This window comes from Periplaneta americana, chromosome 13 (assembly GCF_040183065.1).
Source record: "Periplaneta americana isolate PAMFEO1 chromosome 13, P.americana_PAMFEO1_priV1, whole genome shotgun sequence".
Classification (NCBI taxonomy): Eukaryota; Metazoa; Arthropoda; class Insecta; order Blattodea; family Blattidae; genus Periplaneta; species Periplaneta americana.
The window spans coordinates 96,783,250-96,848,670 of record NC_091129.1 but is presented as its reverse complement, the minus strand read 5'-3'; the positions used below and the strand labels follow the sequence as shown (position 1 = coordinate 96,848,670).

Below are 65,421 nucleotides of genomic sequence, written 5' to 3'. Positions count from 1 at the left end.
GGGATAGAGGTTACAATTGAAGCGTTGGCCAAATAATGGTCTATGTTACAATTTTTGCCATTATACTTTATCTTAGAATGTTATCAAGTTATTTCGTTTCAGGAACAGTTTTGTGGAAATTCTTTCAAGGAGATGTGCTCACAGCTTACTCTTGATGTCAGAAAGGAACTGTTTAAAATGTGTTACTCCCTTACAGTGAACCTTTAAAAACTGTGTTTGTCATTGTCTTCATTATTGTTCTGTTCATAATGTTACAAACTTCTACAATGTGTAATATGACTTTCAGTAACATTCAATCGTATACTTCGCTTAGCTTACAAAACATATAGATGGAATAACGGTGTATGCTGCCCGTCAAATAGTAAATTATTTATGAGCGGAATTACGATGTAACATTTTCGTTCCTCCTGCACAGTTAGCAGATTGCAAAACAGACCGTTATTCGGCCCAACGCTTCAATTGTAGGATCAACTTAGCCTGATACTTAACTATCTGTGTGAATGGCTTTTCTTTATGTATTCATTCACAATCTGCAATTACGACAGAATTTATGGGTACAGTTATGAAGAACTGAAATTGCATAATATAAAAGGCTTGCAGTTACTTAAGTAAGTCACCTTGGCCATTGGAGATAGCTTCAACTTTGCAGGTTATGGCTCCTTTATTCAGGCGTGTGCGGAGGGTACTTGTGAAGTATTTCTTCTCAAAATGGTCCGCACACACCCGAAAGCTGTTGTGCAGTTTGTTGGGCTCTTTAACCATCAGGTCGTATCTGCCCAACGCTTCTAGCCATGCTTTGCATCTGAAAAAAAATTCGTATTTGAAGACAACATTTGTAGAAATACAATGTAGGCGAAACAAAAAATAAAATAAAATGTAGGTGGATGAAATATGTCATAAAATGGTTTAAGTATAAGCTACATCATCATAGCTCACTGCAACTGTTCCCTTTCACTTTATAGGCTATTAGAGTGATTTTATAAAGTGGCACGAAGTGACGTTCCTGTGCTTGCGGTAATTTCATACACATATACAGTATAGCCTATATAACATTTAATATATCATAAATAGACTTGTATTATCATTATTGTTATAAATATTACCATTATTTTATAATAAATATTAAAATATGTAAAGGTCTCAAATAATAATACCATGTGGGGAATATTCAAGGAAAGGGTCTATTACTGTATTTTTTTTTTTGGAATATTGAAATCCGGTACCATGCTGCACACGACACGACGTGGTTTGCTGCAATTTTATTGGTTATATTCAGTGTTTGAAATTTTTTTTCTCCCGTGTGTGGTGCGCAAAGCAGCGAAGTTTCTCCTGCATTGTATAAAAAGCTTCGAAAATAAAATATATACATTCAATCAATAATAATAATAATAAAAGTCTGTTAATATGTAATTAGATGTTATATTCTGTATGAATTAATATCTGATAACCTAACCTATATGATTTGAAATTATGCACGTGGTTAGCAAGATTTACAAGTATTTCAAATTAGTTATGTGGTAACATTCCTATATATTGTAAATGAAAACTCACCTTTCACTATCTCCAGGTATTTTGAAGAAACATTTTGTGGGGTGACTTCTTATTTCCGCACCCGGGAAATTCACACTTCATTCGTGCGGCCATCCTTCTCTCACCTAGGCGAGAAATTCAATATGTCTTCTCCTTCAGTTCTTGCATTAAATTGTTCCAGGACTAACAACTTAAACCAAGAGCACGCAAGTTCATTCTCCATTTCCAAGAGTCAAAAATCAGCGACGGAATGTTGGTAGGAGGCGATGTTAGCGCTCATCGTGACAGTGCCATAGAATTAACAGCGATTAACAGGGAATAGATACAATTGACCCTCTCTCTTCTATTCTACTCCTCTTGAAGTCTGCCCATCTTTTTCTCGCCCTGCCTTGGGTGCTCCTACCTGTTTAGGGGTACCACATGGTGGTAATCTCTGCCCATCTGTCGAGTTGTTGCCTCGCCACAAGTCCTCCCCACTTTCACTTTATGGCTGCAGCACGTTACCCGATGTACTCTGATGCCGTGATTTCCTGCAGCTTCCTGTCGAAGATTCTCTCTCTCAGCGATATGAAAGACAAAGCCAACAATATACTGCAACTGGGTTGCGCATAACCTGCAATTATTATTTAAATAAATTACATCCTCCTTCATAAGGTCTTTCCTGCGGCAATTTATAACCCACCTCTTATATCTAAAATGAATTATCTTCGTATTTTATGAGATAATATAACAGGGGTCGGCATGAGAGCAAATCCAGTGTGTGGGTACCAGCTGCTTGCTCTGTGTCTGCACTGAGCAGGCGATCAGACCATCTATCAGCTATTCTGGATCAGCGGCATGTTCATCACTATAGAGCAAGGCAAATCTAACAAAAGAAGAGACGAGGAGACCCGACCTGATAGTTCGTGGCATGGTAGATACTTTATATCTGTAATGAACGACCTTGTAACGTGTCTACTTTGTAATACATTTAATATACTTACTTATGGCTTTTAAGGAACCCGCAGGTTCATTGGTGCCCTCACATAAGCTCGCCATTGGTCCCTATCCTGAGCCAGCTTAATCCAGTCTCTAACATCATATCCTATCCCCTTCAAATCCAGATTACCCTCCTATCTCCGTGTCGGCCTCCTCAAAAGTCTTTCCCCTACACGTGCTACATGCCTTGCTCGTCTCAAACGACTGGATTTAATATTCCTAATTATGTCAGATGAAGAATGAAATGCATGCAGTTCTGCTTTGTGTAACTTTCTCCATTCTCCTGTAACTTCATCCCTCTTAGCCCAAATATTTTTCTAAGCACCTTATTCTCAAACACTCTTAACTTCTGTTCCTCTCTCAAAGTGTGAGTCTAAGTTTCACAACCATACAGAACAACCGGTAATATAATTGTTTTATAAATTCTCACTTCCAGATTTTTTGAGAGCAGACTGGATGATAAAAGCTTTTCAACCGAATAATAACACGCATTTTCCACATTTATTTTGCGTTCAATTTCCACCCTTGTGTCATTTATATTTGTTACTTTGCTCCAAGATATTTGAATTTTTCCACCTCTTCAAAGGATAAATGTACAATTTTTATATTTCCATTTCGTAAAATATTCTGGTCACGAGACATAATAATATACTTTGTCTTTTCGGGATTTCTTCCAAACCTATCTCTCTACCGTGTTTTCCCTAGTAGTTTTTGGAGTTTCTCCTAACGTAGTCACGTCATCCGCATAAGCAATCGGGTGATGTAATATAGCAAGCAAATATAATATCGAAAGATATTACAAAGGTAGACATGCGGCCATATAATATGATGAATTAGAGAAGGAGGAGGAGGAACGTAGCAATATATTTGAATATCTAAATTTATAAAAAAACGAATTTCTGGAATTGTTATATTATAACGATTTCTTATATTTTATGCTATTGTTACATTAGGCTATATTTTATCGATTTCTTGAAGTTTTCACTTATGCTAACTTAGATTTAATTTTATTTATAGGTTTATTAGCTTAACAGTTTACTTTTGTACTTTAATATCATTATTTTACGTTTCAAACAGACTTGAAACAGAGCGACCGTTCTAGCTAGCTAAAAAATTGCACAGTATGGATCAACACTTTTGTACGACAGAGACACTTTTGGATGCAATTCCTTTAAACGACACAACTATACCGTAAGATATATTGGCGGCTGTTGAAGACGCCGTGAAAATATCAATTGCCATGGGAGAGCTAGTGTGTGTTACTACAGACGAACCGCTATGATTGGCAAAACATTATTTTTTGCCATATAAATCTCAAGGATATGGTGAGAGTATTTTGTCGGTGCACTGAGTATTTCGCGAGGAAAATTATTGGGCCAAAATTCTTAAATACAGTATGAAGTAATTATGAAAACTGTAGTGAATACAGGACTATATCACCGAAAATTTACAATTTTTTTTTAGATACCGAATCTTCACTTACTGTTATTTATTTTTGTGTGTAAGAAGGTTGAGTCGAGGTATGACTCAAAGGATTTTTCCATCTTAGATATAACATCAGTTTACTCCTTGATATGAAACACAAATGCATTTCTGAGCTCACGGACTCATTGTGGATATCAGATCTTGCAATTTTGTGTGATATTACAGGACATTTGGGTAAAGACAAGTGTATAACGTTCATATTATATATGAACAGATCAAAACGTCCATTTAAATCTTTGTGGTAATATAGACTTCATTAAATTAAAGTTTATTTTGCATAATTATCCTATTATGGTGTTAGGCTGAAGTATTTCGATTTACAGAATTATTTTATTTATATATTTATGGTATTGTTACATGTTTTTATGTATCTTAGTTATCTAAAATATATTAATAATATATTTTCCTTACTGTGTAATCAAGTGCCAATAGTTTTATTTATGATTGGACAATTGAAATAAAATTGTTGCAGGCAGAAGTCTTGGAAATTGTTCATGACACATTGCAAAAAACCCTGATCCCTTATTGCAGTCATGTCAGTTAATGCCCATAGGCGCAAGACGCGCTTTAGAGCTCAGGAGAGCCTGAGCACTATACAGCGGAAAGGAAAGAGACAGACGAAAGAGGTAGTATATGTCGCTTGATCGAGCTATATTCAGAGATGGCCAGCACTGATTCAATAGATAAAGGGAAGAGAACTTATTAAAACTGAATCCATGTTTTAGATTTGTCTGAGAAGTATAAGTGCATTATAAGAATGTAAGTTTCAATTTTAATGCTCATTTTTCACAAGTTAGATTTTTTATTCAAAAGAAATATTTTCTCAACATTTTATAGAAAAGTGAAATTTTCAGATATAGGCCTATTTATTTAGTGACCTTACAAAATGTTTTCGTAAATCTAATATACCGTAAATATGTATAACTGAAGATAGTGCATTGAAAATTTAAAAAATATTCGCATAGAAATTGTTTGTAAGGAAATGAATTAACAAAGCAACTACTGTTACATCATATGCAAAAGATACGTATCCATGTGTTATAAAAATGTCAGCTCTTTAGCTTCAGCATATTTCGAAAAAATAATTTAATATTCTTATGATAGGAAGTTACTAACCAATATCACCTTAAAAGCATAATGCGATAAGAGTTTTGTTATGGAATATTAGTTACACTTAAAACATATACAGCACTTCGGTAACTTTACTTTCTACTGTAATATTGTTTTGATTAGTTTATTGATTACTTTTATAAGGCTAAAGATACCATCAATATCAATTCCAACTTATCATTTCATACTCAATCTATGATGATGTATTTCATCCATTTAGTACAGTATAGTTGTACTACTATGGAATTTATGTGAATATTCTTTCTTAACTCTTTATTATGTTATTAACGTTTAAAACATAACTGCAATATTAAGAAATTGGTATAGTACTTTTGTTTTACAGACAATATAGATAATATCAAACAGTAAGAAGCTATATAAAAATAACGACATAAAATTTCACGTTCCGTTTGAAGTTTGTGCACCACTGTTTTCTTAATCCAACAGGCTGCTTATTCATATACACAGCCCTTCCTCTTTCCATACTAAGCGCTTGATGCCCGCGCACGACGTCAAGACCAGAAAAATGCGCTTGCTTTGACATCACTGGCTTATTGCAACGTGTCTTGAAAAATTTCCGGGTAAGATTACAGTAAAACATAACAAACTAAGCTGTTCACTTGTAATGTGTAATTTTCTAAAAGATAATAACATGACAATAAATTGCATTTTTCAAGCCATACTATACTATCTTATTTTTATATTTCTAAACCTTACATTCACTTTAGAACAGCATGCTGAAATTCGTGAGAACCAACTTCCGGACCTGTCTATGAATGTACAATGTTTCAGAGTGGTGAACTACACGCTCCACACTTGAATGTAGCTTTTCGTTTGTCACGATTGATTTCACTTATTTCTAGGCTTTATGCTGACATTGATTCCCTTCTCCGGTCTCAGCACTAGCTCTGACATTAGGTTTACATCCTGTCTTTTGTCCAGGGATGTCACTTCATAGTTCCGGAGTATGTAGGACAAGACGGTTTTCTCCTCCAGAAGAGCGAACTTCTGTCCAATGCAGTTCCTGGGCCCTGCGCTGAAAGGGATGTAGGCGTAGGGGTGTCTTTTAGCTACCTTCTCCGGGAGAAAGTTGTCGGGATCGAATTTTTCCGGGTTGGGGAACTGTTCCGGGTTTTGGTGAACATCGTAGATATGCAAAGTCAATGAGCACCCGGCAGGAACTGTGAAGTCACCTGCAACAATACAAACATATTAGTCAACTGCAAAATTTCATTATGCAGTTAGCCTGGCCTGAAAATCAACATCTTCAGTCATATGTTGTTCTGCAGTGATCATGTCACAATACATTCTAGTACTTCTTTTTTACATTCTCATCCGATATTCAGAGATATTCATGTCAATCGTGCATTACTGGAGAATGTAATCTTTCAGGTTACTGTAGTAAGAATATTTTCTATAACTATGTGTGCAATTTTCATAAGTTGCAGGAAAATCGTTGTTTGCATATCGATAAAAAGACTATGAATAATTGGAATTTACAAAATTGAAGTCTATGGCGCAAGCTGAAAACACGAAAATCAGACTATTGCTATGCTAAAATTTAGGCTTCGAGACTTCGGACCCAATAGAGAAGTTCAGTGGGAAATCTGCGTAACTGCGTACTGAGTATAGTGGTAAAGCGTACAGTGGGTGGGGGTACTGCAGAATGAATGCCAACAAATACGCAAAGGAAAACGCTCTGAATTTAAAGATTCTGACGAATAATTTGGTTTTCATACAAACCTATTTTCAAATTGTGTCTGAAACTATTACACGGTTAGAAAAGTCAGAGCAAGAGGTGCCAGAATCCTGAAATGTATTGAGGAAATGGCACAGAGAATTAAGGAGACACGAAGTACAACGGTTACTAAACATGTAAAACAGAAGTGGAAATCAATTTTATGTAAAAATAACGGATATGGAACATTGTGTAATAGAAACAGAAAATTAGTGGACATAGTCACCCGAGAATAAAGGACTGTCTCTTAGAAACTGCAATGATGTTAGGTTTTTTCGTTTTGCTCCTACCACGTCATGCGACGTAGAGCGCAGCTTTTCACAATACAAACTGTGTTTGGCAGATAACCGAAAAAGATTTACGTTTGAAAATATATTTTGTAGTAAGTCGACCTGGTTGGCAAGTTGGTATAGCGCTGGCCTTCTATGCCCAAGGTTGCGGGTTCGATCCCGGGCCAGGTCGATGGCATTTAAGTGTGCTTAAATGCGACAGGCTCATGTCATTAGATTTACTGGCATGTAAAAGAACTCCTGCGGGACAAAATTCCGGCACATCCGGCGACGCTGATATAACCTCTGCAGTTGCGAGCGTCGTTAAATAAAAAACATAACATTTTGTAGTACATTGCAATTGAGTACTGTAACTGCACTTCCTAAAGACGACCAATAGGATAAATGAAGAAATTGAAATTGCTACATTATTATTTCCACCATTAACACTGTGTATAATTAAACACAAATGCTTATAAAAGACAGGAGAATAAATGTTTTTCACATTCTTTTGACATTGTAATTGTGTAATGTATATTTATTTTCAGAATGTATAGTAGTGTCAAAAAAAAAACCGTACCGACCCTTGTAGCTCATTTCAGAGCCTTGTTCACTAAATACTTTTCGATTGCTGGTAAAATTCATGTTCTGGGAATAATAAGATAATTAAGTAGTAAAATAGAGTTACAATCGAAAAATATTGGAAATAAATTTAAATAAGGAACAAAAAAAGTTTCCTTCCCAGGCAGGATTCGAACCACGAAAGTCTTAGTTACCAGTCTATCGTGCTCTGGAGTGAACAAGGCTCTGAAATCAGCTACAAGGGTTGGTCCGGTTTTTTTGCCACTACTGTACATAATTATGTGTGTGTTTCCCCATACTACCGTACTCTACCAATAGCAACGTTGTTACCTCAACACATCTCTACCTTTCACTACCTGCAGCGAGGCAACAACCTATAGTACATGCACAGTAAATTTATTGTATCGGGTCCCAAGTCTCGAAGCCTGATAATCGTTAACCTATGTTACGAGATTGCGTTACAAGTGGTTTAAAAATGTCGAGTAAAAGCTGGCGTGTAATTAATGATATTTAATGAAGAAGTTGAGATGAATAACTGGATTTGGGTATTGCGAGACACTTGCTATTGTAACGCGCCGATTGAACTATGCGAGTTACGGGTGAATTGGTCAAGAGTGGTACGTTAGTTGAGCTGGTAAGATAATTAAGAAACTAATGACTATAAATTATAAAAAAATATAGGTAAAGAAACATTACTGAAATGTATTTTGCTGTATTATAGTTGGGAAATAAATTTCCCGTATTTTTTCCTATTCTTGCACTATTTACACACTTCTTCCAAATTCTGTTTTTAAACTGTTGCTTCAGTGCATGTTTAATAAATGACAGAGGGCGTTATTTTGCATAACAAGGATTCATACAACAAGATACCGATATCTTCGCTAGTTGGCCTCGGCTGTCTAGTTGTGCGTTGTTTCAGCATGGCCTCGCACCCACGTTAAATACTGTCAAAACGAAACATTTGCTTGCGACAGTGGTGGACAGATTTCTGTACTGCGTGCCTGTACTATGTAAGGTAGTCACCGTCAGAGAGCACGATTCTGGGCAGTGGGCGCATTTCCCCTCCGCGAGCAAAGGAGGGAAGGTTACGTTATGTAGAAATAGGAGTAACTGCAGCGATAACAAGCGTCATAGCCATACTATGTCCGATCTTGATTCGTTCACCCCTTGCGAACGAGTATCTGAAGCCCGGTAGGCGCTGTAATGATGGAGCCTGGTGTCAGGTCCGTAACACACTTGCAGAGTTTTCACCAGCGAGAAATGTGTTGCGAGAAAATTAAAAAATTCATAACATGGATTCAAATGGACGTCCACACACTGGAAGAGATTCTCGCTGAAGGCAAAAACCTCGCGCGAGTTTCTTGCGAATTTTCTTGACACATTTATCAAAGATGTTTGACATTTATACCCTTTATGACGATTGAATGTAGAAAAAGATATCACAGGTGGCGATGAATTCTATTGTTTTTATTTGAAAATGAGGAAAGATGGCTGGTAATTGTAGTTAGAAACTTATCGAACTTGTACGATGTCACCCGTAGGCCTATTTATATGCTACACGGGATGAAAACTATAAAAACACGAAACTTAAAGAAGAAACCTGGAGACAAATATCAGATTATCTGAAAATAAATAGGGCTATATTTTATTTTGTTGAGATTTAATAGTATTGATTAAACATTTGAAATAATGTATCTACATGTCTTAACAGTTTACTGTACATAATTTTATTCAGAACATAGCAAAGAATCCTCTATCATATCATGAATAGCAAAAAACTAAGGTCTATTCAACCTGAAATAATGCCAAATCGAAACTAGTGTCCAAAACTCGCCCTTATTTTCATAAGATACAATGTGATTTTCAGATATTTCTGACTTTAATTTTAGGCCTACTTTTTCTTTCCACTAACAAAATATGTTCATGTAACTCCATTTCCTCATCATCTGAATATTCAGATTCAACATAGCGTTCGTACATAATTTGTAAAGTACGACAATATACTTACAAGTTACATATTTAAGTGCGACAATATACGTAAATACATAACCTATAATATTTCCCCCAACGAGTGATTACTACAATCAGAAAAATGCTTTCTGCATGAAGGCAGTGCATAGATGATCATAGCGAGGTGTGAATCTGTGATAACGAGAACTCGCCAAGTGTGTGGAGGAGAGCTCTTCGCCTCTTTCTCGCAACACATTTCTCGCTAGCGAAAACTCTTCTAGTGTGTTACGGGCCTAAGACATAAGCGGTGTACATATTTTATGCATGTGGAACTTGTTTTGAACCTTAGCGTAGTACATAAGGATAGGTTAAGCATTGAGAGAGACGTTTCGATGGTAGAAAGTGAAATAAATCATCTACCGGTATATAAATAAGTATCTTCAAATTTTAGTAGTATGTACAATTGAATTATTTGTAGTGTATGCGTAGGATTATTTCTTTAATCAGTTTTAAATGTCTCAACTATACCTAAAGATGTCAGCCGGGATTCCACTCCCCTCTAATAATCATTGTTACCATAACAGATATATTCTGTAGGACCAAAAATTAATCTTTACTTAGATTCTTCGCCCAACTGTGCATATTACTGTGGAATCTCTGCCACCAAGTCACTCAATTGAGTGCGCTCCTTGTATAATGGCAGTTGACTAAATATATGTCAACGTATATGTCGAACTTGGAGTCAGGCCACAAAGGGAAAAACACTAGATGAGAGGGATTCGTTCCGGTGCTGTGGAATGAACTTCGGCGTAGCTCAGTGGTTAGAGCACTTGGTACGTAGAACCAAGAACCCGGCCCGGTTGGGGCAAGTTGCCTGGTTGAGTTTTTTCCGGGGTTTTCCCTCAACCCAATACGAGCAAATGCTGGGTAACTTTCGGTGCTGGACCCCGGACTCATTTCACCGGTATTATCACCTTCATATCATTCAGACGCTAAATAACCTAGATGTTGATACAGCGTCGCAAAATAACCCAATAAAATGAAATAAATAACCCAAGGACCCGGGTTCGATCCCCGGCGCCGGAGCGAATTTTCTCCTTTAATAATCATTGCTATCATAACAGATGTTCTCTGCAGGACCAAAAATTAATCTTCAATTACGAATCTTCATCCGTGTAGCTAATGAAGATTTTTTTTAATGTAATACTTTAACACATTAGCAGGACATTGTCATAATTCTCCACTGTGCTCATAATTGGTGATATAGGAGTGCCTTTCCATTCTCCTTCTCCAAACAGGTCACTATTTGTGTTGAGCGTGTAGCATTTTATGCACAAATAACGATGCTTTGTTTGAATACCACTAGTATAATACTATTAAGAGCCGTATTCAGAAATGTCACTTCACTTCGTCTTTATATAAAGTGAAGTGCTGGATCCGTATTCAATGACAAAGTCAAATAGAGGTAAAAAGCAAGTGAATTTGGTGTTTGACCTCATCATATAATGATGTAGTTTTTCCAAACCTCAGCTGCTCCATGCGGAAAAAGCGGAAAACACTTCATTGTTGGCTAAAATTTCTTTCAAACCTGTTATTTTCAAAACAGGCGTTGAAATGGACAAACAATAGACGAATATAGTAGACCTATATCAAAATAATTGCTTACAAATATGAAGACTTGATGGAAAATCAGAAATCAGACGTCAAGTTTCAGCAAAGGAGAAGCAATGGTACGAAAATCAGAGCACAAAAAATATAAGTAAAACTGTTACGTTAAGAACATGACAATTAAATTAGAATCTTAACCGTATGTTGAATAAAGCATATTAATATAAGATTATATTATTATAAGGTGGAAAAAAAAATCATAGTCTATTGTAGGTTTTTCAATCTCTATTGTTATAATATAAATATTTACAAGTTACTTATTTTCAATCAAATCATCTTTTTTCATTGATTTTCAGATGAAATATAATAATATTTACTTACTGGCTTTTAAGGAACCCGGAGGTTCATTGCCGCCCTCACATAAGCCCGCCATTGGTCCCTGCCCTGAGCAAGATTAATCCAGTCTCTATCATCATATCCCACCTCCCTCAAATCCATTTTAATATTATCCTCCCATCTACGTCTCGGCCTCCCTAAAGGTCTTTTTTCCCTCCGGCCTCCCAACTAACACTCTATATGCATTTCTGGATTCGCCCATACGTGCTACATGCCCTGCCCATCTCAAATGTCTGGATTTAATGTTCCTAATTATATCAGGTGAAGAATACAATGCGTGCAGTTCTGTGTTGTGTAACTTTCTCCATTCTCCTGCACTATCACCTTTACTTTTTAACTTTGCTCTAGAGTATGCCATTAGGAAAGTCCAGGATAACAGAGATGGTTTGGAATTGAACGAGTTACATCAGCTGCTTGTCTATGCGGATGACGTGAATATGTTAGGAGAAAATCCATAAACGATTAGGGGAAACACGGGGAATTTTACTGGAAATATAATAATAATAATAATAATAATAATAATAATAATAATAATAATAATAATAATATGAGAGAAATGAGAAATTAAAAATACACTTTATAGCTACATAACATCGGAACAAACTAATGAAACTGGAGATAACATTGAAGTTACGATAACATTGGCAAAAATAAGCAAATAATATGACACAGAGAGCATAATTCTTCAGTTAATGCAAATTTCCATATTCTATCTAAATCCTTAAACTTAACTTTATTGTAGTAGGCCTAAGAAAATATCTCCTTAGTTGTTGTTCAGGCAAATTCAAGCACTAAATGCGGTTTAAGGTGCCGGCCCGGACGGCTCAAGCGGTAGGGGCACGGCATGTCCCTATCGCTTAGTCCTAAGGGTTGTGGGTTGGAGTCCCGCCTTGGGCATGGGTGTTGTTTTTGTATTAGTATAAGTAAAACAAAGGAAAACAAATTGAAAACAGAAAACAAAATAGATAACTTTAAAAAAAAAGATTGGTCTTCACGTATCTTGAATCTTAAGCTTTTGCCTAACAAGCAAACATTCTGATGGGAGCAGATAAAAATGTTAATTTTTCTTCTTTCACCAAGTTATAATGTGAAAAGAAGTGCTTATACGAATTTTGACCACTCGACCGCAATTACGGGGGTCATAAAAAATAAGTTCGCCAGGGAGGGGCCGTTAACAGAAAGAAAACGCGAATTCATTGGAAAAATTTATTGGAACAGACAAAGCAATTGTTCAGCTATTTTTCAACATATTTCCCACGGGAATTAAGACATTATTTTGTCATATTATCATGGGATCGACAGAGATGTGCAGACGGCTGTCAAACGCTGGTTCCGATCCCAGGAGGCTGACTTCTACAACGCAAGGATACAAAAAATTGATCCCATGGTATGACAAATGTCTCAAATTCCAGTGGGGGGATATGATAACAAATACCGCAACAATTGCTGTATCTGTTTTAATAAATCTTTCCATACAATTGTGCTTTTGTCTGTAAACGACCCTAGGGAAAATAACTTTCTGGACGGCCTCGTAATTGCGGTCGAGTGACAAAAAAATTTGTATAAGCACTTCTTTTGTCATTATTAACATGGTGGAAGAAAAAAATTTAACTTTTTTATCTGCTCTCATCAGAATATTTGCTTGTAAGTTACGATTAAAAAAAGTGTAAGTTAAGTTGTGACTCTGAATAGAAATTCTACATCTTCTACCTACTACAGTCGAATGTAAGTGAAAGTGACGTTCTTGAATACGGCCCCATGTGTCCCGCTACATAGTCGTTTGGTCTAGTCATGTTTTAAACGAGCGATTCTGAATGAGTGCTGGTTAGAGTCCTTATGAGGGACTCCGTGCTGGTTGAATGGCCGTTCCCCTCTGCCGAGCGAGGTCAGGATTCGGCTGTTTGGCCTTGGCCCGCCGTAGATTGTTTCGCAACGCATGCTGTATGTACAAACATGAAACTAAAAATGACCAGACAGCGGATTTTCGGTCCCGTTACTGAACGTTAGGTGTGCGTCACTTGCAGGGAGATCAATAAACCAATTGCTACGCTGCCTCCACACACCAAGAGATAAAGGGCCGTATTTATAGACATTCTTAGCGCGGGCTTTCGGTGGATGATCAGCGAACTAACGTTTTTCGTATTCATAAACCTGTGTCAGCGATATGATATGAATCCTGTTTAACACGCTCGTAGCGTGGGCTAGCGAAATGTCTATGAATAGCATCCATAATGCATTGTCGCTGAGTAGGGACCGAAAATCGCTGTCTGCTAATGACGTACCCAGTTTAGCTTCGCTGTGGAGTTGCCTCGAGATGGAAGGGACGCTTGGATACAATCTCAAAGTCTCCTTGATGACTCGTTCCAAGTATTTCATCTCGTTGAGCTCTTTCATGGTGACCGAGCGATCAGAACCCTGGAAAATGTTCTTCTGTTCTTCATACGCCTTTTCCTGCAAGAATAAGATAGTAATGCGATGTAGTGTGTTAAGGCTGGACCACAATAAACCGGGAACGAAAACGAGAACGAGAACGGAAATATTATTAAATTGTATTGTAATGTGAGCATTCACAATTAACGAGAAGCTTGCCGGAGCCCGGGAACGGGAACGTGAAAGTTAATTGTGAATGTTCACATTACAATACATTTTAACCAATTTCCGTTCTCGTTCTCGTTGTCGTTTCCGTTCTCGGCTTATTGTGGACCAGCCTTTATTTGTGTGAAATGCAAATATAAAGGCTCTGCAATGACATTATGGTTGATTGATATGTAATAAAATATAAGAATAACGCTTCATTTCGGAGACAATAAGTTTGTGTCACAATGCTAGATGAGAAAATATTCGATTTTATGTCAAATTCTGAAGAAATATTACTACTCTACTAATGCAAATATTTAAAAATGGCATGTTTATTATTTATTTATTTATTTATTTATTTATTTATTTATTTAATGTGGTGAAGTTAAAGGTAGTTGGTACTTATCGCATGCAAAATAATGGTAAAAATAGCCTATCTTGAAACAGTCATAAATGTAATGCTAGTCCACACCTATGGAGTAACGGTCAGCGCGTCTGGCTGCGAAACCAGGTGGCCCAGGTTCGAATCCCGGTCGGGGCAAGTTACCTGGTTGAGGTTTTTTCCGGGGTTTTCCCTCAACCCAATACGAGCAAATGCTGGGTAACTTTCGGTGCTGGACCCCGGACTCATTTCACCGGCATTATCACCTTCATATCATTCAGACGCTAAATAACCTAGATGTTGATACAGCGTCGTAAAATAACACAATAAAATAAATGTAATGCTATTTATCGGAGCTCTTTTTTTAGTAATTTGTGTACACATTAAGCTGTAAAATAAAAAAAGGAATGGTTACTCTAGAGCAGGGATGCAAAACTTTGCTACAATTGTAGCACACGCCGTAAGCCGGAACACGTTACTCATCCCTTCCCTTCAACCCTCGCGTCAGTGTAGGGTAAGGGGAGAAGAAATATGTATTCAGTGTGCTTACTAAACGTCACAGAAACGTCATTGAAGCGTCGTCTTATGGACGGGGGAACAAACACTTTCCCCATGCTTCCACCCCACTCTTCCCCAGTTCTGCTGTCCTACTCTAGAGTAAGTCTTTCCTTTAAAATAATTTTTGAATTGAAACTTTCCGTAAAAAATTTTTTTGTCGGTGAAGATTGGTATAAACCCTATGCTCATAATGTTGCAGATATATTTGAAGCGTGCATTTCCAGAACGTTGTAAGTGCCAATTTATGAAGTTTACAGTAGGAACAAAAATAGTTTCATACAGTACATACAACGTTGTGACTTGCGCAACCTGAAAGTGCACTACTTTATTACTTGGAGCAGCACTTTCTTCATAACCTTTCGTAATATTGTCAAATAGTGCATCTACAACTGATATATGTGAAAAAACAGATTCTCCCAGTATCGGCACTTACAACATTATGGAAATGCATGCTTCATTTATAATTTTCATAGGGTGTGTTTTAGTAACTATGACCAGTAAGTGGCTGTGTGAATAGAGTGCACCTAATCACAGGCATGTAGTGAATTTATTATATAAAAAAATTAATTCAATTATTTTAAGGCGATAGATTTACTCTAGAGTAACCGTTCTATTTTTATTTTAAAGTTAAATGTGTATATGAAATGAAATGAAATGATTAGCCTAAAAAATGTCCCGTTAAGGGCAAAGGCCTCCTCCTATATGTGTATATACACATCACTAAAAACTAGTAAAAATAGGCTTCATAACAGATACATTGAAAAATATATAATACATCTGAAAAATACAAATAATAGAAACAAGTAAAATTCAATTAAAACAATGAAAACACAAAATATTTTGAAATTTATAAAAATTAATGAAAACGCTTCACCACCGTTAATATATTAATTGTAACTAAACTTAGTAAAATGTATTTATAAAAAACAGTTAAAGTAAATTTGTGTTAAACTCACCAACAGAGTAAAAAGATTAATTAATAATCACTTATAAAATCTAGTTTTATTTTTATTGATTGCTAACTTATAATATATAATTCCATCCCTATAACAGAAAAATATGTGTTTCTCTTATGTGCAGTATGGAATATTAATTGTGTAAAATTGAGGTTCAGCTAAAGTAGATGTCAATTTTTTTTTCTAGTAGGATAAGCATGTTCTTCTTCTTTACATTTCAGACTATTTTCATGTTTATATTTTAATAATGTATATTTATATAAATAATATGGTAAACTCAATATGTAAATGCAGTAGAAGTACCCTAATGTTGGGAAATTTACGTTTCTAAGTATTTTCTACGTGTTTCACTGTGGCATTTTAAGCGTACTGATGTACGCTCATTGGAGCTTAGGCAATCTCTCCTACAAAACATTTGCGCCTATGATCCCTAGTGGACTTACCTGCACGTCAGGATGCAGCCCCAGCAGGAATAGCGCCCAACTCATGCCTGCGCTTGTTGTATCGTGCCCCTGTAAGCAGTCGCATTCAATTTCATGTGGTTAATGAAATTTCCCACAACTTCCCCATATTTCCATTAATGAACGGGAACCTTGAGGAATAAAGGAACTGACTAACTTTCCGTGGACCTAATGAAATGAACTTGGGACGAACATGGTTGCGATTGGAGTTGTTCTTGGGATCCTCCCGTTTCCCGATGTTAGTCGTCTACGAGATTTTCATGTCATTACAATTTTTTTGTGTTCTCCAATAGCCGGCTAGTGAAAGGCAGAGTAGGCTGGTCAGGTCTGTAGTGGGGTGGTTGTTAAGTCAACTGTTCGAAGACAGATCTGAACCTCACAAGTGATAACCAAAAGTACCACTTATGAGGCAACTAGGCCAGGAGATAAGGGGTAGGGTGGCCAGTTCCTTACCCCCTCCATTGCATACATCGCCGATTAGCTTCATGTTACGCTAATCAGACTTCATATGCATAGGCCTACAGACAAAATTGTTCTTCCTCTGACACATTTCGTCAAGTGAGATGTACTGCCTGATAATAGATGTAGCTACATATCAGCCAGAACCTCAATCAGAGGTAAATTTTTCCTCTTAACACAGTTTGATAATTCGTGGAAAATTTAGGTCTTATTTGAACAGATGTAAGATTCCTCCAACAAGCCGAAAAAAATAAGCAAAAACGAATAAATTAACATATTACTGTAATCTATATAATGAGGGTTATTTTATATTAAATACGGAAAATATATGGAAATTAATTAAAATAAGTACTAAACTCTGAAATATGGAGAAATATGGAAAATAAAAGTAGCATTTTTCAACTCTACACATTGTGAAATATAAAGATAATGCAAAATATAATTGATATTATCTTTATTAGTAAATATGTATTTACGTAATCGTTTCCCTGATAATAAAATTGTAACATAAAATATAAAATATACAGAGAAACTTTGGCTCGCCCCTGAAAGAGTAGAACTCGTGCTCAGGGGCGGATTCCTGAATTGAAATTAATAATTATACAATACAATTATAATTAATAATTATACAATACAATTTTCAATTATAGTATATAAATTTAAATTTACAATTTTTTAATTTTTATAAAATCCATACATAACTTTTTAAATTTAATACTAGAACTATTCGAATTGACAAGATTAGGATATGTAAATATAAATTTCTTATATATTCTTGGGCCTAAATTACTACTATGATTAAATACTAAAATGATTAAAATAATAAATGACCATATAAAATAATAAAATAAATAAATAATCTGACATATGAAGTTGAAATTTGGTATGATATCACGATATGTTAACTGTGCGAGTATGTGATAAAAACTTGAAATGCTTAAAAAATATAAAAGTTTAAAATTTCATCCCTAACTCCCCTTAAACCTTTAATAAGGAGATAGAAAACTCTGCCAATTAGCCTTTCCCTACTTAAAATCCAACAAGATCACATAAAACTGTCGTGAATTGTAATGTGACTCACCTCGAACATGAATGTATCCACTTCTTCCCTGAGTTCCTCATCCGTCAATTTGACGTTATCGATCGATGCTTCCAGCAACAGGTCCAAAAAAGCCTTTCTTTTCTTCTTGCCTGTAGGAGTAGTAGTAGTTTGGCATTTAGATCTAGGTCAGTGTTTCCTGTACTACAGTAAAATAATAACCCGCGTTATGACTCAGTTATATTCCGTTAGTTATTGCCGTCAAATTTTATCTCAGCTATGTTCTACCCCCATAAGGAAGAGACCAGTGAAGTGCTTTGTGTAGAATATGGAATGATATTGGACAGAAATATGGGCATTACGAAGAAGGTAAGAGAAAAGATTAGAAATTGTATGAAATCTGGATATGCAGAAGGATGGAGTGTGTGAAATGGGCAGACAGAATAAGAAATGAAGCTGTGCTAGAAAGAGTAGATGAAGAGGAATAATGCTGAAACTGATCAGAAAGCTAAAAAGAAATTGGCTTGGCCACTGACTAAGAAAAAACTGTCTACTGGAAGATGCACTGAAAGGAATGGTGAACGGAAAAAAAAGTTCGGGGCAGAAGAAGATATCAGATGATAGACAACATTAAGATAATAGATTGTGTGCGGAGACTTAGAGAAAGGAGGAAGATTGGAGAATGCAAGATTTGCAATGAAAGGCCTGCCTTTGGGCAGAAAACTTTGAATGAACATTTCGTATATTAATTCATAAGATAAATGTCACTCAAGATAATATGCTGAGATTAATAACATAAATCGAAATCTGTATTATCTTGCCAAGTAATGAACTATAATTTTGGATTACTACCTTATCTAAATGGAGAGCGTAACGCTGTAAGTCGGGAGGTTCAATGGGATGGTGGACTTTCTCCATTGATTTAATCCTCCCAGTGACTTTCTGGCCCCGGGGTTCATTCAGCATCTAACAGAATTTAGTTCCAGTGGTATTTTCTTGGGGTAAAGACGACTGGCACGTAGGACTGACATCTGTACTGCCAATAATTCCTGTGAGTAGGAGACTTTACCTCCAGTTTGCTAGTGGGTCTTCAGGCGTGTAATAAGGATTTCCTTATCTAAATAGATTTCATAATTTAGAACTGGGAATCAGGACTGGTAAAGTTTTTTTTTTGTCTATTTCTGATGCTAAAAAGAAGAGCATGGTCGCATCTCGATCTCTGGACAAAGATTGTCATAGGTAAAGTAGCAAACGAGAGGAGAGTAAAACTGGACTTTCAGTTAAGGGAAGGATACTGCAACATAAACTCCTCGCCCTCCTGGTGAGATGTTTTGAAATAGGCTGAAAACTCATATAGTGTGATTATCTCGCTAGAGGCCCGAAACTTTTGTCTATAAAACTGCCATTTGGTTGAAGTTTGTCTTGAAATTTTGTATGCACGTACCTTCAACAATATAAACCAGGATCTAATCCAGGCATGTCAGAAATCAGACACTGAAAGTGCAGTGTATGTGCGCGGAACGCCGGTCTGTGCAGATTGCGTCCTTCACGCGTTGCTCTTACCAGTTCTTAGCCGGAGGGATGTACAAGAATCTATTCTGAGCTTCTAGTGTTCAATTAAATTTGCATTTGGACAGTATAAACATACTTAGCAGAAGGAAAAACACAATTATTGTCAGTGTCTATATTTGACAATAATTGTAACACAAGAAACAATAGACTTACTCAGTTACAATTCACAAAGCAGTCGTTTGTAAAGAATCATTTATTTACATGATTTGTATACAGTATTTGAAGAAAATATGAATATTGCAGTAATTTCGAAAAAAAAAAAACAAAAAAACGAACACAGTATTTCATTTTACGTTGTAGGTACTGATTATTTCAAAGTAATACTCTTTCATTGTTCCTCAAGTATTATTGGAACCATTAGTGCACAAATGTTAAAGAAAATATTTTACTCCGAATTACATGCAATAGGACATTGTGAGGCTTTTACACTGGAATCATTTCCTTATTGTATATTAATATAAATTCACATCATTATTAATAAATTGGATAAATTAAGCTTGCATTTAAATTTATATATATAGTTTATTTGGAAAACGTTGAGAGCAAGTATCAGCAAGTTGGGAGCGTTACTGAATTGAGTTAAAAGAGTACTTCACAAGCTGTAAAGATAGGACATTTTCTTTATGTCAGGTTTAAAGATTTAGGCTATTAACATAAGTATATTAAGATAATATAGCAACGTGAGATGGAAAATTCACCATTATGTATTATTTTTCTAGAAAATATTTCCGCCTTACAAATAGTTGCTTTCTTCCTTCCCGTACAACCTCAGGACCCTCACATGTATTCCTCACTATATTCTCATCACTTATCAGCTTATCAAATAAAAGTTGTAATTTGTCTAACCATTGATGGCTGTGTTAGTACAGACTCCAAATCAACATCATTGTCATGTTTGTCTTGCCGTGAGAGTACTAATTAAGAAATAAGAGTTGGCTAATATCATATTTTGAGAACTTTACTAATCTTATATAAATTCTCACATCACTATTAGGTCCACATGATATGATGAAAACATTTCATTTTAAAATAATAACTGTTGGCTGAGGAAAACATCATAACAGTTACGTTACATGATTCGTGATTTCTCTTCTTCGTTATATCTGTGGACTCCTCACTTTATTTTTCATAACGCATTCACAATGACAGCTCAATGAGCACACCCGTACTGATCTGTGTTACTGAAACCAAAGCTGTTCTGCTATTCCAGGTAATGTACAGCCCTGTCGCGTTCCCTTCCAAGCCGATTCACTCCCTCCAGGTAGGGGAATAGGAACTGCACATTGCTGCACAGAGACAAGTGCACAATGTGCGCGACTGCACAATGTGCAGGGTTTTGACATACCTGATCTAATCCCTCGCAATATGTTTGGACTCTTCCAGTGACCTTGATAGATTTTTGTTCCGCTTCACTGCGTCTCGACAGTGTTGGCTCTAATGTCTTTGGATTAACAATGTACAAAATCGAAGGCCGTATGTTCCTCGTTCGTAAATACTGACAAACGGTTCATTTAAATCATGTCAAAGGGTATTTCACTGAACTCTACTGGTACTTGTGTTTGATAGCGTATTTTTAGGGCTGAAGAACTTCCCGAATTTTCAAACGGTTCAATGAACAGTAAATAGGTGGCTATGGCACTCACCTAACAATGAATCTTCGTCGGTGGACGTGGACGGAGATCTGTTCAAATCGCCTTCCAGTTGTGCTTTTCGCTCCTGAATTACCTGTAACAACCATGGAGAATGACGTGAAATAGTCCTTATTGCACTGTCTGAAACATGAGATCAGTGTAATCTGGTATTTTTAAGACTTGTAACTTTATCTTGCGTAGTGATGTTTTCATTCTAGTTACGTTTATGTTCAATCACACAATCTGTAGCCCCAAGAAAACGCTGGCATGCATCTTCTTGAAAGCGCGTCGCTCTTTCTGCGTGCAGTCAGTCGTAAGTGAGATTTCATGGGAGTAGGACAATAATTGTGTTGTGCAGTCGTGAGTGAGATTTCTTTTACAGTAGTGTTGTGCAATAGTGATATATTCACTACATCGTCGTATATACATTTTCAAGACGTGCGTCAAGCGCAGGAAGTTGCGTGGAAGAACAAGACAAGTATTTACACGTAAATTTTCTGGCAGCACAGTTCCAACACTAAAAGCAATTTAAAGGTAGTGGTTAAGTTTAATAAAATAAGTTTTGTGACTGACTGGAAAATAAAATGAAGCCGTCATATGTTTACAGATATGAGTTGTCTTGGAACGTAGTCCTGAAAAATCTCATTTTTGCACTCTATGTACAGTAGTTGCAAAAAAAAAAACCAAACCGACCCTTGTAGCTGATTTCAAAGCCTTGTTCACAGTGACAGCACGATAGACTGGTCACTAAGACTTTCGTGGTTCGAATCCTGTCTGGGAAGGACACTTTTTTTTTGTTCCTTATTCAAATTTATTCCCAATACTTTTCGATTGCAGCGATATTTTACTACTTAATTAAATTATTATTCCCAGAACATGAATTTTACCACCTAATTTTCTAATGGCTTTCAAAATGGGCTACATCAGCAGTCGAAACAACAATTTCAATAGATTACTCGCAATCTTTGAATGCGGGCGTGGCATGCGCAATGGTTCATTTCGGGCACTTTGATTATACCGTCGGTCAGGTTTTTTTGCCACTACTGTACGTCTTCAAGATGAATATCCGATGAGGCAGTGAATATCTCACTATTACACAACACTACTGTGCTCTCTAATGAAATCTCACTCACGATTGACTGCAGGCAGTAAGAGCGCCTCGCTTTCTTGGAGAGGAATGCCAGCGATTGCATGGAGCTCGACCGGCCGAGTAAAGCCTTGGTTTTTCTGAACCGACGCATGCGACGTGCGAGTTGCGAGTCCCGCCTCGCACAAATCCGGACTACACGAGAGATAGTGAGTGGTTTCTGTAATTGCGAGGTGCGAGGTCTGCGCACCTCGCAGCCATAGAAACCACTCACTATCTCTCATCTAGTCCGGATTTGTTCGCACGTCGCACGCATCGGTTCAGAAAAACCAAGGCTTAATGCTTCGGGACTTTTAAACTGTCCGGTCTGTATTAAAAAACTAATATAATATTATACCCTCTTGGTGAAGCTGTGTAGCACTCGTAGGCACTCTTCATGTCTTTTGCCCTTCTCGGTGAGTTTGTACACGAAGTCATTATGCAGCCAGGGACGGAATATGCGGTGAACTGTCAGCTCGCTCATGCTGAAACCAGAGTTATTGTAAGATACATGACAGCTAATTTTGTTAAAGATCACTAAAGAACTTCTAAATACTTAATTTTAAAAATTGGGCACACTAAAACTAATACTAGACTTGATGTCCTCTCCATTGATATTATATATGCTTTTATGTTGGGATTTGTATCTGCAAGTGTAACTTAGGCTACATGATCTGAAAGCTGTAGTGTACTATTCTTACTAATTTTATGTGGCCGGAGTTTGGTCTTATGAAGACCATATTTTAACGGAATAATCGAACTGTAACTAGATTTTAATACATTAGAAATGTGATCTGTTATTTTACGAGTAACATCACAAATATATTCAGGAGAAATGATTCATATGAAAAAAAAATAGTTCTCTGCTTTGTTCAGAATCTGCCTTTCGTAAACAATATGTTTAGACTACAATATAATAGGCCTATTAAGGGAGACTCCACTGAAAATTTTCCAAAAAAATTATTGGCAATTTCACTTCTTTAGAATGAATATTTTCATATCCAAATGGATTTAGTTCAATTCTGATTACAAGTATGTTTAATTTTTTTTCAATTAAGGCTGAAGAGGCGCGGCATTTAAAGAGTTGTCAACATTATTTTTTCATCAAAGGATTCGTTTTCGTACATTTCTGATTTGTTCTAATGTTTGGCTCCCTGAGGTTACTACATGAATGTAGAGGAAGAGAATTTTTATGTTTACATGAATATTAATTTTCCTTTCAAATCCATTTTTCCAAGTTTTTCTTGATTCAGCACCAACTTTTTTATGTCAAATATTAATCAATGTGGATGAAAATTATATTGCCAGTATTTATGAGGTTGCTGCATGTTTCCATACATTTATTTTGTAAGAAATGATGCTAGTTTATTTTATTAATTATTTTTTATGAATTATAGAACAAATAACATTTTTAAAATTAAAAACAAATGAAAGTGAGTAAATGATATATTTCATAAAATGAATGCATAGAAAAGTTTCTCTAAGCCTTGTGAATGTATCCAAAAAAAGAAACTTAAAAATTGAGATATTCTACCAAAACTTGGATCTGAAAATATTAAAAAAATAGAAAAAGTACAATATCAAAAGCCAAAAACATTTGGGAATTCAAAATTTGGATTTTGTTAGTCCTTTACATAGTAAATATGCTCTAAAAATTTGGTCGAAAGAAAATGATTAGGAAAAAAAATTGTCATTTTCAGTGGAGTGTCCCTTTAACAATACGAATATAATTAAAGTTGGACTAGATGGGCTATATCCTCATAAAAGTTTCATTATACATGACAGTAAATTTATTTATTCGTGGTAGTAATATTTACCCATATCAAGATTTGAAACAACAAACATATGATTTTCTATTTTCTGTTTAATGGTAAAAAGAAATTGTGACTACTTTTCTGATATGTAAATGTAAAAATAATAATAATAATAATAATAATAATAATAATAATAATAATAATAATAATAATAATGTAAAAAAATATAGGGTGTGGGGAAATTTAACACCTATTCTGTAGATCAGCTACACTCTAAAGCAAATGAAGGTAACACATAGAAAAAAGATAATGATCGAGTTATCCCAAAATTCTAGCGAACTGGGCCTCCGACTTTCTGGAAAGAAACAAGTGAAAGGCTAGCAAGTGTTTTTATGACATTTAATAGAAAAGAGAATAATGTGAAGAAAAAGTGTTTACTTATGTTATCGAGCCTACACAATGTTGAACTCATTCTAATTTAAAGAAAGGAAAAATAATATTTTTGTGGTTTGTATCTGAAGGTGTAAAAGTTTGACTCACTCATCCTAATTTATATCAACGAAAATAATTATTTTCTGGGTCAGTTTAAATCATTACTAGTATTAACGTGTATTGAATATACTCTTGCATTAGGTAATGACCTATTTGTAGTAGGAGGCAATAAAATCGGAAATTTTAATTGAAACTTTGGGGCGAAAATAAACTAAATCATACTTAAAGAATTCGTATGCAGAAATATGGAAGACTCAAACAAATTATGATTTATATCACATTTATATTGTTCATTTGTTAATATCAACAGTAGTAGGCTATTTGGTGTATTGGAATGAGTGGGTGAAAAAAGAATGATGCTGAAACTGATCAGGAAGAGAAAAAGCATTTGGTTGTGTCACTGGCTGAGAAGAAACTATCTGCTGAAGGATGCACTGGAAGGAATGGTGAACGGGAGAAGAGTTTGGGGCAAAAGAAGATATCAGATGATAGACAACATTAAGATGTATGCATCATAATTATGAGGAGACAAAGAAAAAGGCAGAAAATAGAAAAGATTTGAGAAAGCTGAGTTTGCAGTGAAAGATCTGCCCTCGGGTAGAACACTAAACGAATGAATAGACTATTTTTTAACAGAACAAATATATTTTCTTCCAATACCGACGGAGCCCCCGGCGTGGCTCAATCGGTTAAGGCGCTTGCCTGACTGTCTGAAGTTGCGCTCGGGCGCTGGTTCGATCCCCATTTGGGCTGATTACGTGGTTATTTTTTTTCCGAGGTTTTCTCCAACCGTAAGGTGAATGCCAGGTAATCTATGGCGAATCCTCGACCTCATCTCGCCAAATACCATCTCGCTATCACCATTCTCATCGACGCTAAATAACCTAGTAGTTGGTACAGCGTCGTTAAATAACCAACTTAAAAATACTGACGAACAATTCACTTCTTTGATCATGTTGACTTGAATATTCTCTATGAATAAAGCACTAATAATGTCCTCTCACAATTTTCCCGCAGTGAAGTGTGTGAAGTTGGATTTAAATTGATTCTTGAAGGATGGTTTGTAGAGAAAGTGTCGAAAATTGCTCAGAGAACTGTAGTAACCCACGAAAACTAGGCTGTCTGCACCAAAATGCCCACATGAACCCTTGAAATTTGAAACCGGGTCTGTGGCGCGGAAATCAATCCTCTAGGTATTAAACTTCCGATGAAACTACATTAGAATTAAGATTAACTGAACTGGCAATGAAGTCAGTACTCACTCGTATACGGCTTTCACGTAATCGGACCCTCTCTCGTCCTGAGCGTATATCGATGTGCCCATGGCAGTTTCTGAAACAAACGTTAGAAGGTCTCTAATACAAGCTAAATCCTGTCACTTTATGTAAATACACACTATTCTAAGCCCATGAACTTCTTATTGTCGATTAGAGATGAGGTCGCTGCTATCGCTACAACAGGAAACATGTAATGAGCTCAGTAGTTCGGACTCCTGCCGTCGGTAATCGGAAATTGGCTGGCCTATAAATTACACACTCTTCGTAGGTGATACAAAACATAACGACTATCTAAGCACAAAATACAACTTGTTGGCTGTACATTAATTCACAATAGCGTACCCTTCTGACACGTCAAACACAAAACAGATTCAAACAGAAACTACAGCCTATTGGCCACCTGTTAATTCATATTACAATGCAGTCTCCGTAGATGTTAGGAAAACAGATTCAGACGCAAATATTTTGTTCATATCATATGCACTCATTGCAGATGATGCGAGACAACACAGATTGATACAAGTTTTCTTGTTCACACACACACAATGCACTCACCGTAAATGATGTTAACCACAACACAGATTCAAACAAGTATTTTCTTCAACACGCTGTGCACTCATGACATAAAATGTCAGACATACCACAGATTCAAACTAAATTATTTTCATCCACACTAAGTGCATTCAATGCAGATATAGTGAGAAACATTACAGTATATCTTACAAGCATTTCATCCATACGCCGTGTACTCACCGCAGCCATGTCCTAGGCAACACATACTCAGAAGTACGCTCATAGTACATGAGGCACAAAACACATATTGAGACTTAATATTTTCGTTCCTGTAGAATGCACTCACAACAGATATGAAACACAACACAATTTTATATAAAAGTAGTTTCATGTTCATGTAGTACAATCACAGCAGATATTATCTAATAACACAGATTCAGGCGCAAGTGTTTTCGTCTGTGCCTACTGCATTTACAGCACATGGTATCAAACACCTGTAGTATAATCACAGCAGATGACGCTAAATACAACACAGATTTAGATAGAAGATCTTTCCGTTCACACACAATGCTCTCAACGCACGTGATGCGAGGGACAATCGATTTAGACAAGTTTTTTCGTCCATTCTTAGTGGATTCACTGCAGATGATGTCAAACATAACTCAAATTTAGGCAAAAATATTTTCATCAACGCAGATTACACTTATCGCAGATAATGACAGAAGTAACATATACTGAAAAGGAGCTAAAATACAGAATCTGACTAGTGTTCCTACAGAGTGCACTCGCAACAAGTATAAAACACAACATAGGTTCACTCGTTCATGCGTAGTACATTCGCAGCACATAATCTCAAGCACAAGTTTAGGTACAAGTTCCTTCGTAGCACGTAGTACACTCACTGAAGATATTGCTAATCACAATACTCAGACAGATTTTTTTTTCATGGATTTTGTGAGGTAAACATAGATTACCACAAAGGTAACAGCATGTTGGCTGTCCTTTTGCACCATTGTACACTCACCGCAAATAATATCCAGGGCGCACTTGGTGATGTAAGGGTATATGTCGAAGCTCTGTGACCCAACCTCCTCCTTCAATTTGTCCACCAGAATCTCGCTTTTCTCCGAGAACACTTCCACAAAGGTATCCAGGATCTTGAAGTGGAAGGTCGGAGTGATCATCTTGCGGTGCGTGAACCATTTTTTACCTGCGAAAGTATAGACAACATACACGGCGATGTTACTTTTGAAAGATGTGTACTTTAGAATGTAGATAGGGATATGTACGCCACCTTTGTCTTTTGTACTGCAGGAACGAAGATCATCTCAAAGATTTCAAAAATGCTTCTAAACTTAGAATTCCATTTTCTTAGCGAATCAGAGCGCAGCATAGCATCAGATAACTTAAAAATTTATTCATAGCATGGAGATTTAAATTAATAAAGTCATTCTTATTTGTTATGAATAGTGAGTGATGAGCAACATTTAAAATTTCGTGTTCTAAACCATTCCTTCTGACAGTAGATTTGGGTTTTAATGATGTGTAGAATACAATTAACGTGAAATTTATATCGGTACGTTTAATTAAGTTTTATTTTAAATATTTCATATTCTATTAAAAATAGGCTTATACATGCAGATTTTTTTTGGACGATTTTCTCCCACCGTTAATACTTACATAACTAAAACTGAACCGGGATTTCCAGACACTATAAGGAGAAGTCATTATGCAGCCAGGGCCGGAATATACGATGAACTGTCAGCTCGCTATAGCTTTCCAAGTGTTCCTTGTAAAACATTTCTATCTCCCGTTCTTGGGACACCCACATGCTAATGTGACACCGGCTACAATTGAAAGTGCAGATAGGCTTATTCGGGACAAAAGGCGAATCACAACCAAACAAATTGCTGTTCATTTTCACATCTCTGCAGATAGAACTGTCCTTCAGGCACCCTACAGTCCCGATCTTGCGCCATCTGATTTTCGCCTGTTGGTTTCTTAAAGAAGCAATCCGCGGGAAGCGAATGACAATGACGAGAAAGTTGCAGTTGAAGAAATACGTAGCTGAGAGAAATACCAGCAGAGTGGTATCGCGACGGCATACGGGCTCTACCATCCAGGTGTTGTAAGGCTATAGATTTGAATGGAAGCTACGTGATAAAATAAGTACTATAGTAGCCAATGAATTGGAGGGGAACATGGCATATTTGCAATTGCAATAACATAAACTTTGAATGAGAAAAAAAAAATATGGTGCATTAGCCTACTTATTGAACGAATCTTGCATATTGTCTTTGATAGCCTTTTAGGGAGCGGATTTTTATGTGCTAAAAATTTTAAATATATTTATTTATATTGTGCTAAAAAGTACGAAAATATTTGCTAAAAATAAAAAACATATTTTGTTTTAAATATGACAAAAATACCTTACTTAGCTTGAAAAAAAATTACTAGGTACACACCAACCACACTTGAGTCCTAGTAGTTGGCGCAGAATTGCTGTGAACAACGTAGGCCATCTCCAAATTCTCCATCATAAATGCATGCCGATTATCTCTGAACAACGACTTATACTTTGTGACCTGGTAAAGTGTAAGAGAAGGCCCTATGGCCTTAACTCTGCCAGTATAAATAAAGAATTATTATTATTATTATTATTATTATTATTATTACTATTATTATACTGTGAAAACGATCTTTCCACATCACAGGATGTCAAACTTGCATATTTAAAGAGAGGAATTTCACGAACATAAACACCGTTAATTTCACCTACAGGCACACCCTCCAATACTTGAGCAACCTTACACATTTTTTTATATCCACTGTTTTTCCCAAACACATTCTGGAATTTGTCCCTTAGTACTTGTACTTCTGAAACTGGTAGCGAGTCTAGTTTAATTTCCACGGCACGCACTTCCCTATTTCAGGCAACAGGTTTTTGGATGTTTCGAGTTTTTTATGATGTCATACAAAAAGCTTAGATTTGCTAAAGGAAAGCCAAATCGTTTTTTAAACAACCATCTTTCAGTATATCTTGAAGGATATCGATTGACGAAGCCCAATAACAGGGAATCACAAGATATATTGCCTTACTTGATATACATGAGCGAGAGGCGAGAGATTTGTTCAAATTAAATAATGTTCATACCCGAGCTCTTATCTGTTGTGTTTCACAAACAAAGCGTGGCATGAAATCATCTCAGCAACAATAAACGTTCTTAATTATGTGTTGCAAGATCTCTCCTCCTTGTCCATGTCAATTTATTCTCTAACAATAACACTGATATGCTGCCTAGGAGTTCTCAGAACTTGAGGCGATACTATTACAAAAATGGGTACACCACACAGCGCTTAGAAACACGAAGCAATCAAGAATTCTTAAAAAAAATAACGTACTTTGAGTGATACAATTGATTTATTTTAAAATATTTAAAAGTTCTTGTAAAAAAATTATTTAAGTAAAAAATCTCCAAGATTTATGTATTTATAATACATTTCCTGAAAATATGTATTTACATAATTTTTTTGTGAAAATATGTGTTTTTATGTGAAATAAAATTCGAGTTTTAAACTTGAAACTTCATGTTCGAAATGTTTAACTTTGTTACTTGTGTTTTATCACACGCAAAAAGAATATTTAATTACATAGGAATCCGCTCCTTAGCCATTATACTGTCCATATCTCCGTTAACCTTTATCGAGAAAGACTTTGGAAAACTTGTCCAGTGCCCTATAAGACGATGTGTTCACAGGTTATCTTTTTCCTTAGCAGCTCTGCAGTAGATTAAATACGAAGATAAGGCTGTCGTTCTTACCAGTAGATGTGAGCAGACCTGTGCCTAGCCACTTGTGTAGGAAGCTGTAGCTTTGGCCCTTATCGATGTGGTCGCTGCTCCTCAGAATCACCTGAAAATAAGCCAATATCACTGTTCTCTTAGTTCGGGACAGAAGAGGATTTTATCAGAGAACATTAAGATTAGGATTGTATGAGGAGACTAAGAGGAAGCGGAAAGGAGAGAAGAATAGAGAATGCTCGGTTTGCAGTGGAATACTTGCTCTTGGGTAGAACACTTTAAATGAAAATTACTGTTCTTTTATCTATACCGTTTTATTAATTGTGTAGTATTAGTAAATACTACTGATTGCAAAAACAGGAGCTCCAGGTTTGAAATGGTGTTAGTTTGATCGAAGTTGATAATTGTTTGGTTATGGTAATGGTAATGGTAGTGATGTTGGTGGTCAGACTGATGGTAATGGTGGTAATTGCTGTGGTAATAGTGGTAGGTGTTGGTACACTGATATGTGATAATGATAGTTTTTAATATTCAATTCAATTAAATTCAATTTATTAAGCCATTAAACATACAGTGATAGACTTCGTCACAATACAGAAGGGAGGGGAAAAAAAACAAACATTTGTATTGAAAACAGTAAAATTTAATTAGAATGAAAACACAAAACATTTTGAAACTCTAAAATTAATGGAAACACTTTACTCTTAATATAATAATTGTAATTAAATGTAAATAACTTTATTTATTAAAATAATTTCGTATTAATTTATGTTAAGAAACTCATCTACAGAGTAGAAAGGATTAATTAAAAGCCAATTATGAAATCTAGCTTTGAAAATAATGGTTGGTAACTTATAATATTGACTGGGAAGCTTATTATATAATTTCATCCCCATGACAGAAAAATTTGTACTAGTTTTATGTAATCTACAGTATGGAATATTAATTTGTTCACTATTTCTGATTTCATGATCATGTATATTGGCTATTAATGAGTAATTGTCTATATTTTGTCGAACGTAAAGGTCTAGGTCGTATATACCTTATATAAATTTATGATAGTTAATATCTGTGATTGTTTGAAAAGAGGTCGACAATGTTCAAGATAGTTTGATTGACATAGAATTCTAATGGCTTTCTTTTGCAAAATCAAGACACTCCCAATTTTGCTACCATTTCCCCAGAAAATTAAGGCATATCTAATTATCGACAGAAAGGACGAAAAGTAGGCACATCTTAAATAATTTTGAGAAACGTAAGTCAGTAATTTCTTTAATAAATGTATAACTCTTGATAATTTTGTGCATATATATTCGATATGTTTTTCCCATATTAAACTGGAATCTATAAGAAATCCTAGAAATTTGGTATAGTTTTATATGTTGTTTTTTATTACATGATTTAGAGTAAAAGTTATGTTGATAGTCTTTTCTTGATTAAGCAAAAAACCGTTAGATTCAAACCATAAAGTGATCTGTGATAGAATGTCATTGGTTAGAGCATGTAATTCATTGAGTAGAGCTAGAACATAGGAGAAGAAAGGTCAGAGGAAAATGGAATATTGAGAGAGGTACAGCAAGGTTGCACTTTATCGCCAAATGTCTTCAAAATCTACTTGAAGGATTGAATGAAGAACTGTTTTCAGAACATGAGAGGGCTGAATAAAGTGCATAATATCCTTGCCTACAAAATATGCTAGCTCTACAAGGCAAGCAGAATTTCATTTTAAAAAACCTAATGATCAGGAATCATGGGAACATGGTAAAAAGAAAACCGCGATCAAAATGTGATTGCGGTGCACCAACAATGATCCTCAGTCATAGAAACCCGTTCTTCTGACCTCTTAACTTGGGTTAACTCTGAGATTGCATGTTATTTCTACAAAGGAAAGCAGCCATAGGAAAACAAAGATAAAAGCAGATCGTCCAATTGCTATGCACTTCGATTTTGTTGCTTGATTAGTTTGTTTATAACGCCACAGGATAAAATGAATACATAAAACAAGATAACTCAGAATTTTCAGGCCATGAAATAGGGGTTTTAGAGCTGGTTGATTGTTACTTTAATAATCTGGAAAATAGTAGGGTCGAAAAATCTTCTCTGAAAAAAAAAAGCTACGTAATAGATTTAATATGACTTAAGGTGATTTATATTTATTGTTTGAAAATTCAAATAATATACTACAGCATTTTTATTACATCAAATAAAAATAACAGAATAATAATAATAATAATAATAATAATAATAATAATAATAATAATAATAATAATAATAATTGTAAAACATTTTTACTGTTAACCCATAAATTTCAGATTTAATATATTAGTATTGTAATTAAATAATGTTTATCTACATTTCAGGTGTCACTAGGTCACTTATTGAATTAAAGACATGGTAATGATTATATATAACAAAATCCATATATTTTAAATAATCCATCCATTACAGATCGTATTCCTGCCATTGAAGGAAACGAAATATAGCGTAGGTGAAAAACGCAATAATGTTCGACACGTCATTAAGAATGTGTAATGCCATGGTATGATGGATATTAGAAATATCACCAATCACAATGTTGAATGCCTTTGTAGCGTACGAACTTAACGCTGACGGATTTCTTTCGATTAGTAGGAAATTCAAATCTTCCATTCATTTCATTCAAGGTTTCTTTGGACAGACGAAATATTTCCTCAAATTTCCTATCCCCATATTCTTCAGAAGGATCCCCTCTTTCCACAATAACGCCGATTTGACGTTACTCTCTTTAAATAATCCAGGTACAACATTTCGTCTTCTGTTCTATCACGCCGCCATTTTCTTGGAACTTGACTCTGATAAATTCCACATAATCACTCCATGACGACCTGTTAAGTTTTACCCCGGTAAACTACCACGTTTAACTTTTATCGTGATTGACGCATCGGATACTGAGGTTGAACAGGTGAAATGGGAACTTTACCGCAGTAAAATTTTCAACAAGAATGGTGCACTCGGCCATAAATTTCGCAGATTGTCGTGTATATGTGGGAGAGCGGTAGTCTTGGACTAATTGCGAGTGACTCGTGCGTTGCGCAGGCGAGTTGCTAGGTTTCTGAGAGGATAAAAAGAAAGGAGAGAGCACTACAAGCAAATATGCTTGATATCGGTGCGACGGATATGACGTCAAACTACACCTTCTACCACAACTTCTTCCGTGAAATACCGCCAATCGCCAAATATCCAATTGCTACTATCGGTTTCAGTCATACGTAAACGGCTTAGAATGGATGTGGAGGTAACAAGAGTATTAACAGATTATTGTATCAATGTAAATTTCACTGTATATTTATTAAAAGTGTTACGCTTGTGACATGGACTGAACATTTCATTTCCACATTCTTTCTTTTATCAAGAAGGATGTTGGCACTCCTTCACATGTTAAAGCATAGGGGGACATATCAACGGACATATTCTACAGTTTAGCCGAATGGAATATTAGCTTATTACAAAAAAAAAGTAACACTTGCTGAACTTGACTACACTTTTGAAATATTCACAACATGAAACAATTTGTAATCGTAATAATTTGAACAAAACAGCTGATAAACACGCCGGAAAAAGAGATGAACTATGGGTAATTTGACGGCCATACTAGTACACCTTTTTTGTTCCACCGTTTCAAGCTTATGGCCTAGGGTTGGTAGGTCTGTAATTTAACCACAAACTGACAACAAACCTACAGCAGCGACCTGCTTCCGATACGGCTCTTCTCTTGACAGCATAGTACTCACATAGGCACATAATTATTTTCTTTGTTACTCACCTCAAGATGTTCTGGCTTTATGATATGAATAATAGGTTGGCTACCATTCCATGAGCGGAACAAGGGTTTGTATTTATTCATGTTCTCTTGACGGAAGGCAAAAAACTCTGTTAACAAGAGAAATAATTGTTAAAATATTTACTTTTACAATTCTTTTGTACAAGAAAACTCTTAAAACAAGGACTTTCGTTTCTGATAGGCATAAATATAAGACGCTTTACCATATTGGACATACAGTGACAATACGTTTTCTGTATATGCTCAGAATTGGTAACGGCGTTATACCTTTTCGTCATGGACACTGGACACACTAGAGACTAAAATGAATTCATATATACCGACTTATAATTGTAATTCCCTGATAGTTCGTTCCATATTTTTACGTCGAAGGTTGTTCCAAAATTAAATTTAATAGGTGACCATTTTGTATGTAGAATGTAACAGCGGCGTTGCGATTTTATGTTGCTACTCTGTGGGAAAGAGAAAGACATAGTCTATGACAAGAATAAGAGAGCGATCGTACTGCACAGGTGACGTAATAGCGGCGCTCTGTGTATTAGTACAAGTAACTGCCATTCCATAAACAGAATGGTCAGGTAATACAATGTATATTTCTCAATATTATACACTATCTACCAAAAAGTAATTGGCCACTGTTTTTGCCCCTTTAGAACCTCGTGGTACCACCTCTTGTTGCTATAACAGCAGCCATCCTGTCAGGCATGCTCTCCATTAGTTTGTGTAGGATATCCACTGGAATGCGTCGCCATTCCTCCTGCAACATGGAACTCAGTTGGACAATGGAAGTTGGCCGCATCTCCCGAAACCTCAATCGCCGGTCCAATTCGTCCTACAGGTGCTCAATGGGATTGAGATCAGGACTCTGCAGGCTAGTCCAACCGGTGAACATTATTGTCTGCATACCACTGCATAGTAGCCACCGAAACATGGGACCAACTCCCATTGTCCAACTGAGTGCCATGTTACAAGAGGAATGGTGACGTATTCCAGTGGATATCCTACACAAACTAGTGAAGAGCATGCCTGACAAGGTGGCTGTTGTTATAGCAACAAGAGGTGGTACCACGAGGCTCTAAAAGGGCAAAAACTGTCTCCAATTACTGTTCGGTAGATAGTGCACAATAGTTTGTACACAACACACTATGCACCGCGTTCTTGATTTAACAATTTTGTTTACATAGTCTCCATGGTGACTGAGACATTTTTCTGACAGTGAGACAAGTTTTCGATGCCACTGTTGTAAAATGTGTTATTCTGACCGTTGAGCTAGCATTTCACCGCTGAAGCATCGTAGGCTATATAGCCGCATTAATTGTTGCTTCCTTCTTCAAGAAATCGATTTGAATTGAATTGAAAGAGGATAATTGGAAGGACAAAATTTAAAAGGTACGCAAACGCGTCCTTGCAAGGGTTTCGGGGCTGTAAGAACTAAATAGGCTATGTGAGCTCCAAGCCTGTTGGCCACTTGTCTCATTCCGGGTTACGTTGCTCCACTGTAGGAGCTCTAGAAAATGTTGAAGGGGAAAACCGAAAATGGACGTAATCTCTTAGGTACCACATGCGCGCGAGGGGGCGGAAATGTGATCAAAGTGATCACAGGACGGGACGAGGAACAAATGGCTGGTGTAAATCTTCACATTGAAATGAACTGTGTCATATCGCAGTGCAGGTAGAGTCGAGAAGATTCGTTTGTTTGCCGTTAGGATGGCAGGTGTTATCTTGCACATTGAAAGGGGCTTTGCCATTTCGCAGTGCAAGGAGTCGAGAAGACTCTGTCATCTGTTGTTCGATGACAAGGCAGGTGAAGGCCGTCAGAAGAAACGCCGTGAATTCTGAATCTGCAAATTGAAAGGTTCCCTGTCCTTTCGCATTGCGACTAAATGAGTGACCGCGCACATTTAATAGGCAAATTATAGGTTCTGCACTAGGGCATTACGTCGTTTGTTAGAAAAGGGGGAATATATGGGGAAGGGCATATAGGTCCGTAGCCCATTTCTTCTAGGCTTATTCCGACATTTGTCTTACGCCTGAGGAAAACCACGGAATACCTTAGGCAGGATGAGTTGTCTCATATAAGAGACTAGCCAATTTGGCTATTAGGTAGGAGGTGATTATCTTGAGCCTCGTTGAATCGTCTCAAATTAGAAACCAGCCATTTGGCTTTATGTTGACTCAATTACGAAGACAGTATAGGCAGGGTAGGATGTAATCATTAATTAAATTTAGAAAAATTGCCGGGGTCATGGGGATATGAGTGCAGGTCTCACGGTCAGACAAATGTCTCAGTCACCATGGAGATTATGTGAAAAAAGTGTTAAATCAAGAAACACAGTGCATCGTGTGTTGTGTACAAACTATTGTGCACTATCTACCAAAAAGAAATCGAACAGCAACACACCTTTATGAGCCCAGAAGACTATGGTAGCCATCATATTGCCAGCCGAATTCACGACCCTGAATTTTTTAGTTCGCGGAGCATCTGGATACTTCCACTCCTTTTCGTTTCTGGGATGTGATTATTCACCCATGTCTCCTCACCAGTGATAACGAGTTCAACAAAGTTTTGGCCGCCAACGATATATTGTTGAAAAAATATCGGACACAAGCTATTCTCTGAGCTTTGTGGTCTTCAGAAAGGTTTCCCGGGACCCATCGTCCACATACTTTGTGAAATCCCAACGGCTCAATAATGCGGCTAATTACTCAATGTGATAGACTCAAATCATGCGTAAACTCCACTACAATTGGAGAGCTTTCTTCCAAAACGAATTAAGTCCATTTTCATTATTTGGACAGGAAGGACAAAAAAAACTGTGGATGCTGGTTCGATTTATGCTGGATATTTCCTGACGGTTTCTCATTATTGTGCACACGAATACGTATTTTCAGCATAAGTAAAATAATACATTTTCAGTTTAAATATATGTTTTAAATAGGACCATTTCTAAAGATATAAATTGATACAAATTCTGTATGATGCTTTTTATTGATCAAAATCCCAGGAACAGTACAAAACACGTTTTGTGTTTGTAAATGTATATCTTACATTTATAAAAAATTCTCAACGTACACCTCGACCCCACCTTGGAGTGAATGGCGAAATCTGACAATAATAGGGCGAAAATTCTAGCAATACACGGAAATAGACGGAACCATGTAAACATGATACTTTTACTCACCACGCACTCGCTTGCTGTCTCCTTTATATCTTCTGGCCGATAATTTAATTCCAATCGCTAATGTGTATTTCACTAATAGTTAAGGCTCGGAAGTTGATGAAATATTTTTTTTTTTCTGAAACATCTTAGTGCAGGATGCAATACAAACTCGTTTCATTTCGACACGAACTAACATATCTTATTTTTATTTTGCATTTTTCGGTATTTCATTATTTGTTGGTAATATTTTAGGAAATTTTCTGTATTTTTTTTTTGCATTTTTGTCCTTTTCTGCTAAGTCTACATTCGAGAACCTACTGCAGATAGTAATTCGATTTCGTCTTACAAGGATTTTCCTTTCCATCTACCTTTACTGTTGATCACTCGTTCCTCGTACATGCTTCCCCTATTCAACGCTATAGATCAAATACTGCAGCCGCAGTGCCTGCAGTCAGCATATTGTATCACACCAATGGAGACGTAAAATTGCAGAAAGACAAACAAAGCAGAGAAAGTCTTTTGCAACAGTTAGTGACTGATTTTGGTGAAAATATATTTCCACAGTTGGAATTATACTATTATTTTGTTTGTATTTTACTACTAAAATCGTCTACACCTGTGGAGTAACCGTCAGCGCTTCTGGCCGCGAAACCAGGTGGCCCGGGTTCGAATCCCGGTCGGGGCAAGTTACCTGGTTGAGGTTTTTCTCGGGGTTTTCCCTCAACTCAATATGAGCAAATGCTGGATAACTTTCGGTGCTGGACCCCGGACTCATTTCACCGGCATTATCACCTTCATCTCATTCAGACGCTAAATAATCTAGATGTTGATACAGCGTCGCAAAATAACCCAATAAAATTAAAACAACTACTAAAATCATGGTTACTTTTGTAATTACATACTTTCAGAAAATTAAGGCCATTTTATAGGTAATTTTATGTGATTTTTTGTTCATTTTTTTGAGCCCTACTTATAACCTGCGAATTGTCACTGTGAAAACCTCTGTCCTTCTCCATGTCTTGCCTGGCAGTGTCCATCTTAATACTCAGCTGATTCTTGAATAAAGATTCATGCACAAAGGACTTCTGTTTCCTGAACAAATGTAAAGGTGCAAAATATTCTGTTTCATGCACAAATGCGGGAAGGACTTACCAGTTTCGATGGAAATCGAGCTATGGACCTAGCTTGTTTTGCGTGAAACCGTCATATTTCTGCTTCTATATTTACTTCATAAAAGTTGGTTTGGAGGGAAACCTACAACAGATACCTGACGAATGCAAAAAATAGTAGAAATACAGCAAAACATTTTTTTTTTCATTTTTATGGACTTAACTCATTTTGGGGGAAAGCTCTTCAATTACAATCAGTCTAGCATCAAGTTTACAGATGATAAACATATTTCAAACTTACTTTTGAGACGACCATCTTAGAACTAAGCATTTGCATTCGCACTTTAGGACGCAAACCGCTCGGTAGCGATGCCATCCTGAAAAGTGTTACATTAGAATTGCTTATAACGTTCGAATATATAAACATAGCGAAACGAAATATATACCACCTTGTAGAGTATAGAAAGAAGTGCCGTAGACCTAACCGTAAACAGCCGCACGAAACCGGTCTAGTCCTTGATGCCGCCGAGACAGGTTTGGCAAGACATGTCTCCAAAAGAGCTTTTCGCCAGTCCCCCCCCCCTTCCCCCGGCCCACAGTATTAGTGAAATCTGAACCGATCCGGATGTTTGAGATGCTGATCAATCTAGCGTGACGAGATCGACTAAATTAACGAGAAAAATTTATCCGACTCTCAATTTTTAAGTAGTCACGCAAGTTAACTTAAACTTACCTCGAAATTCAAACGTTGAGAGAACGAACACAACAGAAGAAGAAGGAATCCTAAGACAAATCAGACAAGTCCAAGAACACCACTGCGGAGTATAAGAGACGGCAAGGAGTGCGCAAGTAATAGGCGGCGCACGCGAGCTCCGTGGACTCTGTGGTTGTAGAAAGGCGAGACGTGTCACCGTATCCATCTACTTCCGCTCAAACAGTGAATCATTTTTTCATTTATTAGGTTGATGCACAAGTTCGTAGCATTTTTGTTCATGACAACACTGCGTTCTTAGGAGAGTCTTCATAATTTTTCATTTTTATTTGGAGTGTTTTACTTGTAACTACGCCTGAATTTTGCAGATTTGAAGAAAGCTAGTGCTGCTGGCTGGGGAAAGTAGTATGTCAACTGAAAAAAAAAACAAACATTTCCCCGACATATTTTTCTGCTTGAGTTTAATAGAGGAGGAAAGGCAGCGGAAGCGGCTCGAAGCTTTTGTGCCGTGTACGGGGAGAATTCCATCTGAAGAAGCACTGCAAGAAAATGGTTCTGCCGTTTCAACGCACATCATTCCGTACAATAGTTAGTGTCCATCCACAGAAGATGAAGATATGCGTCTGGTGAAATAAAGAAGACGTCGTGTACTACGAATTGCTTTCCAATAATGTAACCGTAACTGCTGACATTTATTACCAACAAATCAAAAGCGTTGCGGCTGCAATTGAAGAAAAACTTCCGGGAAGACTGCATCAAGTGCTGCTGCATCACGATAAAGCACGTATTACGAAAGAAGCTATCGAAAAGCTTGGTTAGTAGGCGATTCCACATTTCTCATGCTGATTTTGCGCCCTCAGATTTTCATCTTTTCCGTTATCTATCCAACAATCTTCAAAAGAACTTCTTTGATAACGAAGATACTTGGGGCCTACAACTTGGCTTGACGACTTCTTTACCCCCCAAAAGAGCAGATTTCTTCACGCGCGGAATCGAAAAACTAGCCCAGCGTTGGCACAGGGTCACAGATATAGGAGAATATGTTAGTGATTAATTCCTGTCTTCTATTCATCTCGCATAAAAACTTTTATCACAACGAAATAATTCTACTAAGTTTTGCATCAACACAATAGTTTCCATTTTAATTTTTAAATGTAATGAATTCATTCGATTTTTTCTCAATTATCAAACAATTCGATAACTTCAACCAGTGCACTTGATGGTTTTTATTCGATAACTTCAACCAGTGCACTTGATGGTTTTTATTCGATAACTTCAATCAACCACTGCACTTGATGGTTTTTATTCGATAATGTTTGTTGTCTTAAGTCCTTCCTTTACGCTCAAACAATAGACATCATTGTAACGTGGCCAGGATTATATTATATGCTTTCATAGGAGGATGGAGGGCACTGTAGCGGGACTGCGTAGGAACCGTTAAGGCGTGCAGGCTAAATTAACAGATGGCACAAAACATCTGAGTCAAGGAATCTATAAAGACAGGACCGTTAGAAATTTAAAACAGCATTCCTACGATAATAGCAGTACGGCGCAAGTTTACTAGAGGCTGCAGTGCTAGGCTTCGGACTATGATAAATAGCAATAGAGAGAAACAAAATAATAATAATAATAATAATAATAATAATAATAATAATAATAATAATAATATTAATATTAATAATAATAATAATAATAATAATACTAATATTGTTTAATCAACTGTCCGAAGACAGGTCTGAACCACAGAAGAGATACCAACAAGACACCACTTACGAGGCAACTAGGCCATGAGATAATGGGGTAGAGTGGCCAGTTCCTTTCCCGCTCCATTGTATACATCGCCGACTAGCTACATATTACACTAGTCAAACTTCAGATTCATATAAGCAATTGTTATTCCTCTGACACATATGATGATGATGATGATGATGATGATGATGATATTTTCTGGCAGCTTTAAGCCTTGAAGCCTTTTCTTCCACTTCACTAGGTCTAAAATTAATACAAATTCATGAGTAATACGAGTAAGTATGTTGAATTTTAATTATAAAGATTAAGACATTTCTCCTCATAAACTGTACCACTGCCTCTGGGGGTCCAGGAGAAATTAGGCTACTACAACAATGCAGAGTGGAAGTGATATAACCCTGCAGATTTTCATAGGAAATAGCTCGTTTTGTACATAAAAAAATGTAATACCATGTTAGTGGAAATTCCGGAGTTATCTCAGAACAAAAGGTTTTCCCAAATGTTTAACACCCTATTATTCGGTAATTCTTACGAGTAAGATCGTAATTTTTGTCAATTTAAATAGGAAATCCAGTGTATCATTTGTCCCTCTGGCGTATTTCAATAGCGTGGACGGTTTTCGTTTTTTTTTTAGTTGGTTATTTAACGACGCTGTACTAACTACGAGGTTATTTAGCGTCGATGAGATTGGTGATAGGGAGATGATATTTGGCGAGATGAGGCCGAGGATTCGCCATAGATTACCTGGTATTCACCTTACGGTTGGGGAAAACCTCGGGGAAAACCCAATCAGGTAATCACCCCAAGCGGGGATCGAACCCGCACCCGAGCGCAACTTCAGACAGGCAAGCAAGCGCCTTAAGCGACTGAGCCACGCCGGTAGCTCGTTTTTGGTATAAATTTAATTTAAAACCAACTAATTTCAAGCCACTGACCGATGCGATCACTTGCTACATTGTAAACAGAAAGGAAGATGGGAGGTAGTTCACTAAGGGAGACGGGCCTGAGTTCGTTGACCTCTTATATCTGCATTACGAGAAGAAAGATGGGTATGTTAGCGGCGACGATGTCAGACTGCTGAAACTTCCAAGTCAAGTTTGTAATTAAGGGTGCATTTAATCACAAAGTGTAATATTGGCATTCTATTCATTTAGAACCTAAGTGTACCCTATCTCCCTTTCATGCTGCACAGTGTTGCCATATTTAGCGATAAGTCGCTAAATCTAGGGAATTTTGAATCAGTCTCGGCGACAAATTTTGTGAAATACGATTAGCTACTTTTCTGCTGATTTTTATATTCTTACACTTTTTCCTTTCTTGTAAGTTAAAACATTCAACTGAAGTAACGCACTTCTTTTTTAGAAGAGGCATAGGTGTATGTTGAGTAGTCTAATGATTCATACATGAAAGCCCTGATCTCATATATTTGTGATCAGTGATCAGGGGTGAAAGATGCTGATTCAGTGATTCTCACGGGTTAGGTCTCTCTCTCTCTCAATGCTACTGCTCCAACATCGATAAACTGTGGCAACTTTGATTGGCACGTGACGAGTCGTGAACTCCAGCTAATTCTTGATTCTTCCCCGCAACGTGAAGATTTCCACTCCGAACCGACCCGAGGCAGTTGAGTTTTGGAATTTTGTGCCTACAGTTCGTGTGAAGCAAATGAGACTGTAGTTTTTGCTGGTTTTAATATATATTAATATATAACATTTAAAAAGTGTTATATTTCACAAAAAAAATTGTGGTCAAACGCTTGGGTGAAAATTTCCATACTTAAAATTTGCCAGAAAGTGAAGTGTCAATGATTGGATCAAGTGCAGTGTATTCACAATCAGCTGTTCCCACACCTTCCACCTCAACATCACAGCCGTCAACAATACAACCAGACTCCTCATAAAAGGATCATGACAAGGAAATTATATTTTCCTCCACATATGTATGTTTTTCTTATTCTTATTTAGTGATATATATTATTAATTTTTAGCGACATTCCTGGGGAGTTTTTAACAAACTTTGGAGAGATTTAGCTACTTTTTGTTGAAAAGTTAGCGACATTGTAGGGCGATGTCTTGGCAACAGTGATCCTGCAGGATTATTTCACTTTCACGCTATATACTTCATTATTCTTGTACTAAGCGCCCAAGTTAAATCTGCGTCCGGAAAGAATGTGAATCACAGTTACCTCTCCCTCTATCCTTTGTGATCTATGAGTAAATATTATCTAATAAAGAGGTGTTTACTGTTCGTGTCAGCGAGTTGTATGAGATTACATCCGTATAAACACAATGAAAGTGTTAATGTTATTCACCATGTTTCTTACACACATTATATATATATATATATATATATATATATATATATATATATATATAATACTTCACTCATTGCATTATCTCTTGTAATGCAAGACGAAACAGTAGGTTGTATACTAACAACTAGAATAAGTACTGTCGGTGACTCAGGAGAAGACGAGAGCGGACTGAGGAGGAAGGGATGTGAACAGATAACTTACGACAATACGTGCAATGTTTGTACTGCAGTAAGCGGAGACATTAGGTCTCCTTCTGTTCAACTTAGCTTTAATTTCCATACGCATTGTTACTCATGTTTCCTGCACGAGTAATAACCTGGCTACAGGGATGCTTATCTGAGCGATGTTTATAATAATCAGCAGCGATAGTCAAGAAGGTCACATTCTTTCCGCTCGTTTTCTCCTGAGTAACGGACAGTATAGCTACTAGCGCTCGTCGCTTGCATTCACGGGACGCAAATTTAACTTGGGGGCGCAATACATATGATAACGGTTCAGATGAAGTAGCTGTATCAGGATGGGCATCCTTGGTCCTTGGGTTTTGTTTACAAACATTAACTGTTGGAAGAGGGTGGACAGTACAGTCCTAGTTAATGTTTGTAAACAAAACACACGGAAAGAATGACTATCCTGATACCGTAATGATAACACTGTGCACATAATACCAAGATTAGTCCTTAACTTCTCGGCAAAGTGAATCTCCAAGAAAGAGAAGCAAACTGAAAGTTACACTTCCTGTGGTACAATTAATCGGCAAAATCAGGAAAACAACAGATGAGAATATCATTGGTAGCATGATTAAAACCTTTAATTAAAAATATAACGATATACAAAATGTTTGCATGCTAATTAATGCGAAGTTACTTTCTGAACCAGACTTATACTGTTTGTCTCAAGCACTCACCATTTCTCTTCAGAAAGAGCATTGGCAGTCCTGTGCCAACAAGTGGGTATGCAGTAGGTCCAGGCAACTTATCCACTTGTTTTGCAATATGCGACTTATTTTTAACAGAAGAGAATAGGAACACCATAGCGATGAGAAACAGCGCGCCCCCTATGAGCAGCGACAAAGGCTCCATGGCTCTGAAATCAGGAACAACACGGCCCCGTCACCCATGGGTTCATTTGAAACTGTGTTAAAATAACTGATTTTGTCTTTTTTATCCCCATTTGTGTAGGAATAATAATAGATAAATTAATTGTCACTTTCATACTACTACTAAAATCATAACATAACACATTGTAGGCCTTAATGTAAATATGTAAACGGATAAAGCTACTATTGCATTTGAAACTGAGGAAAACGACGTGTTGTGGATTAAAAATTGAAGTCCATAAAAACAACTTCCTCTCTTTCATGTTTATCACGGATTGCTGGATTCAAAAATACTTCGTTTTAAATCGTAATATCAGTCACTAAAGGCGCTACGGGACATGCTACAAGACGCGGGCATGGTTCGAGTTCTCGCCGACACAATCAAGGACGCGGTGACGAGTGCAGTGGTGGTGGAACTCCAGAAAAATCTCGACTTCAACAAAGACTTAATTAGTGACTTCAAAAGTGCTCTGGAGCAAAAAGATCGTCGGATCGAGGAGCTAGAATACAAGCTGGACGACTTAGAACAATACCAGCGACGCCAGTGACTGCGTATTTTCGGTGTAGGTGAGAACAATGGTGAGGACACCGACGTGTTAGCGATTAGTGTGGCGGAGAAGGTAGGGGTGGACTTGAGTCTGGCAGACATTGATAGGAGCCATAGAGTTGGTAGGAGAGACGAGAATCGACCCAGACCAATAATTGTGAAATTCGCTAGTTACAGGAAGAGAAGCGAGGTCTTCCGAAACAAAAGAAAATTAAAAAATTCTGGCTGGACAATTCGTGAAGACTTGACGAAAACTCGCCACAGCATCTTACGCGAAGCGATTACTAAATTTGGACAAACCAACGTGTGGACTCAAGACGGCGTCATCATTGTAAAAAGCGGCGACACGAAAAGAAGGATCACCCGTATGGCTGAGATACATACTTAGTAAGTCAAGGCAACTCCTCATAAGTTGTTTGTTGTATTAAGAAAGTAATAGTTTAATAATTTAATACTAATTATTTAATTATTGTAGTAATACTATATTTAGTTGCATTACATTACCTCAGTAAATTTAGTCTATTTTTAGTTAGGTTGGCACTATTGCCTATATCGTCCCGCTTTCTGTGGCATGCCCTCAGGCTGATGGCGCGTCTAGCCTCCCCGACCCTCCTCACTGTCGACAACCTGTTCCCACAACTCTATCCATTTGTCTGTCATCCTCCCCAACCCCTCTGTTGTCTACCTCTCAGCTGTTAAAGCAGTCTTTCTCACCTGACCCCAAATCTTTGAAAATAGCACATTTAAATTGTCAAAGCATTATTCCTCATTTCCAGGAATTCTCTTCTATTTTCACTAATATAGATGTTCAATGTATTCTTGTTAGCGAGACGTGGCTAAAACCCTCATTATCTTCCTCACTCGTTCACTTAAACGGCTATACTTTATGTAGAAATGACAGATTATACAAACGAGGAGGTGGAGTTTGTGCATATATTAGGAATGATCTGCACCCTAAAATTATTCTAAAATCACAAGGCGATGCATTACGACCCGAATATTTGTTCGTAGAAATACAAGCAAGTCTTCATAAATGTCTCTTAGCAGTTATTTATAAGCCTCCCAAATATGGACATCTATCCGATTTAGAAAGCCCGTTAGCCGATCTTTTACCGCAATATGAACATGTCTTGGTTATGGGGGATTTCAATTTAAATCTTCTGGCAGTCAGATCAAATGGGACTAATCAACTCCGTAATTTGTTCGAAACTTTCAATCTAACAATTCTTCCACTCAATCCTACCCACCACACACCTACTTCCGATACTTTAATTGACCTAATCATTACGAATAATTCTGATAGAATTCTAACTTCAGGACAGTTACCAGTTCAGGGAATATCTGGTCATGATCTTATTTTTGCCGAGTACTCTCTTCAGTGCCCAAAAAATGCAGCTAAGGTAATTACTTACAGAGATCTAACAGGCATTGACAACGACCAACTAACTTCTGACGTCTTACAAATGCCATGGCATACTATTTTTAATTTAATCACAGTTGACGAAAAAGTTGCCACCTTTAATGACATGATAATACAATTATTCGACAAACATGCACCTTTCAAGAAGAGACGAGTCACCCACCGACCCGCCCCATGGCTGAATGACAGTATTCGTAATCTTATGACGTCACGTGACGCTGCTTTCCGGAAGTACAGAAACAACAAATCTGACGAAAACTTTAACAACTACAAAAAACTTAGAAACAAAACGACACAAAGCATTAGGAATGCTAAACGCCGTCACGCTCTGAGTCTCGTCGACCCGTCCATTCCCCCGCGGTGTCTTTGGAATAACTTACGTGATATGGGAGTAGGGAAGAAAGCATCAGAAGCTGAAGTTATAAACATACCACTTGAAAAACTCAATGAATACTTTACCTCACCTCCCATTATACGACCTGAAAAACAGTCAAAACTAAATACAATTAATACTCTCCTAGCTAATCCTCCTCCTTCTCGCGAAAAATTTTTCTTCTCGCACATTACTGATTCTGAAGTAAGAAGGGCTCATAAAAAAGCATTAAATCTAAAGCACAAGGCTCTGACAACATAAGCATAGTCTTTATCAATAAGTTAGTTGATATCGTGCTTCCTGTAATAACCCATATTTTCAATTCTTCAGTTATCACGTCTGTTTATCCGCAACTCTGGAAAACAGCTTTGGTACGCCCACTTCCTAAAGTAAATTCACCAACTTCTGCAAAAGACTATAGGCCAAACTCCATTCTTCCCGTTTTATCAAAAGCCTTGGAACGCATCATTCATAAGCAGTTGTCAGACTACCTAATAGAATTTAATCTTTTAGACCCTTTACAATCAGGATTCAGAAATGGCCATAGCACTTCTACTGCTTTGTTGAATGTTACTGAGGACATACGCGCAGCCATGGATAAACGACAGGCTACTGTACTAGTTTTATTAGACTATAGCAAAGCCTTTGATTCTGTTGACTTCGATCTACTATTGACTAAACTACAAACGCTACACCTGTCTGATAGTGCTATCACCTGGACGTACTCCTACCTTACTGGCCGCCAGCAGCGTGTCATATCTAATAATCGTTTCTCATCCTGGCGTACTGTAGATACAGGAGTTCCTCAGGGATCAGTATTAGGCCCCTTGCTCTTCTCTATTTATATAAATGGAATTTCTAAATCATTTAAGCACTGCAGATATCAAATATATGCAGACGACGTTCAATTGTATATTTCAGCGCGTCCTGATGCACTAAATGATAGCATTAATAGTCTTAATGAAGATCTTGATTCCATCTCTTCCTGGTCTCAACAATTTGGGCTTAACCTAAACGCATGTAAATCACAGGCTATTCTGTTCGCGAATCGTAGATTAATTCCTGAAGTCAACGACCTGAATATTCCACCTGTGAAACTGAATAAAACAATCATCCCGTTTAGCTTTACCGTAAAAAATCTCGGAGTGCATTTCGAATCTAATCTTAGTTGGGATACGCATATTAAATATACATGTAAGAAGGCATTCTCTATTCTCCATTCACTAAAAAGATTGTATCATTATCCATCTAAATTAAAACAGACGCTGGTACAGACACTCATTCTACCTCATTTCGATTATTGCGACGTTTTGTTCAGTGATCTCAGGATTGATTCCGCCCAGAAACTACAGCGTGTTCATAACGCGTGCGTCCGCTTCATTTTTAATGTTCGATACTATGATCATATCTCACCTTCTTTCGAGAAGTTATCATGGCTTAGGTTACATGAGAGGAGAAATCTGCACTCACTTTCTCTCCTATATCGAATTATGCACACTTCATCCCCCTATTATTTATTCGCTCGTTTTCATACTCTCTCTCGCTATCATAATATTAATACTCGATCACAACGCGATAACACGCTAGAAATTCCACTTCACACATCATCTCTGTATTCCTCATCTTTCACTGTTGATACCTCTCGTCACTGGAACTCTCTGCCGCCTGAAGTCAAGGGCTGCCGAACATTGAAATCTTTCAAATCAAAGTTAGAAAATTATCTTATGACGAGTTGCCAAACTAACTTACTATTATGACAAGTGTTGTATTGCATGTTTCCACGTATTCACATTTTTTTTAATGTTCTAGTGATATTTAACTTATTTTATATTTTTGTTTTCATATTTTCCGATAATGGTATATCTCTAATGTGATAAGTTGAGCTATATATAAACATAATTTTCCTTACTGTGTATACTTAAAAATATTGTATTCATTGTATGCTTTGTACTGCACGATTGTATTACTACTATTAGTATTATTATTATTATTATTATTATTATTAATATTATTATCATTATTATTATCATTACTATTCTTATTATTATTATTATTATTATTATTATTATTATTATTATCAATAATTGTCTTATTTTTTATACTTTGTAGGCCTAATTTATTTTTGACCTGCTGTTCACATTTTATTATGCTTTTTTCTTTCTTTCTGTATGTTATATATTATGTCTGATTTCTTCTTACTTGTTGTTTACATTTTATTATTATTATTATTATTATTATTATTATTATTATCTTATTCGGTTTTGTATGTACTTTGTAAATTTGTAGTGTTTCTATAACGCAGTTTTTACTCCTGGTTGAGTGTTAGAGAAGGCCGTATGGCCTTAACTCTGCCAGGTTAAATAAATCATTATTATTATTATTATTATTATTATTATTATTATTATTATTATTATTATTACTCTAATTAATGAAGTCACAGTGTTAATAGAAAGTGTGAAGAGATTTCTCGATTGACAAGCGCTTAAGTTAAAGGTTTCGCGTTAAAATTATTATAGATTTGCATGCATATTTGAGATTATTACACGGTTACGTATAGTTCAGTCTTGTTTTTATAATTTAATTGAAATTATTTTCGTACAAACTGAATGCGAAAAGGTATATTGTAATAAGTTTTTCAAATTACATCTTAATAGATTCGAAGAGGAGGGAAGACAATGCTAACAAGATAGAAAAAGTGCTTGCCCGGTTAGGGGGGGTAGGGGTGTTGCGTCCCCCCAGTAATTTCTTTGAAGGGAGCCGTGCCCCTCACTATACCGATACTCTTACCTCGGAAGCCAGAAGAACGGAAATCCAAAATCTCCATTTGAGATAATGTACCACTTTGCATATGAGCTTTATAACTTAATTCCTTTAAATATCGAAATATGCAGAGTAACCTTAAGTAATGTCATGTAATTTGAGGAGGGTTTTCTTTACGAGACAAAAATTGTTTTTTATTAAACATTTCATAGAGTGTTTTGGAAGAGTCATTGATTCATTTCCAAATATGCTCAGTTAATTTAAGACTGCAGTGTATTATAATAATAAATGATAGAAAGAATTTTAGTTTTGTCCTTTAAATGTGCAGAAATTTGATCCGGACAATGTAACTTTTCGTTCAGAAAGGGAATTTTAAAATATTACATTTGTTCAGTTCAAATTTGTGCACATTGAAAAAGACAAAACTGAAATTCTTTCAATAAATTATTACCATAATACACTTCTCTCTTAAATGGACTGAGCATAATGGGAATTAAATCAGTGGCTTTCTCAAAACACACTATGAAATATTTCATATAAAGCAATTTTTATCTCGAAAGAGAAGCAAAAACGAGCAAAATTGTATTAAACTATTTTGTTTGAAATATCTCGAAGAATAACCACAGTTCACTCTGTATACGCAATTATCCATTTCTGTAATTCGGGAGTACCAATATAAAAACAAGCATTAAATATTAGCCCACATCAATTAACAATAACCTGAAAATCCAGTTTTCGGGCTTACTTCCTTTTGCCTTCTGACACAAGGGCTACGTTTAAATGATTTTATTCAATTTTTCCTAACCTTGCGAGAATACTTCAACAATACTTTCACGGAGTTACTCTGTATTCATGTGTGTACAACGTGTTATTTAACTTTAATATTTTATAGTGTTAAAAAAGGCAATATGCTTTGAATTTGTCGTACGGCCATTTCGTAACTCAGTAGACTGTTGATGATGTAGAACTCAACTCTGAAATGGTTGTACGGCAAATTCAGAGTATGTTTCCTTTTTAAATTTTAATAATGAAGGTTTCATTAGATGGTGTATTATAAGATAATCACAATTAACAAATTTAATAAAATGTGCAAATAAAATTGCAAATAAAATTTTTTCATGGAATGGAGATGGGTCTGAAGAAAATACAAACAATTTAGAAATTTCCTTACTCCTTTATAGCTATGTGTATCCAAGTGCCTATATTTTATTGAATTGGTCAAAGAAACGAAATTAATAATTTTATGAAACAAAATAAAATGTACAAAATATGTAGGTACTCCGTAAAATAAAGAAAGTAAAATTAATCAATTTAATTGATGTAACAAGTTACACTAATTAATTAAATTTATACACAAAACTATTGCGCTTTTGTAAACCTCTAACATGTCTGCACATAAAAATTTATATTTTTTTTTCAAAGTAAAACACATTTTACCGAAATGATTATACTCACCCGCAAAATATTTCAGCTGTGCAGCAACAATACTGTATTTATTTTTACTCCTGCTGAGGGGTGTCCACCAAAATCTGAGAGTCGGCTACGCCGATAACACGGACATAATATTAATAGGACTAATACCCACTTTTATCTTGCACAATGTAATACACACGTTTTACACTTCAATACACAACAGACAGACTGAGAAACTTTTATCGGCGAAAACTTTGCACCGTTAGGCCTATATTATCCGAAGCGCTCTTATCCAGAACACGCATACCTGTAACGATGACTTTTCATTTCAAAACTAGGCGTAAATTAATAGAACTGTCATGTTTATTTGACACTGAGATTACATATCACTACATCAAGTGAACTATAGCCTCACATGCAAACTGTCCAAGGTGCCTTCCTGTTAGAACAGCACTATTGAAGCTAAAATGAATGTAACAACATTCAACCCTTGAATAAATTATGTCTACGACGTTATTGAAGATCAGGTATGATATAGCAGAAAAGTGTGTCAAAAGTGCACTGTTATAAGGAATATACAAATCTTACACAAAGTCTTGAATGATTTACCCGAGAGTGAATACAAGCTCTTCTGCGCCGCTCTTGTCTTCTTGAGCTCTGGAAGTGTAATGACTGCGGAGGCGAGACCAGGTGGCCTTATTTAGTGGTTTTAGTTACATCATTCCGTTCAAAGTCCGTTCCATTTTTTGTCTCATGTTACAAATATGAGTCGCAATATAAAGAGAGCAACTTTCGCTACTCAGAGGTAAACACATTATTAATAGGGCAGTGACATCGGTATATTTGCATTAGTCTGAGATGAACTTACGACGCCCCGGACAGAATGTAGTCGACGTATTTCAAGTACAGGCAGCGGAAGCGAATTTGACGCACGCCTAAGCAAGCACGGTCTGTGTTTTGTATACGATTATTGCGTATTATAAAATCAAGACAATACAATCATTGTATAATAAGAGTTAATGTCGGAAAGATCTAAAGTGCTGATGAGGTTGAGAACAATTGTTGGAAATCATACTTAAATTGTCACAAATGTGGTAAAACGTAAGTCTGAAAAGATGTTTCTTTTTTTTAATATTTAGAGTTTTGCATTACAGTTTTAGAATGCCGAAAACTTACATGGCGTACAATTTTGCTTTCCCTATATTTAACTGTTACATTAATTTATTTATCACATCTATTCCGTACCTTACTTTTCTTGCATGTTGTTCGCCTGGTTTCGGTTCCTGCTGCAATAAACAACAACATTCATTTTCAAAGTTTCAAATGAAAATGATCGCCGAGTGTCGGATAGTACAGTGACATCATTTTATTTTTACTTCAATTTTTATTGTACATGAGTTTTAGAATGTACTTCACTCCCACCCCTCTACTAATGACGTTCCAACTGTTCTGCACACAGAACCAAGATCGCAGTGAGTTACTGAGTATAGTATGTTTCAGAAATATGTTCGCGTTTTCCAGTGACGAAAGAGCTTTCAATATTGAATCATATTTTCGCACAGGTACTGTCGTCCATTAGTCTACGTCGCATCCCGATTTCCCCCACTTGCTTCTGCTCGTCCCTCTGTAAAGGCTGGGCTGGGCTGTCTTAGATCTTTTCTTAAAACATTAATTTCTGTTAGGAATTGGACGTCTATTTAATATTACACAATTGTTTAAAATAACTTAAATAAAAGGGCCTTGTTGAGTAATTAACTGTCACGTGATTTTTCCCCTTTCTACGATCCTGCGACATAACCACTTGGACGGATAGTAGACAGCATGTCTAAATAATTTTACCTGTGCGGGTCGGGCAGAGGTGAAGATTGAATTTACAGTAGGCCTAAGTAAGGTAATCTTTTATAGAGTAAGTACGGAATTATTTCAACATGAGTTACTAGTACGGAGGACGAAACTGGTAATAATTGGAATTAGATACAATAGTCTATAGTGCGATAATATGCACAAAAGAACTGAAGCCTCTACCGAAATGAACAGCCGCCATTTTCAAAAATGTGTTTAAATATCCATATTATGATTATTTTTCAATTTAACCTCATTCTCTATATTGTACGCTTATGTGCTGTAGACAGTATAATATACACTGCATAATGAATACATTCGCATGGATAGCTCAGTTCATGAGTAAAAACACTTATTCTTAATACAGTACTGTATTTTGATTAAACAAAAACCTAATGAAAATTATCAAACTCAAAATTCCGATATTTCCTAGTTTACGTAAATGGATGAACTACTTTTCTTCCCTCCTGTACCTAGTAACGTGATTTGTTTGTATTTTACGCCAGTGTCATCGAACTCCAGTCGTGGAAGGGGTAGCAAACGGTGTTTCCAGTTCTCGATCCTTTAATTCAAAGGTATAGCTTGGTTAATATTGAAAATGTTAGTAAAAATAAAATGATGTCCCTGTACAACCATGTATGCGGAAAAACTGCATTCAACATCATCTGAAACCAAGGGAGAATTATATCAATTTCATTTCTACATCAAGTTTAATGCAACGGCTGCATCATTTACGATGATCATGACATATAGACATCATACAACGGCTAGGTTTTTTACGAAGTATAGAAACCATAGGATGGAAAGATCTTTGAAAATGATGCCGGAATATTGAAACCATAACAACGTATAGATCTGGACAGTAATTTCAGGAATATAGTTCGATCAGCGATCAGCGCCGTAAACAAATCGATGGTTTTAAAGTTGCGTCTAGCTTGGTATTACGCCTTTATATAGCTACATTTTTAAGTGAGTGGCTCAGATTTCTATATTTCCCGAATCAGCGACAGCAGTTAAAAATTGCGGAGTAACAGTCCCTATTTCCTTGTATTTTATCCCTGGAATTCAGTTTAAACTCTTCATGTGAAAGGTACGCTATTAACGGAACGATAACGAGATTTGAGATAATTGTGAACACTGAGACGAAGTTGTTAGTAGACGACGAGTTCTGCAAACTCATCATGCGACAGCACGTAGACGCTTCTTCAAAACAAACTGAATATCAGTTTGGAGCAGTGTTGCCAAGACATAAATTTTATCCCTGTCAGTCTAACACCTTGAAATCCGTCAGAACTTATCAAAATAATAAAAAAAGACCATCTCATATTTATAAACAAATACTTTACTTTACTTAGTCGATCCTCTTCTACCACCTGGTGTAGAGGTTTTACAAAGAGCCTTCCATCTCTCACGGTCCTGAGCAATGGACGTTGCCTCTTTCCATTCGATCCCTCTCTCCCGCATGGTATCTTGGATTCCTTGTTCCCAGGTCTGCCTCGGTCTTCCTTTAGGTCTTTTTCCCTCCATTCTAACTTTCCACGCTATTTTTGGGTATCTATCATTGTTCATTCTATCCAGATGTCCAAACCACCTTAGTTGTGATAATTTTATTTGTTCTACGAGAGGATCAATTATCAGACCTAGCCTTGTTGTTTGGTTCCGTATTCTATCTCTTCTAGTTTTTCCTTCTATTCTTCTTAAATATCTCATTTCCATGGCTTGTAGTTGACTCTTATGTTTGGAGGTCCATATATTAATGTGGTGATAATACGTGGTTTTATATACTGTTAATTTAGTTTTCTTGGAGACTTCTTTTTCATTAATACAATTTTTGTTTAACATATAATACAGTCTTCCTGCTGCTGAAATTCTATTATAGATTTCTCCTTCTATGCTACCATAAACGTTGATAACAGAACCAAGATATTTGAATTGCTTAACCTGTTCCAGTAGTTGGTTCCCTAATTTAATGGTATGTGATTTTTCTTCCCTGCTTATTATCACTGTTTTGGTTTCCTCTATGTTAATCTTCATGTTCCTTTTCTTTAATTCTCTATTCCAAACACTGACATTATGTTTCAGGTCATTTTCAGTTTTTGCCTGTAGTACCAGATCATCGGCAAAAGCTAACTCCGAAATTTTAACAGGTTTCATAAGCCAGTTAACAATAGAGAATTTTTTGGTACTTTTCCCGCATGTTTTAATAATATCGTTCATCAATATTATAAACAGCAGTGGGCTCAGTATGCATCCTCGTCTTACTCCAACAAATAAGCAAATAAAAAGCAAATTTTAACATAACTTACTTGCCAATCTTGATTAAAATAGTAATTCGTCAACCTCTGACTTCATTACGAGAAAATTTGAAACAGGGGATTCCTTAACATTGTACGGCACGGGCAGGGCTGTTAAAAGAAAAAGTAAAAATCCCTTAAAAAATTAAAAAATTAAAAATGACAGTAGCTAGAAAAATCAAAGGACGATGTAAATCGTAATTTCTACCAGGAAATCCGTCACCCGAAAAAGCTATTCTTTTCCCGTCCGCTACGTTGAAATTCCGTCAGTTTTGACGGCTGGTTTGGAGACACGTTAGTTACTGAATCATTGCTTCTAAACAGCTCTAATCTCACTGTCACTTTTTGTTACATCTTGTCAGATGTCTACTTCCATTTGTCCTTGTTGACATGAATGGACAACTGCAACGGAAGTCTGATCATGTATCATTTCTTGCATGTCCGATAGAACGTAATAGGGCCTATAGAGTGTTGTTTATTAACACTTAAGTTATACGTCGCTATGGTCATGATTATGGCGTACGCGTCATAAAATAATAACAAAAAAGTTTCTAAGTTCTACAGGAATTAAATGCTTTTATTATGTAGACATTAAGCAGCTAAGAAAAAATACTTAGATATGCAAAATTAAGCTCTGCAATCCTTGCTATTTCTTTAAAGTCACATAATATCGAGGATTCTAATTTTTGACTACCGGTTCCTAATTTCGAAAACGTTCTACATTTAAATCAAATTGTCTGCTATGTTCATAAAGGCGTTTCTTTGTTACGATACTAAATATCAAAGCCATAATTAGACCTACTTGATCAATCGTATTATTACCTTCGTTCAATGTTGTTTCTTAATACCTCGCACTCTTACCCTACCATAGACAAATACATTAGATGATTTCGAAGTCAATGTAAAAGATCGAGGGACTATTAAAATTTGAAAGTGAATATTATAGCTACTGATGACAAAATCCGGAATTAGGTTATGTCTCATGTTACACACCCCGTTCGATATTAGGCCTACAGGTAAACCCTGCAGCCTACCAATCAATTCCATCGACGTTGAAATAACAGTAGTTGATACAGCGTAGTTAAATAACCAACTAAATAAATTTAATTCAGTTTTTCCTTAACATTATGTTTATATAGAATGCAGAAAGTTTATCGACGTATTTCGACAGGAAATAAATGACGACAAAGAGGAAAAATTCTATTGCGGTACTAAAAATGTAAAGTGGTAAGCGACACGAATGTGTTGTAATTGAGGAGAAAAGGGATAAGGAACTTCAATTCAATGTCCTTTGTTATTGTGGCTTATATGGAAAATACTTAAATTTCAATAGAACTTTTCCTGTCAGGATTGTTGCCTGATCCAGTCTGAACGAGAACTTATTTGCTTACTTTTCATTTTGAGGAAATTCATCATCATTGATTAAAGTATTCTGTAGGCTACATGTCAGGACAAAACATAGTTTGAAGAGCTTTACTTTTATTAACGAGAAATGTATTTATTAAACATGTAATATATTTACAATTCTTTCATTCATAGTTTTCTGCCCAAGGGGAGCATGTCATTCACTCCAAACCTAACGTTCTCCAATCTTCCCTCTTTTCCGCCTTTCTCGTGGTCTCTGCATACGATCAATCTATCCTATTGTTGTCTATCATCTGATATCTTCTTCTGCCCGTAACTTTTACCCGTTCACCATCCTTTTCAGTGCATCCTTCAGTAGGCAGTTTCTTCTCAGCCAGAGACTCAACCAATTTCTTTCTCTCTTCCAACATTATTCTTTCTTCACTTACTGTTTCTAGAACAGCTTCATTTTTTATTATTTCTGTCCATTTCACACGTTCCATCCTTCTACATACCCACATTTCAAATGCCTTTAATCGTTTTTCTTCACTTCTTTGTAATGTCCATGTTTCTGCCCCATAAAATACGACACTCCACACGAAGCACTTCACTTGTCTCTTCCATAGTCCTTTTTCCAGAGGTCCACAGATGCTACGTTTATATTTACAATATGAAACGAATGTTTATATATATATATATATATATATATATATATTATATATATATTTTTTTTTCACGGACTAGGTACTCAGTTCAAAATCATTCAATATTTAAGAGCAGAGTGAGAAATAAAGAAGGGAACAAATAAGCAAAAACTAAGTTCTCCTCTGAACTGAGCCACATGGAAATAGCGATTTTAAAATTGCCTATATTATATTGATTTTTGTTAGATCCTGTGGCAGGCAAAATATAATTTAAGTGTTGTGTATAAGACAAGATAATTGGCTATATTAATTTTTCAACAAATATGAAAATACAGCGGGGTATATTTAGGCTATATATGCTTTAATATAAAATTATACTGTTACATCTAAAACGAGTTTCAGGCATTAGTTAAGCTTGTATTGATTATTGGAACATAATATTGCTCACCTATAGTCTTCTCAGGTCCAATGAAGTAATGAAAAGTTCTATACATCTGTGACATGACATTAATGAGTGCCCATTCTTTACAAGAACAAATCTGCAGTGCTTGGGAAAAGTGGCATAAGTCAGTTTCCACAAACATGTTTTATTAATTTATTGGCAACTTATGGAACATCTGGTCGCATGGGGAAAGAGACAAAAGTATTTCTCCCATTACAATAATTAATACAGAAGAAAATCAAATTGACATAACCAGTGTGAGCAGAGTTTTCTTCCTTCTTCTGTAAAATTAACATTTTTGACTTGTGCCACTTTTTTCCCGAGCACTATAGAAATAGTCTCTGAGAAGTGGTTGGAACATATTTTGATATAAATGTCTTGTGACGTGATATGATATTTAAGACAAACTAAAATTTACAATCACAGCACACAAAGCACAGCCGTATTCAAATACACTATTCCTATGAAGCATGAATGAGATATAAGTGAAATAGTTTTAAGAGTGTAACATATGGAAAAAGTTAACTTCAATCGTGTTTTTGTTTTCATAAAAACGAACTGCTTGTGAATTCACTGTTAATCTGAAACATTGTAAGCTACACATTTATGTACAGTATATAATAGCTTGATCTCAATATTTACGCACGCAAGAACACACAACACACATGTATTACAACAATTCGGATATAATAATACAGGGTTATTTACGAGAATTTACCGCCACTTTCGAAGTTTATTTTCGAGGACATTCGGAGCAAAAAATGCCATACAAACATGACTCCTATCCTCAATATTTTGAGTTAACATTAATTTGAAGTTGTTAGTAAAATACTTTTTTCTTTAGTTTTAAGAGTAAAAGAATGTTATAAATAGAGAATGAACTATTCAGAAGTACCATTTCGTTTAATTGTCTAGTATTATGAAGCGAAAAATGTGTTATGAATTGCTTTGTAGAGATTTTGTTTCTCAATTTTTAACTAAAAATTACGTTATTCTTACGCACTTATCTCAAAAAAATTTACAAATCATACGATTTTAGGAACTTGATTTTTTACAGTTTAATTATACATCCTGATGTATAGTCTTTAATAATTTACAAGAGTGGCGTGATTTGCAACAATTGCTGTGATAAATGCGTAAGAAAATGTAATTTTAATTCAAAATCGAAAAAAAAAAAAACAAACAAAAAAAAATCTGTACAAAGTAACTATGTAATTCACAACACATTTTTAGCTTCAGTATACTAACGAATTAAAGTAGCCAATTAAAGATACGATACTCCTGAATAGTTCATTCTTTATTTGTAATATTCTTTTACCCCTAAAACTAAAGAATAACGGTATTTTACAAACAACTTCAAATTAATGTAACTCTGAAAATATTGAGATTAGGACAGATGTTTATATGACATTTTTTGCTCAAAAATCTTCGAAAATAAGCTCCGTAAGTGACGGTAAATCCTCGTGAATCACCCTGTATAATGAATTTCCGTCAAAATCTCATTATAAATTCGAAATCGATCCTCGATTATCTGTGTAATAACGAGGACTGTAATAGTAATCAAAATAAAGGATGATAAGCCCCATTGGGTAGGGTGGCCAGTTTCTTTCCCCTCCATTGCATACATCGCTGACTAGTAAGATATTACGCTAGTCAGAATGGACTATAATATGTACAAAAACGCATATAGGAATGTACAATTTAAGTATCGTGAATTAACACACTTCATAGATAGAATGTAATCTCTCGTATTTTTGTTATTTATTTCTGGGCTTGATGCTGATATTGATGCCCTTTTCCGGCCTCAACACTAACTCCGGCATTAGAGTGATATCCTGTCTCTTGTCCAGGGATGTCACTTCATAGTTCCGCAGTACGTAGGACAAGACGGTCTTCTCCTCCAGAAGAGCGAACTTCTGTCCTATGCAGTTCCTGGGCCCAGCGCTGAAGGGAATGTAGGCGTAAGGGTGTCTCTTAGCTACCTTCTCCGGCAGAAAGTTGTCGGGATCGAAGTTTTCGGGGTTGGGGAACTGTTCGGGATTTCGGTGGACGTTATAGACATGGAAGGCCACAGAGCACCCGGCAGGAATTGTGAAGTTATCTGCAACAATAGAAACATGCAAGGAACTGAGAAACTCCAGCAATCGCTTTTCCTGGTCTCAAAGCAATTCTCTTCATTAATATGTTGTTCTGCAGTCGTCATAATAATCGTTACGTTTTAATGTTTTAGTCCTACGTTAAAAACCAACGAAGGTTGGTTCACAATAAACCGGGAACGGAAACAACGCGAACGAGAACGGAAATATTTAAGTACATTTATTTTAACACTATTTCCATTCTCGGTGTCGTTTCCGTTCCCAGTTTATTGTGAACCAGCCTTGATAATAATTGTTAGTTTAAGTTACTAGATTTTGGTACTGGAATTTCAAAAATGGAAGTAACAGCAGACGTGAAACTATCGCCAATGAGTGTACTGTGCTCTAGCGGCTCAGGGCTGGTTCACAATAAACCGGGAGCAGGAACGACAACGAGAACGAGAACGGAAATAATGTTAAAATAAATGTATTTAAATGTGAACATTCACAATAGTTAATTGTGAATGTTCACATTTGAATACATTTTTAAACATTATTTCCGTTCTCGTTCTAGTTGCCGTTTCCGTTACCGGTTTATTGTGAACCAGCCTTCAGACGAATGTCTCGACTTACCTAGTTTAGCTTCGCTGTGAAGTTGCCTCGCGAAGATAGGGACACTTGGATATAATCTCAAACTCTCCTTGATGACTCGTTCCAGATATTTCATCTCGTTGAGCTCTTTCATGGTGACCGAGCGCTCAGAACCCTGGAAAATGTTTTTCTGTTCTTGGTACGCCTTTTCCTGCAAGAACAGATAGTGTGTTATTTGAGATAAAAAATAGAAGGCTCTGCTACAAAACTATGGATGATAAATATTCGAATATGAGAATAACACTTCTAGTTCGAAGGCAATAGGTACTCTCGTCACTGTGTAAGAGGAGAATATATTTCGTTTTATACATAGGTCTATTGTAATTTGTGAAGAAGATATGCTATTAGTGCAGTAATTTTGGCTACATTAAGATCGAAACGATATTGCAAAAGGTACTGTAAGCATATAAGGCAGGAATGAAACAAGTAGGCTTATTGTTGATGATGATGATGATGATGATGATGATGATTATGATTCTTATATACGTCATAACTTGAGGCCGGCACAATATGAAGAAAATAAAAAAGTTATATTTATTTTCGAAAAATATGAAAATATGAAATAAATATTTCAATGGTAAAATATCTCCGTTCTTAAACCATTTTTTTATTATCCAATTTAATAAACCCTATTTCACCCTGAGGTATATTAAGGTTATAGTTGGCATCAAAATACATATTTTATAACCAAAAAACTATAGTAAAATTATAATATAAAATTGTGGTCACAGTTACAATTCACATGAATTATGAGATGTTTGAGGAATAATCAATGCGAAAGATATACAAGAATGTCTAACCGTTTCAGAGTAAATACACGACTTTAAAAATATAATCAATAGTACATTAATATAACAAAGTTTGACTTTCACTTTCAAATTAATACTTAATTCATGAACAATGGAACAGTTAAGAGTAATAAAAGGATATTACAAGCAATGATTTACATCTTAAACCATTTGGAGTACCCTGAGAGAAGTTCTATGCAACGTTTGCTTTTTCTCCACCACAAGTTCCTATACGACTCGACCGAGAATAATGAATAATAATAATAATAATAATAATAATAATGATAATGATAATGATAATGATAATGATAATAATAATAATAATAATAATAATAATAATAATAATAATAATAATAATAGTGGTAGTGGTAGTAGTATTTTAATTTAATAATCAGACAGCGAATTTTCTGTTCCTACACAGCGGATTTTTGGTCCCTACACAGCGACAAGACTTCACGTCCCTTGATTAGGAGGGAGCGTAGCAATGAGTTCAATGACCTCCCTGCAACTGGCTTACACCTATCGTTCAGCAGCGGGACCGAAAATCCGCTATCAATAATTGAACACCTAAAATTCTAAACGTGCTAAGTGCCAATTTTTCAAAGTTCATTTTTTTCGATCTAAGGGAGGAACATCCATATGAGAATATCATACTAAATTGTCTTTGTCGTAGCTCAACTGTAAGTGACTCATTCGTGCGCCAAAAGACGGTGTTGTAGGTATCTCAACATACATTTCGCAGTGTGTTTTTCATCAATAACTCAGAAAGTTGTTTTTCACATTTAGCACGTTTAAAATGTTAGGTCCTCAATTGTTATTAGCAGTCTTAGGAAGTTCGTACCAAAACATTTTCAGATTGAGTGCAGCAGACATATAAATCTATTGAATCTGCAGAGCAACCTTATCCCTACATTCCCCTTCTGTTATTTGTCTGTCTATATCCTTCAGGCGTTTCTCGACTTTCCGCCAGACATTTTGTTTGTTTCTGTAATCTTCCCCGATTATAAATCCGATGCCTGTTTCCTCCAACCCTCTGCGTATACCATTGATTATCACAATTACAACTAATCTAATTTCATACCAAATTTTACAAAAAATAATAAAAATAGTTTTCAGGTTGAGTGCAGCAGACATACAGCTTTATTGCACTACCATACTAAACTCTGTCCATATAAACAATTCACAGTATATCCGCAACTATGGGTGGATGATTTCAGTGAGTACCTACATTATAATAATATGCACAGTAGAGAAGCAGTTTCATTACGTACTAACGTTCGCAGTGAAGTTGTGCAGTTTTATGAGCCATTTTCAATGTGACAGAAGTTAAATTCTCAAATCACAAGAAGTTGAATTCAGTAAGCCTACTTCAAGAATTTGCTGATAACCGCATGAACAAATAGAAATATTTTACTGGAAATTTAATCTATAAAACGAATAGTATCCTAATCCAGGACTCTGTGCTATGAAAAAAGTGGAATATCTCTCTTTATTTAGGAAATAAGCAATGAAGAGAAACCGTCTTCTTCAAAATCTAAGTCAAAGAAAAACATTTTTCTCGTTATGTGTGTAACGTTGGTATGTTGCAATATCCCTTCTATGCCTTCAGACAATTGAATTAGTTATGACTATGAGAATCATTCTGCTGCAGTCCAGAAATGTGAAAATGACTGAAGCCGTGAGATATGTGGAAGAAAAATATTGTTGAAGTAGCCTATATATACCAATCCGCATAAGGCTCTGTAGTCATTAAAGGAAATATAAAAAGTGTCCTTGGAAAGAATTATGGGTTTAATACGATGAGTTATATACGAGATGCACTATTAGTTCACAAAGCTATTTTTAACTTGATGATATAGTAAAAAATACTGCATCATATTTCAGACTTGTTACAATCACCTCTTGTGACGTAGAACGAATATATTCCGCATACGAAGTTTTTCTGAACATGGAGGAAGTATTTTTTTTTTGATAACCTGACAATGTACATTATTAAGTACTGTAAAAAGTCTAGAGACGTCACTATGCATTTGATTTATTACTCTTATACGTATGCGAAAATTACGAAAGTTTAATTGACAAGTATTTTATATTATTTCCTTATTGTGTTTTCTGTTCTATGGCCATGAACCATTGGCACAAGGACAAGTTTGAGTACCACCCGACTGTACACATTTGTTGTGCTGGTTTGTTAATGTTTAGAGCTGCGTTACTACTCTTCATTCGGTAGAGATATAGTACAAGATCACTCATAGTTTCGGTACCAACTTCCTAGCTCTAGTTATTAATGTTGGAATAATAGGCCTAATGGTAACAACGAAACTAAGGAATTTCATAACTTTGGATTTTGTAGGGATGTTAGTAGTACACTAATGGTTAGGAAAGTGATGAATCGGTAGTGAGAGTGATGGAGATAATGCTGATGACTTTGGTGATAGCGATGATGATTATGGTGGACTTACCTGCACATCAGGATGCAGCCCCAGTAAGAATAGCGCCCAGCTCATGCCTGCGCTCGTAGTATCGTGCCCCTGTAAGAAATCGCATTAAGTTATATATGGTTAACAATTTTTGCAACTTGTCTGCATGATGACTTACGGTATCTAAAATTTGCGGTTAATTCCCGTCGATGTTTAATTCGAAGAAAACACAAATACATTGGAACACACATGCATTACTGTAAGCTAGGTGAATGTCGAGGATTCTTTCTGAAACTACAGCTCAATGTTTACAATATGAAATAGCTATATCCATAGCATATTTTTTTAAAATCCCCTAATATGCTTGTAGAAACTCAGAAACATTGTAAACTTTGTTTATAAGATATTGTTGCCTGTAACTAATTCAAGGTTGATAAATATTTGTACGGATTTATTTGACCTTACAAGGGATGCTTTCTGACCTTTCGACGAAAATCGCCACGAAACTTTCCGGGCTGAACAAGCATGAGGCCAAAGTAATTAGTGTGAAGTGTGGCATTTCGCCATCATTGGCTTTGACTAATAAGTATACTTTTACCACAACAAATACAATTTCACTGAGATTTGAACTCGGGATCACGCTCTCTACCGTGGCGACTGCATCTGTAATATGGTGCGAACACCTATAATCTGGCATTACGTTGAAATTTATGAAAGCATTAAGTCGTGTAATTGTATTAAAATACAGTGATATTACAGCTGTCTAGTAAAAGAGGTTTAAATGAAATTGGAGGATAAAACAACTGGAATAATTGAAGTCCTCTTTCGTTGTAAAAAATTGTAAAACATCTGTACTGGCACATGTAATAATATCAGTAACCTTATGCAGAGTTATTAGCTTAAAATAATTGAATACAGAATTCTGTGGCTCCAAGAAAAAAGGTGATATGTAAATTTTGACGAAAATAATATTTTTGCGATATGTTGTGCATCCTGATGACGGCTAACTAATTGTGACAAACGATGACATGCATATATCTATTATTTTTCTCTCTAACTAGTTGTTATGAAACATGATTCCTAGGATTTTATACGGTCGTTCAAACTTAAAATTCTCGTTCCTGGAATAACAAATATATCACATTTTTCCTTGAAGCCACAGATTTTTTATTAAATTAAAGAATTCACGTCTGTAAAGAAATATAATGGAAATTGCTTTGCATATTAGTTAAATGTTGCGTTTTGTTCTAAAAAAATTGTATCTATTCATTTTTTTCAATTGATGAAACGTGTGTTTAGAATTTAGAAATGGTACGATATAGTCCATTAGCCCCCTGCCCTTACTATCTAACGGGATCAGTGAAGTCAGTCTTGTAAATGAACAACTCTAGTGCACTCACCTCGAACATGAAGGTGTCCACTTCCTCTCTTAGCTCCTCGTCTGTCAATTTGACGTCTCCAGCCGAAGACTCCAGCAAAAGATCCAAGAAGGCCTTTCTCTTTTTCTTGCCTATAGGAGAAGTACTGTAGTTTAGCATTTATCCCTAGATCAGTGTCTCCCATATTTGCCTCTGGGATTGTATAACATTTCGACAAAATATTTGCGCTCATTGTTTCGACCATAAATTCTTAAGTGAATTTTCCTACTATTTATTATCAGCTTAGGTATGCAGTATCCCGCTTACATAAATTTAACAAGTTCTATAAAATCTTTCCAACGTAAATTCCATAAAGTAATATCCCACTATTATGCAGACGTATATTTTACAGATTAATTCCGCATTATGTCGTCCATATAAATTTCATAAAAAATGTTTTCCACTAACATATTATGTAAGGTATTTTCCACATTAACTGTATACATCTAGTTCTCTTTTATCTCGATATGCTGTCCACTATGGTTTTGAATTCAATATCTCAACTAAATAGATTTCAGAAGTTAAATTCCATGAATCAAGATTGATAATGGGCCTATAGGAAATATATGTAAATCTTGAGAAATAGGAAAGATGTATAAATCCGGAGAAAGGGGAAAGATACGTAAGTCTTGAGATCTAGGAAATCGCGCAAGTCTTGAAAAATACGTAGCAAAGATGCGTAAATCTTGAGAAATAAGAAAGATATCTAAATCTTGAAAAATATTAAAGATATGAAACTTCTCAGAAACAGGAAAGATACGTAAACCGTGAGAAATAGGAAAGATG

At 36.0% G+C, this 65,421-nt stretch overlaps 2 protein-coding genes across 6 annotated transcripts in view; both read right to left on the bottom strand.

The window, feature by feature from the left end:
* Window positions 1-5,711: 5,711 nt before the first annotated feature.
* Window positions 5,712-51,460, bottom strand: LOC138712142 (cytochrome P450 4C1-like). 4 transcript variants are annotated; one of them, XM_069843611.1, is made up of 12 exons: window positions 51,327-51,460; window positions 44,013-44,191; window positions 34,046-34,152; window positions 30,265-30,355; window positions 27,468-27,653; window positions 25,916-25,985; window positions 22,766-22,892; window positions 21,294-21,375; window positions 18,121-18,230; window positions 16,563-16,631; window positions 13,929-14,097; window positions 5,712-6,296 (listed from the first exon to the last, which is right to left on the bottom strand). In XM_069843611.1, exons 2-12 carry the CDS (start codon window positions 44,185-44,187, stop codon window positions 5,953-5,955), a joined length of 1,530 nt encoding a protein of 509 aa, XP_069699712.1. In that variant the 5' UTR covers window positions 44,188-44,191; window positions 51,327-51,460; the 3' UTR covers window positions 5,712-5,952. The 4 variants fall into 4 exon arrangements, with proteins under 4 accessions (XP_069699712.1, XP_069699710.1, XP_069699711.1 ...); XM_069843609.1 differs by having other exon boundaries at window positions 51,306-51,407; XM_069843610.1 differs by lacking the exon at window positions 51,327-51,460 and adding an exon at window positions 50,760-51,257.
* Window positions 51,461-56,324: 4,864 nt separating this feature from the next.
* Window positions 56,325-65,421, bottom strand: part of LOC138712141 (cytochrome P450 4C1-like) — a 38,302-nt gene continuing 29,205 nt past the window's right edge. For both annotated transcript variants that reach the window (XM_069843607.1, XM_069843608.1), the window contains exons 9-12: window positions 64,618-64,727; window positions 63,260-63,328; window positions 59,992-60,160; window positions 56,325-59,384 (exon numbers count right to left, since the gene is read on the bottom strand). In XM_069843607.1, coding sequence (XP_069699708.1) covers window positions 59,041-59,384; window positions 59,992-60,160; window positions 63,260-63,328; window positions 64,618-64,727 — 692 coding nt within the window. In that variant the 3' untranslated portion in view covers window positions 56,325-59,040. The remainder of the gene's footprint in view (window positions 59,385-59,991; window positions 60,161-63,259; window positions 63,329-64,617; window positions 64,728-65,421) is intronic.

Coding starts and splice junctions, on each gene's coding strand:
- LOC138712142 (XM_069843611.1), bottom strand. CDS start 44,187: ATGGAGCCTTTGTCGCTGCTCATAGGGGGCGCGCTGTTTCTCATCGCT. Junction 16,632..18,120: donor TGGATACATTCATGTTCGAG/GTGAGTCACATT, acceptor GACTGCTTACAG/GGGCACGATACAACAAGCGC. Junction 14,098..16,562: donor GGCTGCATCCTGACGTGCAG/GTAAGTCCACTA, acceptor TTATTCTTGCAG/GAAAAGGCGTATGAAGAACA.